The 72,089-nt window shown below is 44.4% G+C and overlaps 3 protein-coding genes and 2 pseudogenes across 3 annotated transcripts; 4 read left to right on the top strand and 1 right to left on the bottom strand.

The window, feature by feature from the left end:
• The first annotated feature begins 37,593 nt into the window (after positions 1-37,593).
• Positions 37,594-38,380, top strand: LOC136461843 (16.9 kDa class I heat shock protein 3). The gene has a single exon (XM_066461166.1). The coding sequence runs from the start codon at positions 37,693-37,695 to the stop codon at positions 38,146-38,148; it is 456 nt and encodes a 151-aa protein (XP_066317263.1). The 5' UTR covers positions 37,594-37,692; the 3' UTR covers positions 38,149-38,380.
• A 10,339-nt stretch (positions 38,381-48,719) lies between these two features.
• LOC136460334 (uncharacterized) lies at positions 48,720-51,871 on the top strand (annotated as a pseudogene).
• LOC136461834 (uncharacterized) lies at positions 48,938-50,114 on the top strand (annotated as a pseudogene).
• Positions 51,872-54,677: 2,806 nt separating the features above from the next.
• LOC136461842 (16.9 kDa class I heat shock protein 1-like) lies at positions 54,678-55,456 on the bottom strand. Its single transcript, XM_066461165.1, has one exon. The coding sequence runs from the start codon at positions 55,337-55,339 to the stop codon at positions 54,884-54,886; it is 456 nt and encodes a 151-aa protein (XP_066317262.1). The 5' UTR covers positions 55,340-55,456; the 3' UTR covers positions 54,678-54,883.
• Positions 55,457-69,032: 13,576 nt separating this feature from the next.
• On the top strand, positions 69,033-69,770 carry LOC136461840 (16.9 kDa class I heat shock protein 1-like). Its single transcript, XM_066461163.1, has one exon. The coding sequence runs from the start codon at positions 69,169-69,171 to the stop codon at positions 69,625-69,627; it is 459 nt and encodes a 152-aa protein (XP_066317260.1). The 5' UTR covers positions 69,033-69,168; the 3' UTR covers positions 69,628-69,770.
• The last annotated feature ends 2,319 nt before the right edge of the window (positions 69,771-72,089 follow it).

Genomic DNA, 72,089 nt, shown 5'->3' with positions numbered 1-72,089 from the left:
AGTCAAGCACATTGAGCTCATTCCTCAACCGACCTCAACCGATAAAATGTAGCCTCATCTAGCGGTTTAGTGAAGATATCCGCCAATTTATCCTTAGTCCTTACACTTTCTAGTGATATATAATTTTTAGCAACATGATCTCTAAGAAAATGATGGCGGATATCTATGTGCTTCATGCGAGAGTGTTGAACCGGGTTATTAGCAAGCTTTACTGCACTCTCATTATCACACAAGAGAGGTACCTTTTCTAGAACTACACCATGGTCTAGCAAAGTTTGCTTCATGTAATGAATTTGTGCACAACAAGCACCCGCGGCAATGTATTCCGCCTTAGCAGTGGACAATGCCACACTATTTTGCTTGTTGGAGGACTAAGACACTAGTGATCTACCAAGCAAATGGCACCCTCCGAATGTGCTTTTTCTATCAATTTTGCAACTGGCATAATTCGAATTAGAATAGCCAACTAGTTGGAATCTAGCTCCTTTGGGATACCAAAGACCAATGCTTGGTGTGTGCTTAAGGTACCTAAGGATTCTTTTAATGGCAACCAAATGAGCTTCCTTAGGATTAGCTTGAAGTCTAGCACGCATACACACACTAAACATGATGTCGGGCCTAGATGCGGTCAAATATAACAAGCTACCAATCATAGAGCGGTAGAGAGTTTGATCAACCGTTTTACCTCCCTCATCTAGGTTGAGATGTACATTTGATGGCATAGGTGTCTTGATTGGCTTACATTCATCCGTTTTGAACCTTTTGAGAAGGTCCTTGGTATACTTTTCTTGAGAGATGAAAATCCCTTCTCTCATTTGCTTGATTTGAAAACCAAGAAAGAATGTAAGCTCTCCAATCATCGACATCTCAAACTCCTTCGACATCAATTCACCAAACTCTTTGCAATAATCTTCATTTGATGAGCCAAATATGATATCATCAACATATACTTGACAAATGAAGATTTTTCCATCAAGCTTCTTGGTGAATAGTGTGGTGTCGACCTTCCCAATGGTGAAGCCCTTCTCAACGAGGAAATCCCGAAGGCGTTCATACCAAGCTCTTGGGGCTTACTTGAGCTCATATAGCGCCTTGGACAACCTATAAACAAGATTAGGATATCTAGGGTCTTTAAACCCGGGAGGTTATTCAACATAGACTAGTTCATTTATGAAGCCATTTAAAAATACACTTTTAACATCTATTTGATAAAATTTCATTTCATGATGCGATGCATATGCAAGGAGGATATGAATGGCTTTAAGTCTTGCAACCAGTGCAAAGGTCTCTCCAAAATCTAAGCTTTCAACTTGAGAGAACCCCTTTGCAACTAGTCTTGCCTTGTTTCTCACAACAATGCCTTGATCATCTTGCTTGTTGTGGAACACCCACTTTGTTGCAATGACTCCTGCATCTTGTGGTCGCTCTTCAAGTGTCCAAACTTCATTTCAGGTGAAGTTGTTCAACTCTTCAAGCATGACATTTATCTAATCCGGATCTTGAAGAGCTTCTTCTACACTTTTAGACTCAATGCAAGAAATAAATGAGTGATGTTCAATAAATGAAGTAAGTTTTTAAGAGTGAGTCATTACACCCTTTGAAGGACTCCCTATGATAAGATCTTGTGGATGTGCTTGTAGTAAGGGTGAATTTCTTCTATCAACCACTTGAGGGGGAGGTTGTGGAGCATCAACATCTTGAGCTTGTGCCACCATTTGATCATGGGAGACATGAGTATCTTCATTTTCTACTGTCCCATCTTTATCATCATCTTGTGGCATATTTGATGAAGAGGGTGGATCAATCACTTGTACATCATCTCCATCATCTTTGGGCTTGATGTCTCCAACTAGAATATTCTTCATGGCCCCCCTCAATGGTTCATCACCTACATCATCAAGATTCTCATGTGCTCCTTGGGAGCCGTTAGATTCATCAAATTCCACATCATATGTTTCTTCAATCAAGCCAATGACATGATTAAATACTCGATATGCTTTGGACTTCGATGAGTAACCAACAAGAAAACCAATATCACAATGTCTTTGGAACTTCCCTAGGTGTTGTCGCTTCTTGTAGATGTAACATTTGCAACCAAACACCTAGAAGAATGAGACGTTCGACTTCTTCCCATTGAGCAACTCATAAGGGGTCTTGCCAAAAAACTTTTGAAGAAATAGGCGGTTGGATGCATAACATGCAGTGTTGATAGCTTCCACCCATAGAGCTTTGGGTGTATTGTACTCATCAAGCATTGTTCTTGCAAGGGTGATAAGTGTCTGGTTCTTTCTCTCTACTACACCATTTTGTTGAGGAGTATATGTTGCAAAGACCTCATGCTTGATCCCTACTTCATCACAATATGCTTCAATGTTTGTGTTGTCAAATTCTTTTCCATTGTCACTTCTTATCTTCTTGAGCTTCACTTCAAATTCATTTTGTGCTCTCTTGGCAAACTTCTTAAAACATGCAGCCACTTCGGTCTTGTCATGAAGGAAGAACACCCAAGTATATCTAGAGTAGTCATCAATTATCACAAGACAATAGAGATTGCCTCCCAAACTCTTGTAAGTTGTAGGTCCAAATAGATCCATGTGGAGAAGCTCTAGTACTCTTGTTGTTGACATGTAAGCTTTGGTTGGATGAGTGTTTGCAACTTGCTTGCCGGCTTGACATGCACTACAAAGCTTGTCTTTCTCAAACTTCACATCCTTCAAACCTCTCACCAATTCATTCTTCATTAGCTTCTTGAGTGAGCTCATCCCAATATATGCAAGTCTTCTATGCCATAGCCACCCAAGTGATGTTTTGGTGAATAATCATGTCTTCAAGTTTGCATCTTCAGAGGTGAAATTGACTAGATATAGATTGTTGTATCTAAAACCCTTGAATATAACTTGATCATCATCTTTCTTTGATACAACCACTTCCTTCTTGGTAAACAAACATTGAAAGCCAAGATCATACAATTGACCAACGGATAGCAAGTTGAAACTCAATGAAGCAACATATAGCACATTTGAAACTTTACCCAATCCTTGAACTTTGCCCTTTGAATTATCACCAAATGTAATCCTTTCTTGACCATCTACTTCTTCATCTAGTGAGGTGAACAGAGGATCACCAGTCATATGTTGAGTGCAACCACTATCAATTACCTAATGACTTCCACCGGTCTTGGAGTTCACCTACACACAAGAGATCAAGCTTGATGGGGGCCCTTGACTTTCTCAACTAGTGACTTTGCAACCCAAATTTGCTTAGGCCTATTCTTGTTGGGTGGACCTGATGATGAGGACATGACACCCATGCATATGACCATGTTTGGCACATGGGATGGAGGGGAAGGAGGATAGCAAGGGTGTCCAAGTCAAGAAGGAGGCCCGAGGCTAATTCGGTTCGAGTCCCCGAGGTGGAGGCCCAAAGCAACTCAAGTTCGAGTCTGCCTCGGAATCCAGGACTAGTTTGCCTTAAATGGGTCACCCAGGACACATCCGGACTCCATTTTCGATGATCCACATATGGATGGAAAGATAATTTGATAAGGAAGCCAATCCAAGTGGTTTCACGTCAAAAGCTCTTCGGAATCAACAGGAATCGTCGAAACAAGTTAGCGTCCAGAATCTGCCACGGTGCTGCGACACCTTCTTTTGGTCCATTAGACCGTGTATCGTGTTTGGGCCCATTAGGGGGCGCGTCCAAGGTAGGCAACGGCCCTAAGACCTTTATAATCATACGCCACCGCCGTCATTAGGTTTTGGGTTTTGCTTAGGTTATTCTGTCAAGAACAGTTTCGCCGTTCATCGATTTGTGAGACCCCAACTTCGTGAGATAATCTTTCATCTACAATTTGGTTGTGTTCTTTCTTGTAGCTTGTGTTCTTCATTGTGCAGGCAAGGATTAGCCTTCTTGGTGAGGTCAACCTGGTCCGTGACTTGGTTGATAACCAGAGGAGCTATGGTGTTAAGATTGCAGGGTTCGATCTTTCGATCTGAAGCCGGATCGATGTGTCATTCTCCGCCACAACGATAATTACCATCACCTGACGGAAGATCAGGATCCCCGTCTCCATTAAGTGGTAATCAGAGCTAAGGTATACCATTAGGTTCACATTTATTCCTTAGTTTGAGTGTTTCGCATTCATCCCATAGTCCAGTGCCATACTCGTTTTTCCTGTCCTAGAACCTTCTGTAACACCCTAAATTTGCATTTTCTAGAAATAGCCAAATTGATTTATTTAAACAATTTTGGTGAGCACTGAAATATAGGAAACAAATAATTTTTATAAAACTAAAATCAAATATAAGATTAAGATTAGCTACAAGTGATGCATACATGCTGCTACATATTTATTTTTGTGATGAATGGTTTTGATTCAAATTCCAAATGAATTCAAAATCTAATTGAAAATGAAATTTGGAAAATTGTTGGAAAAAGGAAAAGAATTCTTTTTTCTTCTTCTCCCCCTCCTTCCTTGTTTTCGGCCCGCTGGCCCCTCTCCCTTTTCCTTGGTCGGCCCAGCAGCCACGCCAGCCCAGCAGCCGCGCCAGCCCAGCGTCACGCTAGGCAACCGCCCACGCCCCGCCCCCGTGCCCTGCCGCTAACGCCTGAGCCCCTCTTGTCGGTGCCGTCTTCATCCCCGCACGCCTCGGAACCGCCCACGTCCGGCCTGGACGCAACTGCCGCCCACGATCGACGTCGTGGGAGCGCCCCCCCTCGCGCCCTTGCCTCTACAAAAGGAAGCCGAGGCCATCCCCGCACCCGCTGCTGCTTTTTCCCCGCTCCCTCTCGTGTTGCCATGCCCAAGAGAACCGCCGCCCCGAGGTCTCCGAGCTCCACCGTTCGCCTTCGTGCGAACCACCATCACCGAGCCGCCTCCGCTCCGATTTTTCGCCGTGGTGAGCATCGCCGTACTCTCCCCTCTCCTCCCATGCTTTTCGTTTCTCGTTTCTTGGCTTCTCGAGCCCTGGCCGCGAGCTCCGCAAGCCGTGGTCGCCGGCCATGGCGGCCACCGCACTAGCCGCCATTCCCGGCCGCCGTAACGGCATGGCCGCGACCCCCTTCCTCCCCCGCGTCCCCCGGTGCACTCGGCTTTACGTTTGGTGAACCCTAGCCCCTAACCGCACGCGACCGAGTCCTTCACGCCGCCGGCAATGGCGCCTCATCGCCGGTGACACTGTTTCGGCCGGCCTTCCCTCCCCAGGTCGATCCTAGCCGTCCATCTCCTGATCGGCGGCCAGGATTAGAAGTTACCCCTTCGCGTGGCTGTTTTGCAAAAGAGTCCCTGGACTTTTCTAAGTCCTAACCCGCAGTCCAAAGCGTATTTCCCCGAATGCGCAATCTCGATTGGAAAGCGTAAACTCCACGGCTTAAGTCAAAAATATGTTTTCAGTATTTACAGAAATGCCATTTGAACTGTTTCGCTTATAAAATTGTCGTTTTAGCTCCGAATTGATCCATTCAAATCGCGTTAGCGTCATAATTTCATAAGCTACATGTTGGAGCTACTGTTAGTCAAGTTTGGAACTTTTTAATTTTATGATTAGATTTAATTAAATATATGGCTATAGGAAAACCCGTTTAAATCATAACTTTCGCATTTTAGCTCCGTTTTTCGTGAACTTCACGTTGACGTGATCGTAGCGAGACGTAGATTAGTTTTACAAACATTTTATCTTGATTTCAATACTGTTGGTGTACTATTCTAATGATAGGAATGTTTGCTTTGCATGAATGCTTTTGGAATGTTGTATGTTGCTGTGTTGGTCGCGTTCAGACGGTGAGGAAAACGTTGGAGACCAAGAACTCTTCGACGACCAGCAGGACCAGCACGAGTTTGTGAACCAAGGCAAGTATAGCATGGGCCTTCCTTGATGTCCTATTTCACTTTAATCAATTACTCATTTGCATGTGTCTAATTTTGATACCCGTAAGGACAACCTAGTGATTGTTTATCATGTTCCTTGTCTCCTATGGGTTAAATGCATATGGGTAGATTGCTAGTGCTCTAACTGAACTTGATATACATGTTGATGAATGATACTATGGAACAAAGTGAGTAACATGATTTATAACAACTGTTCCATAGGGCGAAAGTACAAATGACCTTTGTTCATGTTGCTCCTGGCCCTCTATAAGGACTTATCTGTTGGCAAAAGCTGGGACTGACAGTGCAACCGGGAGAGTCATATGGCTCTGACTTTAGCTCAGTAATAGGATCTTTCCTAGCTAGTTAGAGGTTACCTTTTTGGCACAAATGGGGCTTTCCACGTTGGGTATAGGGCTACCTCTGTTCCTATGAGTATAGCCGTGATGGATATGTGCCATAGGAAAGGGGGGTTCCTACATCTGCCTGCCAAGGAAACCTAGCGGCCCTAACTTGTTAGGGAAACCTATAAAATGGCTTCATAGTGTACCCTACTCGCTCACCTTGGTAGTGACATGGGAGTAATTAACCCAGGCATATGGGGATCACGACTCACGGTGAATGTGCACCACCTCTACAGAGGGTAACAAACTGTTATAACAGCCGTGCTCATGGTTATGAGCGGCCCAGAAAACTCATAGAATAATTGGGTACTTGTTGATGATCATTTATGATGGTATATGATGGATATATGATACACTTGACTCTGATAATTGTTCATATGGGATGAAATGAGAGCTTAAGCATAATTTGATATTACCTGAGAATAAAAGTTTGACTTACTAAAAATGCTAACTGCAGTAAACCAGTGTCAACCTTTTGAGCTTCATAACCCCATGTTAGCTTGTTAAGTATGGGATGTACTAACACTTGTTTATTTTCTTTATTTGGATAAAAATCCTGGATGGGTAACAGATGACAACGGGTATGAGGATTTCCCAGAGGATTTTTAGGCTTGTGGTCAACCAGTTGACCTTCCCTGTGATGACGCCCACGAGAGTTTTTTTATCTTTTTATTTTTCCACTGTGATGTATTAGACTAAGTTTTATTATAACTCTGATGTATGAGACACTGTGATGATACTTTATGTAATTTGTCAGCTTATGTGTGTGATTGATTCCTGGGCACACACGAGTTTTGTGCATTCAATTATTTCCTTAAAATTGGGTGTGACAAATTGGTATCAAAGCAGTGTTGACTGTAGGACACAAGCCTAGTAGAAACTAGTCGTTTTTAGGTTTAGATGTTGCTACAAAAACCCTTGCTCTATGAACCTTGATATTTTCTTCTATACTATATCTCTACCTTTGCTATTCATCTCTACCTTGGTGCTTATTTTAAAGTCTTTGTTCTCATCTTCACTCCTTGATCTGATATGCTTTTAGAACTTCTCCTTACCACCTTCTTGCGTAATCCTACGATGAGTCTTCAGATTGTTACCCCTAGCACAATAAAAACGATAGTATCGTAAGTTGAGTCAATGATTGAATTGTGCATCTTTATTGATTGTCGAATTATCATTATGCTTATAATTGTTTTGAACTTTTATAATGATTGCAATGATCTTGTTGGGTGTTCCCACAATTTCATTTAGTTTATAGGCCTAAGGTATAAGGATCAGTGCAATAAATAGTTGGGTTATGGTTTTCTTCTCCTCTCTTGATCTTGTCTTTTCAGAGCAATCTACACTCTTCGATTTATATCTCTATTCATGGACAACCAAAAATCATGAGCAAATTCTGGACACTAGAACACTTCAATATCTTTCTCTAAGCGCAAGAATCAGCTTGAAGGCTATGTTGGTTATGGAGATACGGAAATCGCAAGGCGATGCATCTGTGCTATTGGAATCTGGAGTAGTTTCTGTTGTGTACTGTTTTCAACCAAGTTAACGGCAGAATCTGGAAAAGTGTTCTATAAGGAAGTTGTGGAGAATTTTATAATCTTTCCAACGGTAGAAGCTACAAGTTCATTAGATTAACGGAATGGGAGTTACATCTGTTATACTGTATGGCTGTTTTCGTCTCGCGAGGAATTTTAGGTTTCTTGCCCATACACAAGAGTCTCATTGGGATGTCAGGACATCGTGATAGTAGTTAGATCATCTGGAAGAAGGTGCAAGTTACCCTTTTTGTATCCCCTAGTCTATCTTTTCTTAAGGGGGGTAGCCAAGTTGAAGAATCTGTAAGATGAAGTAGCGTACGTTCTAGTTTGCGCAGCGGAAGCATGGTGGTACCCAAAGAAGTGGCTTGTTCATTAAGTCAACTAAGGAAGCATGAGTTGAACTACCTAGCATGTTATCTGGAGTTATCCATTGTGAAGCATGGAAGTAATATCTTATTGGAAATAAAAGTGACATATAGGAGGATCATAAGAGTCTACAGGACATCTTCACTAAGGTGGTCTTGAGCTTATGAAATCCTTGTTGGAATGAAAATTGAATGTGACTTGGAAAAGTGCTATCGCCTGGAGAAGCAAAAGTCATTGTTGATGTCCTTAGCAAGAGAGAGTTATGCTAAGAAAATTCGAACAATACCAAGGACTAAGAATTGTATTCCAAGTTCGAGCAACTTAACCGGAATCATTCATGTTTTGAAGATTGGTGGAAGAAATTTCCTTCTGACCAAGAGATTCGTCAAGACTTTCGCCGGAAGGTGGATATTTTGAAGAGAATTGGTATTATAGGAAAGGTGGCTTAGTGATTGGAGTTACCTAAGGGTTGTTCAAGGTACCTATCAGAATCTTGAAATCAATTGGGCAAGTTACTTGGAGAAAGATCAACATGTATGCAAAGTAAAGTGGGATCCCTATTAAGACGATGGAACTACACGATGAAGTAAAGAAGAATCCAAATGCGGAGAATCTACATCTCTTTTGTCAACGTCTTCCGAATCTCGAGGACGAGATTCATCTTAAGGGGGGTAGAATTGTAACACCCTAAATTTGCATTTTCTAGAAATAGCCAAATTGATTTATTTAAACAATTTTGGTGAGCATTGAAATATAGGAAACAAATAATTTTTATAAAACTAAAATCAAATATAAGATTAAGATTAGCTACAAGTGATGCATACATGCTGCTACATATTTATTTTTGTGATGAATGGTTTTGATTCAAATTCCAAATGAATTCAAAATCTAATTGAAAATGAAATTTGGAAAATCGTTGGAAAAAGGAAAAGAATTCTTTTTTTTCTTCTCCCCCTCCTTCCTTGTTTTCGGCCCGTTGGCCCCTCTCCCTTTTCCCCGGTTGGCCCAGCAGCCGCGCCAGCCCAGCAGCCGCGCCAGTCCAGCGTCGCGCCAGGCAACCGCCCACGCCCTCCCGTGCCCTGCCGCTGACGCCCGGGCCCCGCTTGTCGGCGCCGTCTTCATCCCCGCGCGCCTCAGAACCGCCCGCGTCTGGCCTGGCCGCAACTGCCGCCCACGATCAGCGTCGTGGGAGCGCCCCCCCCCCCCTCGTGCCCTTGCCTCTAAAAAGGAAGCCGAGGCCGTCCCCACACATACTGCTGCTTTTTCCTCGCTCCCTCTCGCATTGCCGTGCCCGAGAGAACCGCCGCCCCGAGGTCTCTGAGCTCCGCCGTCCGCCTCCGCGCGAACCACCGTCACCGAGCCGCCTTCGCTCTGATTTTTCGCCGTGGTGAGCATCGCCGTACTCTCCCCTCTCCTCTCATGCTTTTTGTTTCTCGTTTCTTGGCTTCTCGAGCCCTGGCCGCGAGCTCCGCGAGCCGTGGTCGCCGGCCATGGTGGCCACCGCGCTAGCCGCCGTTCTCGGCCACCGTAACGGCATGGCCACGACCCCCTTCCTCCCCCGCGTCCCCCGGTGCACTCGGCTTTATGTTTGGCGAACCCTAGCCCCTAACCGTGCATGACCGAGTCCTTCACGCCGCCGGCAATGGCGCCTCATCGCCGGTGACACTGTTCCGGCCGGCCTTCCCTCCCCAGGCCGATCCTAGCCGTCCATCTCCTGATTGGCGGCCAGGATTAGAAGTTACCCCTTCGCGTGGCTGTTTTGCAAAAGAGTCCCTGGACTTTTCTAAGTCCTAACCCGTAGTCCAAAGCGTATTTCCCCGAATGCGCAATCTCGATTGGAAAGTGTAAACTCCACGGCTTAAGTCAAAAATACGTTTTCAGTATTTACAGAAATGCCATTTGAACTGTTTCGCTTATAAAATTGTCGTTTTAGCTCCGAATTGATCCATTCAAATTGCGTTAGCGTCGTAATTTCATAAGCTACATGTTGGAGCTACTGTTTGTCAAGTTTGGAACTTTTTAATTTCATGATTAGATTTAATTAAATATATGGCTATAGGAAAACCCGTTTAAATCATAACTTTCGCATTTTAGCTCTGTTTTTCGTGAACTTTGCGTTGACGTGATCGTAGCGAGACGTAGATTAGTTTTACAAACATTTTATCTTGATTTCAATACTGTTGGTGTACTATTCTAATGATAGGAATGTTTGCTTTGCATGAATGCTTTTGGAATGTTGTATGTTGCTGTGTTGGTCGCGTTCAGACGGTGAGGAAAACGTTGGAGACCAAGAACTCTTCGACGACCAGCAGGACCAGCACGAGTTTGTGAACCAAGGCAAGTATAGCATGGGCCTTCCTTGATGTCCTATTTCACTTTAATCAATTACTCATTTGCATGTGTCTAATTTTGATACCCGTAAGGACAACCTAGTGATTGTTTATCATGTTCCTTGTCTTCTATGGGTTAAATGCATATGGGTAGATTGCTAGTGCTCGAACTGAACTTGATATACATGTTGATGAATGATACTATGGAACAAAGTGAGTAACATGATTTATAACAACTGCTCCATAGGGCGAAAGTGCAAATGACCTTTGTTCATGTTGCTCCCGGCCCTCCATAAGGACTTATCTGTCGGCAAAAGCTGGGACTGACAGTGCAACCGGGAGAGTCATATGGCTCTGACTTTAGCTCAGTAATAGGATCTTTCCTAGCTAGTTAGAGGTTACCTTTTTGGCGCAAATGGGGCTTGCCACATTGGGTATAGGGCTGCCTCTGTTCCTATGAGTATAGCCGCGATGGATATATGCCATAGGAAAGGGGGGTTCCTACATCTGCCTACCAAGGAAACCTAGCGGCCCTAACTTGTTAGGGAAACCTATGAAATGGCTTCATAGTGTACCCTGCTCGCTCACCTTGGTAGTGACATGGGAGTAATTAACCCGGGCATATGGGGATCACGACTCGCGGTGAATGTGCACCACCTCTGCAGAGAGTAACAAACTGTTATAACAGCTATGCTCACGGTTACGAGCGACCCGGAAAACTCACAGAATAATTGGGTACTTGTTGATGATCATTTATGATGGTATATGATGGATATATGATACACTTGACTCTGATAATTGTTCATTTGGGATGAAATAGGAGCTTAAGCATAATTTGATATTACCTGAGAATAAAAGTTTGACTTACTAAAAATGCTAACTGCAGTAAACCAGTGTCAACCTTTTGAGCTTCAAAACCCCATGTTAGCTTGTTAAGTACGGGATGTACTTACACTTGTTTATTTTCTTTATTTGGATAAAAATCCTGAATGGGTAACAGATGACAACGGGTATGAGGATTTCTCGGAGGATTTTTAGGCTTGTGGTCAACCAGTTGACCTTCCCTGTGATGACGCCCACGAGAGTTTTTTTTTATCTTTTTATTTTTCCGCTGTGATGTATTAGACTAAGTTTTATTATAACTCTGATGTATGAGACACCTTGATGATACTTTATGTAATTTGTTAGCTTGTGTGTGTGATTGATTCCTAGGCACACACGAGTTTTGTGCATTCAATTTTATCCTTAAAATTGGGTGTGACACCTTCCGTGCCATAGCCTTTGCATATTTTAGTTTTAGAGTCTGTCGTGTTGAGTTTGTGTCCTGGTCGAGGTCTTGTTGCTAGTTAGGTCGTGTTAGAGTCCAATTTGTGTGTTTTCCCCCATCGTTTCCATCAAATGTTTGCTGTTGTGACCAGTTTTGCGCACATTGTTCCCGTTTTGTCCTCTAATTCAGAGCCAATTTTTAAAACTGGTCTAGTTTTCGCATACGAACTCCGATTTCGATGTTCCATATATCAAAATCGATCAGAAAATTTTTTGTATCCGTCCATCCCCGCCCTCTCGGGGTTCGAAAATTTTAAATTGGTCAAAAAGTGGTCACAAGATCCTCTTTTCGTGGTCACAAGGTTTGTGTCGATTTTGAGCAAGTTTTCTAAAATTTCCACAGACCACGTCTTTCACTTGTTTATGCTCATATTTTTTGTGGTTACTTCTTTTGTGCTCCTAAATAAAGGAAAAATATCAAAAAAATAAAATAAAAAAAATCAAAATTTTCCAAAAAAACAACGATAGCCCAAAAATAGAAAAAAGAGGGGTAAAAGAGAAACAATATCTAGAGGAGCACATAGAGAAGACCAAAGTGAGTTGTGTTTGCGTGTGCTCTGGTTCCTTATTTGTGTTGCTGTTTCCATCCACCAAACTTGTTTTTCATACACCTGTCATCTTGTTATCCACTATACTTTTGTCACACACCTGGTACTTGGAACAATTTTGACCAGCAACGAGAACAAGTACTTTGGACTATAATTCAGCATTACTTTGTGTGCTAGATATACATATTAATCTTTGTGTGCCTTCCAAGATCCACAAACTCTTTAGATCAGTACAGACAAAGGGCCTTACAATCTCGATACCACTACCTCACAGGTATCACGAACCAGCCGCCGGTTGTACCGCCACTGCTTGCGTTGGTAAGAACTTTGTAAGAGCTTGGTAAGATACTTCCACTTGCTATGAAAAGTGACACCACTGCAACCACATAGTCATTTGGTAGGGATAACTTTCACCATTTGTTTCTTGTTTTTGTGTTTACAATGACAGGTTGTTCGTATCCACCGACTTATGATGGTATAGGTGCTGATGAGTACATGGAGTGGGAAATTGCCATAGATAACATATTTGCTACTCGCTTTATGTGTCCAAGGAGGAAGGTAAAAAATGCAGCTAGTGTTTTGCGACATTCTGCTTTATCTTGGTGGGAGTCTTTAGATCCTTCTGATAAACCTCAAACTTGGAATGATATGAAACTTCTTATACGAGAAACCTTTGTTAATCCACCTCCTATTTTGACTTCATATGCTGAGGTGCACCATTTAGAGGAAGAGTCTGTTGTTATTCCTCTTGCTATGACTAACCTTCTGCAGGATAATATCCATAAGCGAGAGGATGACATGGAAGAAAATGAGAAGCTCACAACCTCATATGCAAATTCAGAACCATCACTTCACAATGCTCCTATTACTCCTACTGAGAACACAGGTAATGCCCATGGTGCTACACTCATGGAAGGTGAGAATTGTTTTAATGTACTAAATTTTTCCACAAACCATGCGATCATAGAGCAATTGTTAGTGGAACCCTCTCTTGATTTATCTCTGTCCCATGATAATTTGCTTGAAGTTCCTTGTGATAAAGATGAATTGGTTGATGATGCTTCAGTTTTATATGTTTTGGAACCAGTCACTTGTGCTGAAAATAAACATGTTATTTATATTGATACTAAAACTGATGAGTTCAAACTGTTGTCTTCTTTACATACTTTGGGTTACATTGAATTTGATATTTTGTGTAACCTAGATTGTTTGGAGGAGAGCCTTTTTAAATATGCTGATTTGCCTTGGTTTTCTAAACACACATATCATGTTATTAGCAAATGTAACAACAAGGGACAATATATGATACATCGAGTATACATTCATAATAATATGAATTTTCCTTTTGTTGTACAAGATTATGATTGTTTAGAGGGCAGCCATAATAATACAAACATTTTCTCATGTTCCCCAAAGAAACAAGTTCACTTTCAACAAGGGGAGCATTGTTGGTTGCTACCTATGTCTGCTTGACCATCTATTCTTGCATTGTCTTTGGTTAGTTCTAATCTTTTACAGGATAGTGTTGACATACATCGTGTGCATTCGGATCATGGAGTCTACATGCTTGCTAAAATCTTTATACGAGATGACATGCTAGAAACTTGGAAACATGGTGACATTCCTTCTCACAATTATTTCAGTTTTCTTTGTCCTCGCAACCCCGTTCTCCTTTATGTTGTGCAGGATCAGTTTCAATCACAATCGACGCCGAGGACGGCTTTTCATCAAGAAGGGGAGGATGATGAGGACATGACACCCATGCATATGACCATGTTTGGTGCATGGGATGGAGGGTAAGGAGGCCAGCAAGGGTGTCCAAGTCAAGAAGGAGGCCTGAGGCTAATTCGGTTCGAGTCCCCAAGGTGGAGGCCCAAAGCAACTCAAGTTCGAGTCTACCTCAGAATCTAGGACCAGTCTGCCTTAAACTGGTCACCCAGGACTCATCCGGACTCCGTTTTCGATAATCCATATATGGATGGAAAGATAATTTGATAAGGAAGCCAATCCAAGTGGTTTCACATCAAAATCTCTTCAGAATCAATAGGAATCGTCAAAACAAATTAGTGTCCAGAATCTGCCATGGTGCTGCGACACCTTCTTTTGGTCCATTGGACCGTGTATCATGTTTGGGCCCATTAGGGGGCGTGTCCAGGGTAGGTGACGACCCTAAGACCTTTATAATCATACGCCACTGCCGTCATTAGGTTTTGGGTTTTGCTTAGATTATTCTATCAAGAATAGTTTCGCCGTTCATCGGTTTGTGAGACCCCAACTTCGTGAGATAATCTTTCATCTGCAATTTAGTTGTGTTCTTTCTTGTTCTTGCTTATGTTCTTCATTGCACAGGCAAGGATTAGCCTTCTTGGCGAGGTCAACCTAGTCCATGACTTGGTTAATAACTAGAGGAGCTGTGGTGCTAAGATTACAGGGTTTGATCTTTCGATCTGAAGCCAGATCGGTGTGTCATTCTCCGCCACAACGGTAGTTACCATCACCTGACGGAAGATCGGGATCCCCATCTCCCTTACCTAAGAACATGACTTTCATCTTTCCACAAGAATCATTTCTAAGCATGTAGTGAGCATTGAAGGCAAAGGGTCTAGCATGCTTGGGCAAAGGTTGTGGTGGTGGAGTTTGACACTCATGAGCAAAATGACCTTCTTGTCCACACTCAAAGCATCTCTTTTGCTTTAGCTTTGACTTGTATTGTTGTTGATGTTGTGCTTGAGCTTTCTTCTCTTGATTTGCCAAGTACCCAATACCACTTCTATCCATCTTTATCATGGTGTTCATGAGTAGCTCACTTTGCACATATTGGCCTCTTGTGAACTTGCTCAAACCGGTCTTGAGATGTTCTTTCTCCAACTTGAGCTTCTTGTTTTCTTCTCTAAGTTCATCACGATTTTTCTCCATCGTGAGTCTCTTGTTCTTTTCTTTAAGCATCTCATTCTCAAGAGTTAAATCATAATCATTGTCAATATTCTCTATCATAATTGTGTTGGTAGATGATAGTTTTTCAAGATCTTTCTTGAGCTTTTCATTCTCATTCTTGAGCTTGACATACTCATCATAGTTGTCAAACTCAACCACTTTCTTGCCTTTGCTACTAGAACCTTGCTCAATGCTCTCAACAATCAAGTCATCACATGATGTAGCTATATCAATCTTAACAACATTATTAGTAGCATCATGTGGCTCATTGAATAATAACTCATGAGAAAGGGCAAGATTGTCATGATTAATCTTGAGATTGGTGTACTCTTCTTTTAGCAAATTATAACTAGTGATGAGCTCATTATGTATCCCCTCAAGTTTATCATGTTTTTCTCTAAGCTCCTTTTTAGAGGATTTGTGCTCCTTGAGTTTGGATGACATATTTTTATTTTCTTCTCTAAGCTCAACACTAGCTTTTTTGGCTATGTCATACTTTGCTAAGAGTGAGTCCTTCTCAAATTCTAGCTTTTCATTTTTAGCTCTTGTCTTTCTAATGATTTTAGTATATTGATTTAGTAACTTGATAAGATCATCATAAGAAGGTGATTCAAATTCTTCATCACTATCACTATCATCATTGCTTGCATTATCATCACCACTACTATCACCATCATTTTGTACCTTTCATTCACCCTTGGCCATAAGGCATAGGTGTGTAGAGGATGATGGCGGCAGTGTCGATGAAGATAGTGAAGAATCAATCACAATAGCGGCCACCTCCTTCTCATTTTCACTTTCATCATCGGATGAGCCACTTATGATTCAATGTCTATGAGCCAATCACCAACAATGTATGCCTTGCCATTCTTCTTCTTCTTGTGAAAATCCTTCTTCTTGCCATCCTTCTTTTTGTATGGCTTGTTTTTCTTCTTCTCATCATCATCTTCATCACTTGAGTCATCTTTCTTGCCCTTGTACTTCTTCTTGTACTTGTCTTTCTTGGGTTTGGGGCATTGATGAGCTAGATGATCAAGTTGTCCACAATTATAGCAATCCATTTCAGAGATGAGCTTCCTTCTATTGCTAGTGAAGAATTTCTTCTTCTTGCCATCAAACTTGACACCATTCTTGTTTAGCTTCTTGAGCATCTTGGTGGTTCTTCTCACCATGAGAGCAAGACTTGCATCATCAATCTTATCATCACTTGAGCTATTATGATCAACTCTTGTTTTGCCCCTCTTCTCTTGGCTAGCCTTGAATGCCAAATCTTTCTTCTTAGTGGAAGAAGCACCATCTTGTGGAGTGATGTGCATGTACATCTTATGTGCATTGATCTTCCCCAAAATTTGAGTTGGTATAGCGGTGGAAAGATCACCTTGATGAAGCACCATCACAATATGCCCATACTTGTCAATGGGGAGGACACTCAAGATCTTTCTTACAATATCTGATGGTTGTATTTGTGTGAGTCCAAGCCTATTGACTTCCTCTACAAGAACATTCAAGCATGAATACATTTCATTGGCACTTTCTCTAGGAAGCATCTCAAATGAATTAAACTTTTTCATCACAAGGTGGTAGCGTTCCTCACACTCACTATTGGTTCCCTTATGGAGCGCACAAATGTCCGACCATAGTGCATGGGTGTCTTTGTAGTTCCGTACATGGTTAAAAACATCCTTGCAAATGCCTCTAAAGAGGGTGTTTCTAGCCTTTGCATTCCACTTCTCGTAATTAACCTCATCGCCTTGAAGGTTGGCGGGATCCTTAGGTTTTGGGAAGCCTTGTGAGGTGGCTCTAAGAACTCCAACATCTAAAGCCTCTAGGTATGCTTCCATGCGAATTTTCCAATAAGGAAAATCATCTCCTTCAAAGATAGGAGGGGGTCCATCCCCATAAGACATCTTGCTCTTGGCGGTTAAGCCTAACTTAGGGAGCACGAGGCTCTGATACCAATTGAAAGGATCAAGATACCCAAGAGGGGGTGAATTGGGCTAATTCTAAATTTTTGTAATAATTAAGTCCTATACTTAGCCCACTTCACTCCTTATGCCTAAAATGTGTTTTTATTGTTCTCCCGTACAAAAGTTTTGCACCCTAGGTTCCAATCCTACTCTAGCATGGCAATTCTAGGAATGTAAAAACATAAAATGAATTGCTCAAATGTAAATGCTCAAAGTAAAGAGAGGGAAAGGAACACGACGATGTTTTCTTGAGGTATCGGAGAGTCGCCACTCCCCACTAGTCCTCATTGGAGCACCCGCGCAAGGGTGTAGCTCCCCATTGATCCACGCAAGGATCAAGTGCTCTCTACGAGCTGATTCTTTAACACTCCATCATAATGAATCACCCATAACCGCTCACAACATGACTTGGGTCATCCACAAGCTCTATCGGATGATCACCAAGCTCCCAATCGCCACCGAGAGGTCTAGGTGATGGCCATCACCAAGAGTAACAAGCACAAACTCTCACTTGACCAAGACAAGCCTAATGAGAAGAGTAGATGCACACTTGCTACTCCATATGCACTAATGAGGTCCTAATTCTAAATTTTGGCAATAATTAAGTCCTATACTTAGCCTACTTCACCCCTTATGCCTAAAATGTGTTTCTATTGTTCTCCTGCACAAAAGTTTTGCACCCTAGTGTCGGTGTTTCGGACCGGGGGGTCCTCAACCGACTAGTGAATTTGTTCTGTGTGCTCCCGATTCCAGATGGTGATGCAAAGAGACACAAGGTTTATACTGGTTCAGGCAATCGGTGCCCTACGTCTAGTCTGAGAGATCGAACTTGTATTCCTTGCACCAAAGTGCTCGTAGTAGGGGGTTACAAGCTAAGGGAGAGAGGGAACTAGTCCCAGGTCTCGGCAGGGTGTCATGTAGACCGTCTGAGACGTTGCTCTCAAGCAGCTAGAATGTGTGCGTGTGTGTTTTTTCGGTCCCCCCCTAAGTGGCCCTAGTCCTCTCCTTTTATAGTTGAAGGGAGGGCAGGGATAGTACATGTATAACTGTGCGGCATCGTGCCAACAGGGGCGGCATGTTCGAACCCTGTGGCCTGTTCCTGTGGCGGCGTGGCCATCGAAGTAGTCCGTCCTGGGAGTAAAGGGGTGGCGTGGTCGTCACATCAGGTCCTGTGCGTCATGGGAGCCTAGGGAGTGTCTTGGAGCAGACGTGGTGGCGAACGTGCAAGCCACGGTGGACAGATTGTGCGCGAGGCTGAGGCCTGGTCGGTGCCGAGGCTTGTACTGTGGTGGGGGGTCTCAGCAGGCACGAACCCCGAGACTGCCGAGGCCCTGGTGTACAGTGCCGAGGCCTCGAGCGGGCGGCGGGTCGTGGGCACAGCGGTAGGACACAGTGGCCAGTAACCCCTGTCATACCCTGTCCCAGGCGCTGATCGTGGGCATAGTGTTGGGAAACAGTGGCCGGTAATCCCCGCCGTGCCCTGTCCTGGTCGGTATGGCGCTGATGCGACTTCGGGTCGCGTCGGCCATTCTATGACATTGAACTATTGTCCGACTGAGATTGCGGGAGTGGTTGAAAGTATTAATGAGACGTGACACGCTGTCGGGAGGGTCGGCCGAGGCGGGGGGCGAGGGACCGTGGACGAGCCGGCCTCGAGCGATATGGAGAATGCTCCTTGCCGAGGCCTCACGCGAGAGGCCTCGCGCGATACGGAGAACGCGGCCTCGCGCGAGACGGAGATTAGGCTCCTTGCCGAGGCCTCGCGTGGAAGGCCTCGCGCGATACGGAGAACGCGCCTCCTGCCGAGGCCTTCTATGGAGAGCCTCGGGTGAGGTGGAGATGGCGTTCCCTGCCGAGGCCTTCCCTGGGGAGCCTTGCCAGGATGTCGAGACCTCCTTCTCGGGGCTCGAGGCGAGGAGGAGGAGGACCCAGTGGGCCTGATCGCGACGGGGAGGGGCCCACAACTTACCTTTTTGCTTTTATTATTTTTTAGATGGGACTTGGGCAACCCATTTGATATTTTGCTTGGGGTACCCCATTCTAAGGTACCTGACAGTAGCCCCCGAGCCTCGGGGGGAGCGCGTGCACTCCCCCTGAGGGTTTGCCGAGGCTGGGTCCATACCTGCTCCGTAGGAATTAGGGTCTGTTTTTTTTTTAGGTTCTGGTGGGTGCGCGCGAGCACACCTGCCGGGTGTAGCCCCTGAGCCCCTAGGGGAGTGGAGTTACTCCTCCAGGGGCTTTCTTCATTTCCGTGTCTGAACGAGTAGTTCTTATTGCATTTGCCAAGCCCCCAAGCGCAAGTTCGGGTTGCGGGGGTCTCGGCGAGGCTACAGGGAAAAAGGCCTCTAGCCTCTGCGCGGAGCGAGAGGTTCGTCAGGGGTCCCCTGACTTTGGGTATGATCCTCATGCTTCCTTTCGCTCAGAAGGAGGGGTGGAATGTGCTAGGCTACCCTCGATGGGCACGAGCGTGGACACTTCCGGTGAGCTGTTAGCGGGTAGTTCGAGTGGAGGCCTGAGCCCCGTTCGCTAGGGAATGGCTAGTGGTCCAGGGACGCACTCCAAGAGTACCGGGGGGTTTCTCTAGTGGGTGCTGAGGCCATTCGCGGGCCTTGGTGGCTCGGTGCCTCCCTACGGTGGGATCCCATTCGGATACTTCCCCACCGGTCTCGGACACGACTTAGGACGCCCCGAGCGACCGTTCGCTCGGGTCTGGGCCATTCGTAGGCTCACCCCAATGTCGTCCCTAACTCTGTTGCCCTAGGGCGGCTGTCGAAACCTTTTGGAGGCCTAGCCTTCGAACCCCTGGACCGTAACGGGCTCGGCGCCCTTTTATCGTGTTTGTAGTGAAACTTCTAGCGCGATTTTGGACTATTTGTCTTTGTCTTGGGTGTTCTGGCCCTTTCACCTGGTCTTCACGTGTCCTTTTCGTTTGGACGGAGGGTTAGTTTGCCGAGCCCATTCTGGTCTCAGCGAGGTTGCAGGAAGAGCCCCTAGCCTCTGTGTGAGAGGGCCATCGGGAGTTCTCCTGACTTTTTATACGCCCCTCGCGCATGAGGGTTTGTTTGCCGAGGCCTCTTTGGGCGCGAGGCCGGGTCGTGAGGTCTCGGCATATTTGTAGGAGGAGCCCCCTAGCCTCTGCATAGGGCGAGAAGGCCGTCGGGGGTTCCCCTGACTTTTTATGTGACCCTCGCGCTTCCTTTTCGCTCGGAAGGAGGGGTGGAATGTGCCTCGCTACCCTCGATGGGCACGAGCGATGGCACTTCCGGTGAGTTGTTATCGGGTAGTCCGAGTGGAGGTCTGAACCCCGTTCGTTAGGGGACGGCTAGCGGTCCAGAGACACACTCCAAGAGTACCAGCGGATTTCTCTAGTGGGTGCCGAGGCCGTTCGTTGGGCCTCGATGGCTCGGTGCCTCCCTACGGTGGGATCCCATTCGGATACTTTCCTGCCGGTCTCGGACACGACTTTGGGCGTCCCAAGCGTTTCGCTCATTTGGGTCTCGGCCTCGTACAGGCTCGCCCACAGTCGCCCCTGAGTCTGTTATCCTGGGGCAGCTGTCGAAACCCTTTGGGGTCCAGCCTTCGAACCCCTGGATCGTAATAGGCTCAGAGCCCGGTTCCTTCCTGTGAAAGGAACAGGCCGCGGGAAATATCTTCCCTATTGGCTTGGCCATGGGGGGGTGCGCCTTTTGAGGCGGTTTCGTGGGGAGGCAAAACGACGCCTGCTACCGTAGTGGCCGAGCGCGACATGATGGACGGGACGTAACTGTCCTCGCATTTAATGCGGGAGACGTGGGCGCATGGGCCGCCGAAATTGGCTCGTGGTTAACCGCGCCGGACAGGGAAAACATCCCCGATTTCATCGCCCGTTCATTTCACCTCCCCCTGCATAAATACCCGAAGAGTCTCGCCCCTCCCTGTCTTACCTTGCCTGCCACCTCCGTCGAGCCGTCGCCAGAGCCGCGGGTGCCGGGAAGAAGAGGAGAGAAGAGCGAGCCTAGGGGGAAAGTGAGAAAAAAGCGAGAGCATGGAGGGAGAGAGAAAAACTCACCGCCGCGCCTGATTCCTCCATCGCATCCATGGCCGACAACGTCGTTGTTGTCGAGGCGGATCCTTGGGATCCGTCGGATGTCACTGAGGAGATGCTCCAGTCGCTTGTCGACGGTGGACTCCTCCGCCCGGTGACAGACTCTAGTAGGCCGGAGTGGATTGCTCCGTATGGTGAGCTGGAGCCGAGGCCCCACGATGGCTACATCGTGAGCTTCGTCTCCTTCCACGAGCGCGGCCTCGGCGTTCTGGCGGGCCGGTTCATGCGGGCGCTCACGCATTACTACGGCGTGGAGCTCCACAATTTTAATCCTAACTCCATCGCTCAGGTGGCTATCTTTGTTGCTGTCTGCGAGGGGTATTTGGGGATCGCTCCCCATTGGGATTTGTGGCTCCACCTATTCCAGGCGGGGCATACTACCAAGCCGACGGGCACATCGGGCAAGAGGAAGGCATCGAGGGCACTGTTCTCATTCTCCTCTCGTCGTGGTGGTGGTGGTGGGTCTTTCTTTTTCTGTGTTTTTGGTGTTGTCACAAATGCCAGGAGTGCACACACTGTTGGGGCATAAGTGGATGAGCTAACATGTACTATAAACCAACACCGAGACTTATGTCATCTCATCGGCGTAAATGGAGGAGATGTGCTCTATTTTCATCAGTGTACACTTGGGAATGTCAATACTCCTGCACCTTCGGTCGAACATGCCTTCTGTGGTACGACTGGTTGAGGTTCCTGAGGGAGTGCGACAACACCCGAGGCGAAGCACACTGGTAGAAAAAATCTTTATCTTGCCTTGCCCTAGAGTCCCTATGATGGTCTGAGTATTGTAAATCTGACCAAGCTGAACACGCCTTCAGTCTGCCCCTCAACTGCAATGACTGCTTGGATTGGAATCAAATAAGTATAGAAAAGACCTACTCTCTAACCCGCTAGTTCCCCTTTCATGGTGGATCATTACCACTCTTCATGTTGTTTATCTTCATTCATGACCTGCTATTTATACCTGCTGTTATAACTCTACCTCATGGGTCTGTCGATGTGGAGTCCCTACTTTCGTGGTGGAGCAGACGAGGTTATACCTGCTATTTATCTTCATTCATGCCACCCTATTGCAATGATTGTTCTTCATTCACGGTCATGCTCAGAAAGTGACCCCATGAGGCATCCCCCGATGGAGGTAGCCACCTGCGATTCTGTGCCATGCTGTGCCGATTAGTTCATAAAAGTCATTTGCCTTCTCAATCAATTCGCTCTCCCCCTTATCCTATATGGGCTTGAAGTTGGCTTGCATTGTGCAGCGCTTCCTCCATGGTGGCACCATCCCAAGTCATGGGGCTTTCCTCCGGTGGTGTTGAAGAGCCATCCCGTCGCCGCTTGCCGCCGTTGAGTCCGTTTGTACCCGCACAACCCTCTGGTTTTGAAGTGGGCAAATTGTCAAAAGAGCGTGAATCCTTAGATGACATAGAGTACCATCAACTATTGAAGGATTACTGCAAGGTCCAAGAGGATTTGTCATCGACTAGGTTGAACGCCGAGACGCTGCGCGGTGAGCTAGACGCCGCGCGCGACGCACTTCAAGCTTCCAAGAATCTGGCCTCCCAGGCACGAGCTGACTTAGCGATCGCCCAGCAGTAGGCCCAACACATGATGAACCTTGTTGTGGTACTGAGCATGTGGGTCAACACCCTACAAAAGTTTGTGCTAGCCACCTATAACGCAGCCTTCCCTGTTGGAAGAGTGGATAATCTGTTGGCCGCAGAGGAGCACCTTTGAGCCTTGTTAGCCTGAATTCAAGCCATGGTGATTGAAGTCGTTCATTAGGGGACTGCCATGATGCTGGCTGCTGCCTAGCTTCAGATTGGCATAGTGGTGACGCTTGGAGTGACGGAGTAGGGTTTTCTGCTGTGTTTGATTAATGGTGACATCATCGATCTGATCGAGAGTTTTGAGCCAGCCGCCAACGCCGTCTTACCGAAGGTGGACATGGACGAGATCCTACATGCCAACCTTGACCCTTGATATGTGGGACATATTGGTAGTATTAGTAGTCATGAATAAGTTTGATCTGTGGGACGCCCTTACAAAATATGTGAACTCTTATTTGCATGTTGGTGTTAACTTTTGTTGAACTTTGTATCAGGCCTTGTTTGGATAGATGTGTATCCACATCAATACACATGTGTTGGAGCAGAATTAAATGGGATTTAGTTTAATTTCACTCCAATCCTCTTCAACACATGTGGATCGAGATGAATACATGCGCATCCAAACAAGTCCTTAGGTGGGTTAAACTCTATTGAGCGTGGTGTAGCTCAGGTCCTTTGGTCATTTTGTAGCTGGTTTACAGCCCCTATTGGTTGCTTTTTGCTGTAGATTTCTTTCTAGTTGTCTTTGATCTGATCTATAATATGCTAAACATTCATGAGTGCCTTTGATCTCTGTTGAAGCAAACTCGTGTCTTTGATAAAATTTATTGAACTTGAAAGAACCATGCAGCGAGGAGTTCATCTGAACAAGTCTAGAATATTGTTTTTGCTTTTGCTTTTCTATTATTTTGTTTCAATTTTATTTGTTTCCTTTAGGGATTCAAAGAAAGTACTCGTACGAAATAGGTTTCCATGTATAACATGAGATGTGTCCAGCCCGGTCAGATTTATGATGCTAGGACTTTCTTGTGTGCGCAGTAATTTGAATACCTATGTGGCTCCCTAAAGGAAACAAATCTAAAGAAGGTACATGTGATAACCATTACAATTTCAGCACTAGGAGCAAGTCTCGCACTTACAATCTATTGAGCACGGTGTAGCTCAGGTCGTTTGGTTTCTGTTTGTTTTTTGTTGCCTTGGTGTCTTTGTCAATCTTTGTTGAACTTGGAATAACCTTGCAGTGAGGAGCAAGTCTCACCTCAGTCTAATGCAGAGCAGAGGAGCCATTGGTGTTGAAATGTTATTGCACATGTAAGAAAGTCTAACCTCTGTATATTTGAACGTGTCTGACAATATTCTCCGTAGTTTTCCTCGTCTTCCTGTGATGCTTGTTACTATGTCATTTACGATTTTAAGTTTGGCTAACTTAATAGTAGCATAGCCTAGTAGTACAATTTGGTGGGTGCATTGTAGTGCTTTTGAAGTGTCATTTTTTTGTATTTTGGAGTGCCCTCATCAGCACACTTCATGTACCCATAACATTAGAAATCAATATAAGTATTATACTATAGCTGAATTAATGGATGAAACGGTGATGGGAGCTGTAACACCACCGTAACACATGTGCGCACCAAACAAATAATTCAATTTGCAAACAAAATAAAGATGGCACACAAGTTTAGCTAAAATAATGACACCATCCATCATTGAGGAAATTAACATGTCCATAAACAAGCAAACAACATTGGTCCATTTAAAATGCATGACAAAGAGATACATCAAATACAGCTTTATTTACTGCTATGCTTATGAATCCAAGAACAAGGGAACATAAGGAAGATAGTATGGTCTGCAGATGAACTCTTTTTAATGGTACGTCTATGATATCGAAAGACATGGGCAGGGATGTCATGAACTTTTTTGCGGTCCATGTTATATGCGATGATTGTTCCATCCTCCCTAGCAAAGAAAATTAAATTCCATTCTGGATGAACTGTGATCACTATGTCCTCATCATCAAAATCAGAGAAACCAAATCTAATATTAATCCTTTCAAACAGGATCCATGTGGTGATCGTATGCTTCAATGTCCAATTATTAGTACCATAGTCTTCATTGATCTAGATTGAAAGCTTGGAATCATTGGGACCATCAACAATACATAAACATAAGTGACCCTGAGCTTGATGCATGGAGTAGTGAAGACCATCTGGCCTATCAATTTTCCTCCATATGTTTCCCTCCATATCCATAGCAAATATCATAGAGTACCTCCCAGAGTGCCCCATAATGTGCAGACAACCGTTAAGAAACACATTTGGTTGTTTGTAGCATGTCACATGAATATGCTCGCCCCATTCAAATTCTTTATAGATCCATGCTACAGTTTGAGATGAGTAGATCTCCACACCTACACACACAGCATTGACATCCACATATTCAATCACATGGAAGTTTGAGGCTATCGGATCGAACACCAACCGAGACTCACCAACAGCATGGCCAACATCATGGGTGCTAGGCGGTAGAATTTTAAACTTTTGGGTCATTGGATTACCGACGACATAGCTATATCCATCAACCCCAAGGCACCAGCATAGGATGACGTCGTTGCAGCAATCTAAGAGAGCTACACTGTCAATGTTGAAGGGCAAGAATTCCAAGGAGTGGGGGCATACACCACAGACGATGCTGGTGAAGTTTTGATTGCCGTTCTCACTATCGTAGAAGATGCCGGCCATAGTCTGGGCAACTTCTTATGGTTGTTGGAGTCTTCAATGAGGTTTTTCCAGGAGTGTCAAACACATTTGTAGTAGAACAAGGAGCGGACGGGGAGGTGGCGGAGGATCTCAAAAATGACATCCTCCGTGAGACTGGCCAGTGCGTTCCTATTATTAGAGGACTCCTCCATTTTGTCAGTGTGCAGTACGATGAGAGCTTCCTGAGTAATGAGATCACTAAAGAGGAAAATAATCCAACAAAGATCCATCAGTGAAGTCCACAACTCATACCAAAGTGCAACTTGAACAACCATTAACAAGTTTCATGGTACGACCTTATGTAAATTTAGAGTAGCACCACATAGATATATATAACTCAAACTATAGTAGCAGTTAATGGAGCTGTGACCATTACAATTTTAGCAATTAATTAGCTTCCTCAGTTTTCACAAGTAGAATGTTAGTGAACAAGTGGTAGTGATCATCATTGGCATCAGTAGCAACATGTGTAGCTTAAACATTATTGGCCTCAGTGATGTGAATGATGGACACAAATCATTAATTTGCTTTCGATGCCTTCCTCTTGTTTGGAACCAAATGGATAACTTGGTTGTCAACAAGGAGAAGACATAGAAAGCAAACATATGAGCTACATCCTAATACATCCAACAACCATGTAGACATCATTGGCACAGAAATATGTCTTCGGATATGTTACAAGTTCAAAATACCATAAGGACTCACCGGTGGCTCTGGAGCATATGAAATAGAAATGTAGAATCAAGCAAGCACTGGATAGAAAAAATAGTTAGAAGCAAAGGGCCTGTATATTTGCCTAGACAGATAGGTATAATCAAGCAAGCACTTGACAATTAACAGGCCTAGTTGCACACAGGCATTTATAGTAAGAACACTGAACATATGCAGAAAACCAAGATACCAGTAGAAAACCAACCAGTGCCACCTCCTAGTTCTTTTCATCAGCATTGGCCTAACCAGATCTACAATGCTACAATGTTTCTTGTATACCTCATGTTCAAGCAAGGACCAAAATAGTGAAGGCAGGAAAAGGCAAAAAAGGAGACCTACGGATCAGATCTGTCGCCTCTGCCGTGGCACATGACAGACATGGACACCAATGCCGCCGCGCTCCACTGGGAAAACCCACCGCCTAGCCTCCAAAAGGACGCCTGAGCCACCACAGCACACTGATGATCCTCCATTGCCACCGCTGCCGCAAGTCCAATGGGCATAGATTTGTTTCCACTTGCAGGGGATACTTCTAATATATAAGTCAACCTATCCACACAGAGAACATATACTACTATTAGGACTCCAAAGACATATCAACACAACCAGGCGTTTAGCGCAATGGTGAATACGGTCTATTCCTTGATCTAGGTCTCGGGTTTGACTCCCAGGTCTCATGGTTTTTTTAGTTTTAATTTATTAAACCCTGGCGACAACAAGTGACATGCAAGCCATTGGGTCCCATAGGTCGGATGGAGATGGAGAAAGGTCCCACTGGCCGCCGGGTCCTAAAGGTACACGTGACACGCAAGCCATTGGGTCCCACAGGTCCATCGAGTCCCATAGGTCGGATGGAGGTGGAGAACGGTTCCACAGGTACACGTGACGCGTAAGTCGTTGAGTCCCATAGGTCGGATGTTGAAGGGTCCTGTAGGTACTCGTCGGATGGAGAAAGGACCAAGCGAAGACTTCTATGACGAATGGCAAGCGTCACGGATGAGTAACTGTAGGTCCCACAGGTACACGTTGGATGGAGAAGGGTCCCACAGGTACACGACGCATGGAGAAAGGATCGAGAACATACTTTTATGACGAATTGCAAGCGTCACAGATGAGTAACTATAGGTCCAACAGGTACACATTGGATGGAGAAAGTACAGTGTGGAGATCTATGACAAAGCCATTCGTTACAGATCAAATATTATCCATCACAGATGTGTAATTAGTTTAATGATGAAGCCCTGTTCGTCATAGGTTTAAACGAGATCGTCATAGATGAGTCACGTGAGTGATCTGTGATGAAACCCTACGCTCTTCTATGACGGTTTTGTGACGATGCCTGATTTCGTCATAGAAAGGGAGGGTTGTAGGATCGTCACCACTGATCTATGACGAAACGGAAATATTCGTCATAAAAACGATCTTCTATGACAATTTTGGATTCGTCATTAGCATTTTCGTCATAGAAGTGGATATTTCAAGTAGTGGCATGTGTTGTTTTGTTTTCGTTTGTTGCTACATTCCGTGCATTTGTTACTGACCATGAGTCTATTGTCAATGATGTCTTCACTTCACATTATTTGTTGGTTGTTCTATTATTGAGCATACTCCATTGCCAATGATGTATTTATTCCTATCCATCTCTCTCCACTTTCTTATAAATCCAGTTTGCTGGTAAGATACTTCCCCTTGGCTTTTTGGGGAGACCAAGTAAATGTTTGATCAGTTTGGTGATTTTTTTGGACATATTCTAGTTGCTTGCAGAGCTTCTCCACTCTCGCTAGAAAGCTCCTGCTATAAATATGGACCGTCCTCTTTCACTTGTAGCACACACAACTCACCCTAGGAAAGCTCCTGCTATAATTTTTGCTATGCATAAGAGGAGATATAAATTTTGTCAAACAAAAAAGGGTCTAATAAATCATGTTGCCAAATCTAAGGATCTAAAATGCTAAGTATTGTTGAAAGCACAGTATGCAAAGTACTAGTACGTGTGAAGCTAGAATGAGGGCAATGCTTTGGGACTGGAGTACACCTAGATCATAACCACTAAGTGATAGACTACTAAATTATATTGATATTACTACTACAATAACTCCTACGGGTAGACTATTTACGACTTGCTATTGCCGCCTCTTCAAATCAGGGTTGTAATTTCATATGGAAAATGTTTGAAGACCCCATACTGCAGTAAAACCAAAAAACAAATCTGTGAGAAACTTTTATGAGATTATGAGCAAAAATGATCTGAGATTAGGAGGAGGCATGCTCGAGAAGGGGATCTGTGGAGGACGAGAGAGGCTGCTATTTTTCACACCTGTTGTCTAACGACGGAGGGGTGCGGCGAGCCTTGTCCTCCTCCTTGGTGGTGTCATCCCTTTTCTTCTTAGTGGCCGCACACCATTGGCTGTGTGAGTTCATGGCGTCGAGTGAGTAGTCAGTGTTGGTGCTGCACACGCCGTAAACCACCTTGAACACGCACTTTTTCACGGCTTGGGCATGGTGGCGGTCGGCATGGCTTCTGCTGCACGAGAGATTTGAAGACAAGAAGAGATGAGAGAGACACATGGTCGATGATCCAGTGATCGGTGCACTGATGCGACGGGTGGATGGAGATGATCAATATAAAAGTGAGAGAAAATGCTGCATCAATATACTGCTAAAACAACATTGACACCTAGAAAAGTCATATCTATATTTCAACTACTAAGAGGCCACTTGAGGTGCATAGGATTTGATACAAACGATGTCTGCAATAAAAAGCGTAGTAAATTTGTTTAAAATAAGATGAAAAAGATTCCAAGTTTTTCTTACAACATAAAATCAGATCAAGATGAGATAGTGCGAAATGCCTTTTGGACAAATGTTATTAGAATATCTAATTACAAAGTTTAAGGAGACTATGTAACATTCAACATCACTTTTAGTACAGATGTGTATGATATGTTTTTGTACCTATTAATGACATAAATAACCACGACAAGATAATGCTATTTGGAAGTGGACTACTACAGGGCCAAAAAAACTGAGACATTAATTTGAATGGTTATCTAATACTTTCTTGATTACAAATGGAGAAAAAATGCCAACAACGATAATCATATACCAAAAATCAATTAATTGCAAATGCTATAAAAGCAACATTTTCAATATTAGTAAGAAAATTCTATTTTTTGCACATAGTTAAATAACTAGAGCGAATACAAATGGGACTATTTTCCTGCAAAAACCAATTTGTACAAGGAACTGAAATATTATGTAAAGATTTTATTCACAACATAAGAATTTGAACCGAGGCCAGTTTTGGGTACCGACATATTTCATGAGCTCATTTTATCCCTTTTAAGTACAACAGGAAGGAGTGAAAGCACAAATGCATTGTTTAAGGGATATGTGACACAAAAGGATACAATTGTGAATTTCTTCGACACATATGGGAACATATAAGAAAAAACTTGTTAACACTAGACCGTTGCAGATACAATTATGAAGTTAAGTGTCAAAACAAATGATCATATAATTTTTTGGAGCAACATGCATCGACAATCTATACAAGTTTAATATTTCAAAAGGTTCAAAACAAATTAAAAAATACAATAGCATATGGGGTGAAAGATATTATTCATGAAAGAATGTTTGAATTAAAATGGAAAATATAGTACAATGACTCTGAATTCGGAGAAGATTAATACAAATTTAAAGTAACAGATAATAAGTTGCACTTCAAATGTTCATGCAAGAAGTTAGAGCGTGACAGGATACACTACTGTCATGTGTTAAATATTGTAGAGAGATTATACTTGGTATTAATGTAACACCCTGGCTAGAAACACCACCGGAGGCTACAAGACAACACCTAAATTCTACTAAATTTTAGACATTATTAAAATTTTGGCAGAGTTTCCCTAGTAAACTAGAACTCTGAACAAGCAAAGCATACAACATAGATGATGTAACCTCATAAGTAAAGACGTAATCATCATAGCCAAACCCAAAACGGAATAAAAGGACTATCCCTAGCAAAGACCATCTCATCGAAAACAACCTTTAAGCGACCTCTTATTTTTTCTATATATTATAGTTCAAAACTTTGAATTAGATAATTAAGCATGTTTAACTAAGTGGTTGGCTCATGAATGTGCTACTACTGGTCCCATGCATGTCACGATCAATTGGTACCTAAAAACCAAATAAACACAAGAGTGAGTAAAAACACTAAGCAAGTACATTTAGAACAAGAAGAACTACAACATATGAATTCATGAACAAAGAACCAGAACATCCATGAAATAGTAGTTTCCGTCTGAAATGGATGAACTTGAATCCTTAGCATTTGCCAGTAAAGCCGAGCAAGTGGAGCCAGCACTTACTCACAGGAACATGAACATAAGAACCAAATTGCACATCCAGATTCACCGGAACAGGAATTGAATGTAAATGAAAACTTTGAAATTAGAATTTGAATTTGAAAACCACACTGCACATCCGGATTCCCCAGAACATGAATTGAATGTAAAGGAAGACATGGAACTCGAATCACATGAAGAGGAACATAGCACATGAAACAATCAAACCAATTGAGTACTCAATCCATAGGCGCAAAGACCAGACACAAGTTCATCATGCACTTGCTTTAACCTTGGCGAGAATTCAGCGTCCCACCCTCAGCATCAGCACTTCCCAAACCTTTTTATTTCACTTGCTTTTCCCTTTGTTTCCTTGTCTTTTCTTATTTCCCAAACCTTGAATTCCTCTCCGTGACCATCGATGATGAGATCGATGACCCGGAGTTGCTGTCCTCGTAGGGGGCTCCTAGAAGCACCCCTTCCCTTGTAGATAAAGGCCACAGATTGGCCATCTACCCATGAAATCAACGCCTACAACGGTGAACTCGTCGTGGCATTCACTGAAGTCATTGCAAGAAACACGACCCCGACTGAAAAGCATCTGATTTCGTTGGTACATGTATTTGGCTAAACCCTAAACAAACTAGATATAAAACTAAGGAAAAGAGAGATATGGGCCCACTCTCCTTACCTCCAGTAGATGCACCAGAGAGGAAGAAGAGCGGCGGTGTTTTGCTAACCCTAGGCAGCGGCTCGTGTCGTGGGTGCCGATGGATATTATTAAGAATCAACAACAATAAGCCTTTCAGACAAAGACAACTGATCGGGATATTTCATTGGAAGCATAGCAAGCTGTTTGGGTGATGGTTTTGTGGCTAATAAGCCGACTGATGTTATTTTGTTGTGAGAGAAAAACATTGTACCATGGTGATAAGCCGGCCTGATAAGTTCAAGTGAATAGGGTCAATCAAAGGTTCTAACACAACAAATGTTGTCCCGTATTGGATAATGATGGCAAAAAATTGTTCAGATTTATAGCTAGAGTGCTAACTATTTCAAGACAGAAGGGAGTAGTTTAGAAAAGCAGCACTCAACCTGTTTAGAAAAGCAACACTCACTACCGGAAACAGTATAATTGCCGAGTGCCTGAGGGTTTGCTGAGTGCATTCCATCGGGCACTCGGCAAATATCCTATTTACCGAGTGTTTTGAATTCAACACTTAGCAAATAGATAGCACTTGGCAAAACCCAACTTTGTCGAGTGCCTAAAAGAAAACACTCGGCAAACTACAACGAAACACTCGGCAAACACGGACACTCAGCAAAATATAGGCACATGCGTTGGGCTTGCGACGGCCATGTGACGGCCATTGGGTGCGCCGCCCTGCCGTTAAAACTTTGTCGAGTGTCCGTTAGAGACACTCGACAAAGACAAGGTGTGGGGGTACGGCCCCTGGTATCCATAAGACGAGACATGGGCCGCACCATCAGCGGTGGCCCAGCCCACAAGATCAAGGCGTGCATGGCGCTGCTCAACGTGCACCACAAGATATTGTATAGTACCAAATATGACACTTTCCTTGTAACCCTACCTTTCCAGAGTATATAAGGAGAGGCAGGGGTCCCCTAGAGGACAGATCGATACATCTCAATGCAATACATCAGAACACAGGATGTAGGTATTACGTCATACTGACAGCCGAACCTGTCTAAATCTTGTGTCTTGGTGTTTGTATTACCATCTCGCTCATGATCTCGCTCACCTTTATGACAAATCTACCATCGTGGGATACCCCTCGGTGGACTGCCAAGCATCTTCTATCGACAGTTGGCGCGCTAGGTAGGGGTGTGCGCTTGATCCCATGGCGAGCCAGATGGACCTCAAATCAACAGCGTGTTCTCGTCATCAATCTCATGGAGATCTATGCCGGTCCACAACAATGATTCATCGCTGGCTACACCAGCCCCACGACAGCAGATCCGATCTCAGAACCACCTCTGAGGTCACCTTCACCAACAACTCACCACCCGTTAGGTGCTCACCGTCAACGACGACCAGATAACGTCATACGTCGCCGACCAGACTTTCTGTCTAAAGCTAAGTCACACTTTAATATTCTTCTAAATATTCTTCAATCTCTGTATATCGCCATGATGTTTCTCTGAGCTGTTTTCTCCATGTTTGCTCTCCAAATGATTTTCCGAACCCCTGAACAGTCATGTTGATGCTCGGACGCCTCTAGAGATGGCCCTGTCTCCGACTCTCCCTACACGTGCACGAGCGTCTGCCCTCTACGTTATGGGTGGTCGGCAGTGGCTCCTTAGCGATGCCTATTCCTCCTACATGTGCACGGGCTCCGCGCTCGACGTTATAGACTATAGGCTAGCTAGGGATGGAGACTCAGCTACACACTAACTGGCCGAACGATTTATATTAGATATAAATACATCTTCGCTCCAACTGATCGCCGAGCTACATACGCTATTTTTTCTTCGGAGTTCATATATTTTTACATCATGTACTACCCGTTCTACATATTTGTATTGCAGGATCATCGTCTAGGTGATCGGATCACCTGGTGCTCGGACTTCTCCACCGATAAACTGGTCGGACCGCTTGGTTCATGGACTCCATCGCCGACCAGTTGATCGGACTATTCGCCGGTCGCTTCTACTCAATGCTCACTTCGCCGCCGACCAGTTGACCAGACTATTCATCGCTCATGCTTCATCGCCAGCTATGTCGGTTACTCCTCGGTGCTCGGATTCTTCGTGCTTGAGGACTAAGTGGGCACACTTCACCACACGGACGTCGCTAGCTACGCCGGTGCTCAGACCTCGCTAGCTACACCGGGGACTCCTCGGTGCTCGGACATCACCAACAACGTCGGGGACTCCTCAGTGCTCGAACATCGCCAGCGACGTCAGGGACTCCTCGCTCTTCGGTGCTCAGACATAGCCGCGACGCCGGGGACTCCTTGCTCCTTGGTAATCGGACATCGCCAACAACGGCAGGGACTCCTCGCTCCTCGGTGTCGGACGACGCCAGCGACGCCGGGGACTCCTCACTCTTTGGTGCTCGGACATCGCCAGCGATGCCCGAGACTCCTCGCCCCTCCATGCTCGGACATCGCCAGCGACACTAGGGACTCCTCGCTCCTCGGTGCTCGGACATCACCAGTGACGCCAGGGACTCCTCGATGCTGGACATCACCGGCGACACTGGAGACTCCTCGCTCTTCGATGCTCGGACATCGCCAGCGACGCCAGGGACTCCTTGTTCTTTGGTGCTCGGACATCGCCAGCGACGCCGGGGACTCCTCGCTATTTGGTGCTCGAACATCGCTGCCTACGCCGAGGACTCTTCTGTGCTGCCAGCTATGCCAGGAACTCCTCACTACTCGGACGTTGCCAGCTACGTCGGGAACTCCTTGGAGCTCAGACATCGCCGCCTACGCCGGGGACTCCTCGGTGCTCGGACATCGCCAGCTACGCCAGGGACTCCTCGGTGCTCGGACGTTGCCAGCTACACTGGGGACTCCTTGGCGCTCGGACATCGCCCTTGGTGGTCGGAACTTGCTACGTCTCATCGATGTGCTATCAAGCTGCTCCATGTTGTTTAGATAAGGGTGCTGATCTTGGGCAGCACGTCTGGGGTCTTGATATGCGCATGTCGGATGACGTCGGCAAAGCTTTCGGACTTCTTTTTCTTTGACCCTGCTATAAGATTCCTTCTTCATCTTCTAGCAGGCTCGGGGACTAAGTGGGCACACTTCACCTTGTGGTGAATGTGCGCTTTTCTCATCTTGAGTCTACGCCCGGGGACTAGCTGCCTGCTCAGCTGGTCTTTTACTTTCTAACCCTGGCACCACGTGACTACGTCACCTACTGTCAGGCTCGGGGACTAGCTGTGGGGGTACGGCCCCCGGTATCCACAAGACGAGACATGGGCCGCACCATTAGAGGTGGCCCAGCCCATAAGATCAAGGCGTGCATGGCGCTGCTCGGCGTGCACCGCAAGCTATTGTATAGTACCAAATATAATACTTTTCTTGTAACCCTACCCCTCTAGAGTATATAAGGAGAGGCAGGGATCCCCTAGTGGACAGATCGATACATCTCAATGCAATACATCAGAACACAGGATGTAGGTATTATGTCATACTGACGGTCGAACCTATCTAAATCTTGTGTCTTGGTGCTTGTATTACCATCTCGCTCCTCATCTCGCTCACCTCTATGACAAATCTACCATCGTAGGATACCCCTCGGTGGACTACCGAGCATCTTCTGTCGACACAAGGTTTGCCGAGTGTTTTTTATTGACACTCGGTAAAATAATTTTGTTGCCGAGTGTTTTTATTGGCACTCGGCAAAATAATAATTTTTTCCCTCTCCTGCCCTCCAAACTTTTTCTACTCTCCACATACAACATGTGGTACTACATGTTAAAATTTGGTATATTTCTCGATCTGTTTGCTATATTTAATTAATTTATTGCATTTAGAGGAATTTTTTGGTACTACATGTTTGCCAACCACTACACAGTTCCAGATGGAGGCTCTCCAGGTTATTTCTATTTTATTCATCGTTCGTTGATTGTTACGTACTTTAGCTTTGCATTGTAATATTGGGATGAAATATTATAGGCCTGGGTGGAAGCAGAAATGAAGCAATGGGAGGAGATGGATGCGAGGATGGAGGAGATGATTCAACAGAGGGTGGCGGCCGAGCGGCAGAACATGTAGGAAGAACAACGGCTAACGATGGAGCATATGATTCAGCAGAGGATAGAGGCCGAGCGGTAGAGGATAGAGAAAGAAAATCGGTTGAGGATGGACCAAATGTTCCAATACATGCAGAATTTTGCATCGAGTATGGGTCAAGCTTTGCCACCTCCACCAATGTTATTCCCTCCACCTCAGCCACCCACAACTACTCCTGTGAGTCACTTGACACCTTATACTGCAGATTGAATACTTTGACTTAGAGAACTTTAGATGTTAGCTCAAAATGACTTAGAGAACTTTAGATGTTAGCACAAAATGACTTAGAGAACTTTAGATTGAATACTTTGCATGTTTTTGTGACTAGGTAGATATGTAGAGTCGTGGGTTAGTCTTGATGCTTTGGTTTAGATAGGTTTTGGTCCACGAGTCGGCTGGATGATATTGGGCATGTGCATTTGCAATATTGCAACAAAACTCTTAAGATTAGCTTGGGCTCCATAGTTCTCTGTTTTGTGTAGAATTAAGTGCAATCTCCATGTGCCAAGGAACCTTAGATATTAAGTGCATCACATATAAATATCAATCTTGTCTCACACATGCAATATCTTCTCTTTTATGCAGAATCAATCGGCGGCATCAAATAATCAGCCTCAAGACCCGAATTTGTCGCAGTGGTTCCAAGTGCCTCTGCAGTGATTACATTTGCATTTATGGCTTATTGTGACTTAGTTGTGACTTGTGATGATGGTTTATTATGCCTGTGATGATGGTTTATTGTGAAGTGTGATGATGGTTTATTGTGAATTGTGATGATGGTTTATTGTGAATTGTGATGGTTTATTATGAATTGAGAGGGGTCCGTTATACATGACAGATTAGTAAAAAGGGGGGGGGGGGTTGGTCGCAAAGAGATGCGTTGCCGAGTGTCAAGCCAAAACACTCGGTGAAGAGGCCAATTTCTGTTATTCTGGGAACCTTATTTGCTGAGTGTTTTGGCTTTGTCGAGTGTATTCTACTGGACACTCGGCAAAGTGATCATAAAATCTGGCCGTTGCGCGCTTGTTTGCCGAGTGTTTTGGGCGTGACACTCGGCAAAATGTCTAAACGTTGCTGAGTGTTTTGGCGTTGACACTCGGTAAAGTTTAGAAACTTTGCCGAGTGTTTTGAGCTTGACACTCGGCAAAGTTTAGAAACTTTACCGAGTGTATTTCCATCGTGCACTCGACAAAAGCGTCGTTACTGTGCCATCCCGTTAACCTTTTTTTGCCGAGAGTTTATTTTTGCCGAGTGTTTATTGACACTCGGCAAAAGTCTTTGCCGAGTGCCCGATGATTGACACTCGGCAAAGAGCTCTTTGCTATTAAAATATACGCTGTGTGCTCTTTGCCGAGTGTTACACTCAACAAAGCCTTTACCGAGTGTTTTTTGGGCTTTATCGAGTGTCCCTAGCACTCGGCAAAATCTACTGTATCCCATAGTGACTCAACATGTCTATAATTCGGAAAGGATGAGAGAGCCATATATATCAAGAATAATTTGAAATGTCTTAGTACCTGCTTGCTGGGTCATGTAACAGAAGAAGATTCTGGATTGCTCTTGCTGACATGCTTTGTACCATCGTTGTAATATAATGCTAGCTTGTTATGGTAAATGGTGATTGACCTTGAGAACCCTCATCAGTATCCAATATTACCCAATGGATACTGGGAATTTGGTCATGAGCAATAATGGGGCCGAGAATTGAGCTGTACTAATAACTTCCGTATAGACGGTGAAACTGAAGACGTGCGCAGCTGAACAGGATAGGCACTGCCCATCTGCCAGCGGGCCATAGCAATCATCCCCGATCATCAGTTGGCGGGAGCTTCTTGCCAGCAAGATTGGATCAAAGCATCCATCCAGAAACCAGGAGGCTACACTAGAACAAATTAAAGACCATTTCTAGAAGAAAGAAAAAAAAGAGCCGTGACCATGGGCCGAGAGGTCTCCGGATGGTTCATGAGAAACGTCCCCATCCAGGCATCCACCTATAAATACCCTGCCTCGGCTGCAACCTCCGGCCATCGAGAAAAAAAGCACAAAGCGCAACGCATACAAAAGAGCCTCAAATCCACTCGCACTTCCAAAGTCTCAAGTGTCAAGGTCTCCGCGTTCACTAATCCAACCCACGACAATGTCGCTCGTGAGGCGCAGCAACGTCTTCGACCCCTTCGCCGACTTCTGGGACCCCTTCGACGGCGTCTTCCGCTCCCTCGTCCCGTCTGTCGCCTCGTCGGGCCGCGACACCGCCGCCTTCGCCAACGCGCGCATCGACTGGAAGGAGACGCCCCAGGCGCACGTGTTCAAGGCCGACCTCCCCGGCGTCAAGAAGGAGGAGGTCAAGGTGGAGGTGGAGGACGGCAACGTGCTCGTCATCAGCGGCGAGCGCAGCAAGGAGAAAGAGGACAAGAACGACAAGTGGCACCGCGTCGAGCGCAGCAGCGGCAAGTTCCTGCGCCGGTTCCGCCTGCCGGAGAACGCCAAGACGGACCAGGTGAACGCCGGCCTCGAAAACGGCGTGCTTACCGTCACCGTGCCCAAGGCCGAGGTCAAGAAACCTGAGGTGAAGACCATTGAGATTTCTGGTTAAGCGACCATGGGCGCTGGACGATGAAGATGTGTTTCCGGTCGTGATTGGTTGATGTGTGTCAGATGGTTTACTGCAAGTGAAATCTACTTCCTAGTACCACGCATTTCCCTTACCTTGGTTGAGTAATCTGTAATCAGGGTTCTGCATGTGTAATTGTCTTGAGACTATATAAAAGTAAATAAAGCGTCTTCTGTACCTTTCCAGAAAACAATGAGATCATCCTATTCCTATACTCTAGTTTTTTATACTATTCTCAATTTTTTTTTTTGTAAATCTCTCTTTTGAGAAGTCAATTAACTTTAATAATCATAACGACTTAGGAGTACTTCAATTTTGACCCTATCCCCCATTAGTATTCATATAGAGGTAGACCAGATCTTTCCTAAGATATAGCCCAGAATGATCGTGTTATTCTCTAGGCGAACGCGGAACATTATGTTGGATAGAGCTTACGTAACTAAACCTTCAAAAGTTATTTTTTTCTTCTCTCGGGTTTTTTTCTCTCCTATTTTTTTCTGTCATATATTCGAGATAGAATTTGGGTACTATAGGTGCGGCCACATAATAATAGTTATCATACGTAATAAGTATTATTAGTATTAATGATGAACTATATTTTTATAATTAACCTATTTAGAAATAAAATTTTGAAAAAAATTTATGCTCGAAGAGTGATATTCATATTCTTTTAAAACAGATGGAGTACATGTGTTTAACATTGCGCGAGTGAAAATTTCACTCATTCTTCTATTTTGGTGCAGGGCACAACGCAATACCTGTGCATGCCCCTGGTATGTTACTATTACTAATTTTAGTCTCTTAATAAACAAGCTTACATATTAATTCTCATGTGATGCAATGAAAATTCGGGTGTCAAACAAAAAACAAAATCCCCACGCCCTCGTGCTTATCCGTCCCCCCACTCCTTCGTGCAAGCAACGTGACTGCTTATTGTCCGCGCGCCTTCCCCCACTGTGCGCTTGTCGGCTGCCGCGTCGACCACCGCCCCGCACCTATCGCCGACCGCGCCGCGCGCTCGTTCGAGACACCTTCTCCGCTCGCTCCCTCGCCGTCCGTCCGTCTCCCATCCCCATCACGCATGCCGCTGACCTCGCCATGGCCACTGGGCGCATGTGGTGTGGCACCTCAGGTCTTCCCTGGCCGAGCTAAGGGCATCCACGAGCGCGGGAGGTGTTGGTGGTGCTCACGTGCCACGGCTCGCTGGCGGCTCCGACCCCGACAGCTGGAATCGATCGGCCCGGCTTTCCCCTCCCCCATGTTGCATATGTATGTTTTAAGTGTTTCATGCATTCCACATGATGTTGCAATTGTTTCATCTTGATGTTGCAGAAGTAGATCGAGGGATGTTGCATGTATTACATATGTTGCAAGTGTTTTAGAGGCATGTTGCAAGAGTTTGTTCAAAATATTTCATCTATTTTCAGACATATGTTGCAATCATTTTTTATCTAGATGTTGGATATGTATCAACAGTATGTTCCAAATGTTCAGTTGTTTCAGTATTATATTGCTACAAGTGGTTTCATGTTGCAAGTTGCAAGTGTTTTATTTTAGATATTTCATGTGTTTCACACACATATTGCAAGAGCATGTTTCCAAATGCTTCATCTGTTTTCAGTCTTATGTTGCATTCATGTTGCAAGTGTTTTAAGTTGTTCGACCGGGGGGCGAGCCGGGGGCCGGCGGATAGGGCACGCAGCGCGACGAGGGGGGGATGGGGGTGCTGGGGCCGGTGGATGAGGGTGATGCAGGTCGGGGCATGCTGGGGGCGTGCTCGTCCTCAACCGCTCATCCCGGCTCTTGGGTGTCGCCCGCACCAAGAGTCGGAGAGAGAGGAGGGGTTCAGGGGAAGGACCGACGGGTGCAGAGAAGGGGGCGGAGCGTACTCATGGGCGGAGCGAAGGCGGATGGGGATGGGGTGGGCTGCGCGTCCGTTCAGACGTCCGGGCGTTAGCCACACCCACGAAAAAAACCATAAAACATATAAATTCTCGCAAAAAGGCAAAACCATCTATCCACTACTATGGTAGACTTTAATAATCATTTCTATAGATTAACATGTGTTTAATCTATATATGTAGTCCTTTTGGAGGTAAAGAAAGAATACCCGTGGGAAAATAAAGGCCAAAGACCCTACAGATGATGCTCTAAGTGGGACAATGGTAAGTAATTCTCCACTTAAACACTTTTTCCCCAAGAACCCCCTTTTTTGTGTTGTGCCTTGTTGGAGATTAGCTGATAAAAGGAGAGAAATGTGAGATAAAGCAAGCTTTTGGGAAAAGTAGCTAAATAACACAAACTTTCACAAAGTCTTGGTGACAAAGGGAGAGCTTGGACAATTAGAGGACCTCCAAGTGTACACAAAACAGTCTCCCAATCCAGTAATTTTTGCAAGGTTGAAAAAACTCATCTCCAACTACTCCCAAACCCACCTCCCAATCTTTTGGCACTTAGAAAAAAACACCCCCACACGCGTAAAGTTATGTGTGCATATCGTCATGCCAATCTAGAGGTGGAAAGACGTGGGGAAGAAAAAAATAGGATAGGGTTCCCGATGCAAATGTACAAGAGAGAAATAAAGTATAAAAGTGGTTAGTGTGATTTAGAAATAGTTTAGGATTTCTAATGTAAAATCACCTTCTATCCAAGCAAGTTTGTGGTATGTTTGCATATGTACTTCGATTGTTTAGATTCTATACAAAGTTGTGTTGCTTTTGATCATTTTGTCACCACTCACCAAAAAGTAGTAGTAAAGAATATGGGACCTTGGCCATATCCTATAGTGACTTCGGTGACTGTTGATAACTCAAAAACAAGGACTAATATATGTTCCATGATGTGTTAGATATGTTATGTTCAGCTAGGTCCTAATGATGAAAAGAGATAGGTGGTGTGAAGTCTGGAGAAGAAACATAGTCCAATACCACGAATTACCACAAATTTGATCAAACAAGATATAACCTATATTCAACAAAAACATGGCCACATGCCTTTCTCGGCTATTGATATTCTCCTTTTTTTTCTTGCCTTGCTATTGTGGTATTGGAGGATTCTTGTATGATGTAGTACTTGCAACTTCAACATTCGTAGTTCCAATAAGCTCCTGATTAGTTTATCTCCTTCGTTAAGTTTGATTCTACAGTATCTTTTGTTTTTGGAATTTAGTGCGAAAAGGTCCACAACCCTTTTGTCCCCTAAAATGCTTGAACAGAACTTTATAGCATAGTATGTATAAAAGGAAAAGAACTAAAATGTTGTCCAGGAGACAAGAGGATGTTTGTGTAGACATGATAATCTTACTTGGTCCACGCATCAATCTTAGGTGTCCATTTTTTACTATCAAGGGTTAGATGCACCTGTCTTGACTAAAGCTCCCGGCCTCCCAGGGCAAAGCTCCAAACAAACAAATTTGTCGTTGCTCTACACGCAAAGCATCACGAAGCAAAGATCTTGTGCTTGCACATTCTACTACTGGCCTTTGCACCATCTGTTAACAAACATCACACAAAATTGAATGAGAAAGTCATTAAAATTGGCATGATCATCAACAATACTACGGACTTAGAAAAAAGAGAGAAGATGGATGCCATTAGTAATTTTTTTAAAGATAATCCCTTTTATTTACTGAGGAAGGCTAAAATATTCGGTCGTCCCATTTATGAAGACAACATTGTGTCTTTAAACTACTTAATTGTCTGCCCCTAAAAAGAAGATCATTTTTAGAGGCATCTCTCTGAGGAGGCCCATCTCCACCTCTTCCCTTCCTAACAACACCGTACCCTACTACATTCTCTCTCTCTCTCTCTCTCTCTCTCTCTCTCTCTCTCTCTCCGTATCGTCGAAAACCTCCCCTACCTCTCTCTCTCTCTCTCTCCACATCCCCTGCCTCCCTCTATATATGTCATACGCTCCCAGTCGCCCCCACCCACACCTTCCTTGAGCATCGTCACACCTCTTGTGTTAGTGGATCTCTCTCAATGCCATGCACCCTAAGGCCCCGTTTGTTTCTACCGGATTGGCCCGTTCCCGGGCCCGTTCCGGGTGGATTGCTGTGGCCCATTTCCAATCCGGATGGGAACTAGACTATGCGTTCGTTTCGGGCCGGCCTGGAACGAAAACTGGCCCAGAACCAAAACTGGCTTCTCTTTTCCCAGTCTCCATGGCCCGGAACGGAACCACACCTCCTACCATCCGGATCGGTGCCGGCTCCCTGTCTCCACTCTCCACGACGCGAGCACGCGACGACGCAGCAGAGGCGACAGCAGGGCGGCGCGAGGTGACCACGGGACGGCGCGGGGAGACCGCGGGGCAGCGTGAGGCGACAGTAACCCTACGTCCTCCCCCTTCCTCGTCCTTCTCGCCGGTGATTCCCTCGCTCTCCCCTTCGTCCTCGTCCTCTCTCCCTCCTCTAGGGTTCTCTAGGGTTCTCTAGGGTTCTTGGAAAAGGAAAAAAAATCTCCTGCCGGCCGGTGAGGATGCTTGGAGGTGGGGCTTTAATTTGTGTGGGGAGCGGAGCGGCTGGGGGAGGGATGGAATCATGGGTCGGTCGACCTGATCTGAGCTCGTAGTGCTGTAGCTGCTAGCTTCTGGACCGCTGTAGCTTGTATGCCTCATCTGATTTTGGGGAAAATAGAGAGCAGAGGGAGAAGTGTGAGCTGCTACTTCTGGCCTAATGTTGATTTGCTTGTGATGAATAAGTAGCACAGAGAAAGAGAGAAATTTGCCCAGGTGCAGAGGGGTGTAGGGAGGTGCTAGCTTGCTGTGCTCACGTAGAAGTGAGTGGAGAAGGAATAATTGATAGAGGTATATGCTTGCTGCTTGCTTGTTTAGTGCTTAGTTGGGAGCATTTTGGTCAGTTGCTTCCATCGTTTAGATGTTAAGAGAATGGAAAATTGATTTTGGCTAGATGGCTAAAAAATGAAAAAAAAATCATGGTTGTTTGATTTCTCGTAGTCAAAGGTAGCAATGTGTATGGTGCTAACCGTGCTATGCAAGTCCAGTCTGTATTATTAAAAATCAGTACTGCCATGTGCTAATTTTCATTATATTGAAATATTCACATTTACTTATTGTGGGGCCTTTCAGTTCTGCTAGTGGAAGCAAAAATATTTCTGTCGAAGGACACATTGAAGGACACCCCATGTGATCTTGCATTCTTTAATATTTAAATCAGCTCCATACTAAAAATTTTATATTATTAGATGTAAATCTCTAGCTTGATTGGCATTTGAAGGACACATTGAAGGGTCTAAATTTGATTTCTTGAGTTATGGGGGTGGATTGATTGTGCACTACTCGTACTGGAGTGATCCATCTAGCTAGCTTTACCGGTTGACAGCCATGTTCTAAGGTGGTTTTGCTGGTGCAATGCATCAACAGGATTATATTCAGGCATAAACACATGCAGTAGTGTCTTCTGGAAACACTTTGCATCATCTCTTGGTTTGACCATCTGCTTGCCTAGACAGTGTCTCCCTGTCGAAACGAAATACTAATGCATTATCTTCTTTTTTAGTATTAAAAATGCAACTACTTCGGTTGTCCTTCTCTTACTACTGGTAATGTTCCATACTCTAGTTCCTGGTACCTCAAATATGAAACAATGGAATGTTCCTTGCCCTTCTGTTGAATGTTTTTATGTTCAATGAATTTGGTCACAACTCACAATGACTAGGAATTCTCCACTTGCTGAGGATTACCTCTACTTGCACTTACTATTTGTGTCTCAGTATTAAGTAAACACTAGCTGAGGGAAAGCTTATATTTTTAGTCTGCAAATTTGGACTGACATTATATCACCTTCTCAGGAACTGAGTGACCCTTCTATTCTAAAAAAAGATTCTGATTTCAGGGAATAAACTCTCATCCATCATTTAATGCATGGCCCAACCAGATGATTCTTTATTTGAGCTTTTTTATTCGGCTTTTTGTTTGGTGAGTAAGAATCAGGTTCAGGTCTACAGGTTGTGTTCTGTGTCTTGCAGACTAAATTTCTAGTTTATGTGTTGGCTGCTTCCTTAGTTTCTTGCAGATTAAATTTGTAACACCCTAAAATTTGCCTCTTTTGGAAATAGAGCTAAAATGATTAAATTTGGAATTTTGTGTTCATTAAAACATAGGAAATAAAAATTTTCATGAAATTAAAATTTAATATAAGGTTTAGAAACGTGGATGTGCATACATGCCGGTGCATTTGATTTAATTGATTGAGTGGTTTTGGTTAAAATTCAAATTGGTTTAAATTACTTTAGAAAATGAATTTAAAAATGGCTTTGAAATAAAAGAAAATTTGAAGATTGAGAATCCTTTTTGGCCCGAGCAGCCGCGCAGCCCGGCTCCCACTCCCGCCGGCCCAGCGAGCCAGGCCACTGCCAGTGCGCCACCGTAGGCCAGCCCGCACCCGCATTTCTCCGCGGACCACTTCCTCTTGGGCCACTCCGTTTTCACCGCACCACCGCGTCACCAGGCCGTGGCCCAGTCAAGAGCCCCGCGCGCTCAGCCCGTTCAGCAGCCAGTCGCGCCACACGTCCCCTCCCTCCTCTCTCTCGCCTGACGCTGACACCCCAGGCCCCCATGTCAGTCGATTTCTTTCTTCTTCCTCGTGTCGTCGCTGAACCGGTCTCCTCAGCCGCCGCCATCGCCTGAGAGTCCGTGTCCGCCCCGTCCCGCCTGGTGGCGTGAGCCCCAAGCCGCTCCGCCCCATATAAACCGGATGCCGTGCCCGTGTTCCCCAATCCAAGCACCAGGGTCGCATCTGATCTCGCCGAGATGCCGAACAGCCCCGAGCTAGCTAGCGCCACCGCACGGATCCCACCACGTGGAGCTTGACGCCGCCGAATCGCCTCCGCTTGCTCCGCGCCGCCTCCTATCCCAAGCTTCGGAGCACTGCCCTCGTCTTAAGCCTTACCGAGCTCGCCTCGTTGCTTTGCCGTTCTGTCGTCGCTTGGAGCACCCTACCGAGCTTCTCTGAGAGGTAACGATGCCGTGAGTACCCCTTACCACCCCTGCTCTCTTCTTCTCTCTACAACCGGCGCAAGTTCACCAGAGTATCACCATGCATCCCGACCTGCTCAACTGAGCTCTACGCCATCGCTGCTCGCCCGCTGCCGCACCCAAACCGTAAATTGAATCCACCAATGCTCCGAGCTGCTCTCCGGACTTCCCACAGTGGTAAGAATGCCGCAGGTACCAGTACTTCCCGCCTTCTCATCTCCTGTCCCGCTGTTCACGCTCGACGGAGCTTCGTCGGACACTCGAGCCGCAAGATCATGCACGCCGCCATCTCCGTCGCGTCCCAACCTCAACCAATGCCCTCATCAAGTTCACCGTTTTCCCCAGTGTCTTACTGTACCATTCGTTGAATTAATTGAGTCAGGAAATCACCGTCTTGGTTGACGCCGGCGACCTCCTCTGTCTTCTAGTCCTGGCACCACCGCCGTGAGCCATGCGATGCGTTTTGCCTTATTCAATCTGCTATTTAGCTTGATGACATCATCTTCCACGTCATGCTTTATTGTGGCTATTTTCCTTTACAAAAATAAATCCAGAAATACAATAGAAATACGCATCATCCTAAGCCGTCCGTTTTTAGATCGATGGCCTAGATTAAAACATACCCCTTCGCTGTTCTTTTTGCTAAAGAGACCCTGTATTTTTAGAAAATAAACCCACAGTCGAAAACATGTTTACAGATTTTGTTTTCATCATGTGAAAAGCGCATTTTGTTTCGGTTAAGTCTAAAATACGTTTTCAACTATTTACAGATTTGCCACTGATTTTGTTTTAGCCATAACTTTTCCGTTTTAACTCCGATTTGATCCGTTCAAATTGCGTTAGGTTCATAATTTCATAATCTACGTGTTCATACTACTGTTCAGTATGTTTTTAACTTTTAAAATTCGTGATTAGATTTAATCTATTATTCGATTAAAAGAAATCTTGTTTAAATCATATCTTCTGCGTCATAGATCCATTTTAGTCCATTCAAGTTGTGTTAGATTCATAGAGTCAAGATCTACGCGTTAGTAACAGTGTTTATCATGTCACTAATACTGGAATTTCATGGTTTGAATCATATCTTAAATAACAATTATGCAACTGGATTATATAAATAGAGTATGATTTGTTTCACTTTAGTTTTATAAATCAAATCCAAATTTGACTTAAATTATAATCTCTATGAAATATCTTATATATATGTTTTTATATATTTAAAACACATGAAGCTAATAGTTTTATATTTTCTCCTATGAGCAAATCTTTCGGTAGACGTATCTTTTTCACCGCAGCTTCGATTAGCGTGCTTTTTGCGTCTGTGTGTTCGTAGCGAGACGTAGATTCATTTTACAAACTTTTCATCTTGATTTTATGATTGGTGTACTGTTCTAATTTAGATCTATTGTTTGCTTCGTGTATGATTGTATGGATGCTTGTGTGGTGCTTTATGAATACGTCTAGTCGGTGAGATATACGTGGTGATCAAGAAGAAGAAGAAGAAGAGCGTTGAAGATTAAAGCTTACTGAAGGATCGGTGTTTACAGCAAGTATAGTATGGGATCTTCCTTGTTACCCTATATAACTTTAATTACTTAATTCATATTGCATGTGTCTACCTTGACTACCACTAAGGATTTCCTAGTACTTTGTACCTTGTGCCTTGTTATCTTTGGGGTATTGCATTGGGTAGTATGATGCTAGTGTTCAATTAAAGACCATGATCTTGTAACTTGACTAATGGTATATGCAATAAATATTAAAAGATGCTTTTTAGCAATATGGAATAAGGGGGCTAGAGCATTGGGCTATTTTATGATGCTCTAGATTCCTCTCCCTAAGGACTTATCTGTAAGTGATCATCCGAGACTTATAGTACAACTGTGAGGGCTATATGGCTCTGGCTTTAGCTCAGTATAAGGACCTTTTCTAGCTTGTTAGTGGTTACCATTATTGGCGTAAGAATGACTTGCCGAATCGGGTATAGGACAGCCTCTACTCTTATGTGTATAGCCGTGATGGAATTGTGCCATTCGATAGGGGGTTCCTATATCTATTTGCCGAGTGAATCTAATGGCCCTAACTTATTAGACAAACCTTTGAAATGCTTCATAGTGAATCCTGCCGACCTTCCTGGGTAGTGGGTCAAGAGGTTGGCCGCCTCGGGCAAAAGGGTAAATCATGACTCATAGTGAAAGTGTACAACCTCTGCAGAGTGTAAAACTGGTATATCAGTCGTGCTCACGGTCACGAGCGGCCTTGGAACCCTTACGGAATAGATGATGAACACTGATGATACTGATGATAAAGATGCTCACTAATGTTTACCGTTTATGCTATTCATTATTCATGTTTATCTGATCATGTGTTTATATGGGCTTGTGATAAACTTGTTGCTACTCAATTGCTAAAATCATGACTCATTAAAAGCTAATCGCAGTGAACCAGTGTCAGCCTTTTGAGCCTCATGAACCCCATGTTATATTTGTTGAGTACGACATGTACTTACGCTTGCTTTATTTTTCAATTATTTGGATAAAAATCCCGGATGGGTATCAGATTGCTAGAGTTTGGAGGAATTAGGCTTGTGATCAACCAGTCAGTTGTCCCTGTGTATTTGGAGTCTTCACCTGAAGATCGGAGTCATCTTTCCGCCGTCTATACTCTGAGGTTAAAATCTTTATACTAATACGCTATGTATTTAAGCATTGTCTTTTGATATTACCTTTATTTGTAGCTATATGTGAGATTTGACTTCCTAGGCTCACATATGGTGCGTATCTAGTTTTGTTCTTAAAACTGGGTGCTACAAAATTGAGCTTCTTCTTTGTTTTAAAGGCTTGTGAGTTGTTATTATCCTTTGTTTTTAAGAAGAAAGGTAGGACCTCTTTAGCCTTGCAGTTCATTCGTTGGGTTCAGTAGGGTCCGCAGCTTGTCATTGTTTCTGTACCTTTTGTTTTCTGAAGCTCTACATTAGTGCTGCTCCTCTGGTTCAAAACATGCTGCATTAGACATGTGGTAATTGTGTTGGCATTTTTCTACGAACCATATATATAAACTTAGGCCAAGTTGACACAAGCCGAGCAAGAGATCTGTATATTCAGTGTCCATGGGAAGCAATAATAGGAGATCTATATGTAAACGTAGGTCATCAGTGTCCATGGCAAGCAAGAGATGTCCTGTTGTATATTTAGAATAGAGTAATTTTAGATTGCAATAAGCAAGTTGACACAAGCCGAGCAAGTGTAGTTCTTTTGTTGCGCCATATACTTTTCTCGTTTGGGCGTTCAGTCCATCGTTAAGTCTACTTCCAATAGCGAGGCAGCGAGAGACCACCAAGCTTAGCCTAGTTCGTTTGTACTATAGAAAGAGGATTTCTGCTAATATCGTCCTCCAGAATTAAGGAATGTCCCTTTGTTTTAGTTTGTAGTGAAGACTGAAGTTGACATACCTAGCCTATTAGTTCATTTTGTTACTTGTATTATTATCTAGATGATGTCTTGATTTGCCAAATAGTTTCTTGTTACTTGTAGATCTCTCCAGCACCATTTAGAGTTGGGGAAGGTGAACCTCCGCCTTCTTGGGATCCGGTGCCAACTCCAAAAGGTACTCCAAAAGCTTCTATATGACTATAAGTTTATATATGCTTCTATAAGATGACTATAATCTTTATTACAACTTCTATATGACATGGTCAATAATATAACTTCTATATGACATGGTTAATAATATTTAGCTTCTATATGACTATAAAATTGTATGCTTCAATCCTGCAATGCATCTCTCACTACGAGATCATATTAGAAAGAGGAGGGAGGAAGAAGACAATGACATGATGCTATTTATTTTCCCCGCCTTATATCTTATGAGTTCTTCTAGAGGAGGGGAAAAGAAGAAATGTCATACTTTGGAAGAAACAGGCAAGGTTAAAGTTCGAAGACTCCTCAAGGGACATGTCAAGAACTGTCAAGTTGCATTTAGGATGGAACCACACATCTTTAGAGAATTGGCAAATTATCTTAGAAGCAAAAGGCTTGTTGATGATACTAGGATAACTGTGGAGGAGAAGTTGGGTTTCTTCCTATACATGTTAAGTCACAACGCCTCGTATGAGGATCTCCAAGTGTTCTTTGGGCACAGCAATGACACCTTCCATCATCACATCAACCACTTCTTCAAGGTGGTCATTCCCGCACTCTCTCACCGTTACCTTCAAGCTCCTGATCCTAATCAAGTGCATAAAAAATCCAAGACAATCCTAGATTCTATCCATTTTTCAAGAATTGTCTAGGTGCCATTGATGGAACTCATATTCCTATTTCCATAGCCTCTGAGAAAGCTTCTCCTTTTAGAAATAGGAAGGGCACACTAAGCATCAATGTGATGGTGGCATGTGAACTTTCGTTTCTAGTGGATGGGAGGGATCGGCTACAGATTCCAGAGTGCTATGATCAGCTATGAGCAAGGGCTTCCAAGTACCTCCAGGCAAATTCTATCTAGTTGATGGAGGGTATGCAAATACTCCATATTTTCTTGCTCCATATGGGGGAGTTCGATACCATTTGAAAGAATTTGGGGCTGGACATCGAAGGTCGCAGAACCCAAAGGAGCTCTTTAACCACCGCCACGCACTACTGAGGAACCATGTGGAAAGGGCTTTGGGGGTGCTTAAGAAGCGCTTCCCCATTCTGAAAGTTGCCACATTCCACATGTTGGAAAATCAAGTAAAGATACCTATAGCTGCTTCCATCTTCCATAATCTGATCCGATTACTTCATGGAGATGAGGAATGGTTAGATCATCAGCCGGATAATATCCCTCCAAGAAACTTTGTTGCTGTACCAAGTGGTGATCAAATGAATGACCTAAATGTGGGTTCAGTACAAGGCAACGCTTTAAGAGACACCATCGCCCAAGAAATGTGGGTTCAGTACCAGCAACATTTAAATTAATCTTTGAATAGGCTGTAATAAGTTAATAAGCTTGTAATAAGCATGGATTGTAATTAAGCAGAGACTTCTTTTTAGTCTTTAAATTAGTCTTTGAATAGGTTGTAATAAGCTTTTGTCATGAATAAGCTTGTAATAAACTTGGCTTGTAATAATTGAATAAGCTTGTAATAAGTGAATAGGCTTGTGTCATATTTGACAGCGATGGTTGGAAAAGGCTCCCCGAAGCTCAATATGATTGCAAGGGCGTCACCAAAGTTGCACCAGTTCTTGGGTACAACAAGTGGTATTAAAAAGAAGGCTTCTCCTAAATGCAGTAAGGCAAAGAAGACTGGAGGTTCTCCGAGAGATATGGTGTTTAATTCTCTACTATTATTGTTGTTATTTCTCTGCTATTGTTGCTGTTATTTCTTTGCAGTTGTTTGCTACTAAAAAGAACTTTCTTGAAGTAATTCTCTTCTATAGAGTTTATTGCACCATGTGCTATTATAGTAGTTTTAGTAAACCTGTAACATGTAAACTAGTATTTCTTTACTGTTATTTATATTTGCTGATTTTTGGTAACCTGATGTCTGACCATGGTTTATGTAGTAGTAAAGCAAAGAGCGGACTGGAATCTGGCCCTTGAGAAGTCCCTAGTAGACATTCTCCATGAGTATAAAGATAGTGGCTACAGAGGTGACAACGGATGGACCCCTAAAGGGTGGAATAAAATGGTGAAGGAGTTCCATCTGAGGAACAAATATGTCAACTACATAAAGAGTCAGATTCAAGACAAAGAAGGACAGCTAAAGAAAGACTATAGGATGCTCAAAGAGGCAAGGAGGCAAAGTGGGGCCACCTAGAGTGAAGATAGGCATATGGTTGAAGGATCACCATCTATGTGGGATAACCTTGAAATTGTAAGTTGATTTCTTGAAGTAATTCTATGGATATCCTCATAGTGATAACCTCATATTTGATCAATGGTTCTCTTTGAATGTGTAGACATTCCCTAAAATTAGGAAGTTCCGCAACAGTAAGGCAAGATTTCCACTATTTGATGCTTTGGGAGAGCTTTATGATGGTAGGTTCACTTTCTATAGTTGCAAACAGTGCCAATCAATATATTCTTTTAGCTTCTCACTTTAGTATTTGTTTGTTTCTATCTTGCTAATCTATATTATCCTATGATTCACTTGACTTGTCTAGTAGTCTTTGATCAAGTATTTTTTTATAGTGCTGATGACTAAGCAACAATATGCTAGTTACAGTAATGCTTTTCTACTAGTGCTGATGACTAAGCAACAATATGCTAGTTTTATAGAGTTAGGTTATATGCTTCTACTTGTCACAATTTATAGATGTCAGAACAACAACTCTACATCCATGTTCTTCTCATCTATATTGTGATGAGTTTTCTTTAGTTATGCACTACTAGTTGCTCTGCACGATATTCCCCCCCCCCCCCAATTAACTCCTTCTAGTTGTCATAACTATATTGGTTCTCTTTATACTTGAATTTCATGAGGAAAGACCACTTTCTATAGCTATTTCCTTGTTATCGTGTAGGTCATTTGGCTGAAGGTACTTACAATCTAACTTCTCTTGAGCCACCACAAGAGGAAGCACCACTTCGACAAATTCATGATGTAGATGACTTGGACAACATTGAGGTTCATGAAGTACTAGATGAAGATGATTCAATCACTGAGATACAAGAGGAAGCAAGTGAGGTTGTAGCTGTTGAAAGAAATGAACAACGAGGTTCTCTGTCATGAGATGAAGAAAATGAGGTCATAGCTATTGAAAGAAGCAGGCAGCGAAAAACTACTACTACTACTACATCAAGCAAAAAACATGAAAAGGAAGAAAAGAGACCTAAGAAGGGTGAAAGGATTGAAGAAATGATGGGGAGATACCTAGACATGAGGACTAAGCAAGTACAAGATGAGTCTGCAGATCTAGCCAAAGAAAAGGAGGTTGCTCAAGGTAATGACTTCTCTATCAAAAGGTGTATATCCGTTTTGAGCACAATGGAAGTGACAAAGGAAGAAAAGGCAAAGGCATTTGCAGTGTTCATCAAGAGCAAAGAAAATAGAGAGGCCTTCCTAAGTGGTTGTGAACTAGATCGAGAAGCAACTTTGGTTTGGCTCAAAAATGCGATGGTCTAACAGGTCAGTCTACTTAATTGCTAAAAACTTGATTTTTTTCCTTCTATTAGTTTAGGGGCTCAACTTTTTATTGTGTTACTGAACCGCACACTCCATGACAGTCAAGTAGGGGCTCAATTTTCACTGCACTATTTGTTTAGGAGCTGCTTGCTTACTTATCAATCTTGCTATCTACTTTGTTGCTTGATTTATGGCTATCATGGTTCCTGTCTTACTTTCCTGAAATGAATCTGTTTCAGTCTTGTAACTGGAGCTGTACATTTTCCTTTTGAAGATAGTGAGTTAGTGACTATGCAGACCATTCAGTAGATTGATAATAGTGCTTGCACAATTTTCTTTTTCTCTTTTTTTTTTGCCAAAGGATTTTTTATAAGTTGCCGAAGGATACCTGCAAGTTTAAAAGGATGTCAAACTTTTAATAGCATCTAGTTCTTGTATTTGGTGAAATCCTTCTCTTGGCATCTAGCTGTAGTCTTTCTAGTAGGCAGAAATACCAGAACAACATATACCATCAAAGTGAAGGACGTACTGTACCTTCAAAGCATGTTTCATTAATTGCTTATGTTAATGTTTCTGTAATGGCAGCAGCACTGACAGAGGCCCACTCAACATGTTTTTTTTTGCAAGAGATAGGATAGAGCCTGTGAAGGCACTGACTAGTTTCATAACTAATCAAAGCTTTTAAACTAACATATTGATTCAATTATGCTTTGATTGACTACATCGTGAGTCGTTTTCGTTCAATTATTTGTAAAAGAAAGCTTGCTGTCATTTTTAGGGAGGAGACAATGATCAAGAAACATTGGATTGGACAAAGTGCCTGAACACTTGAGTAGGCTTAGATGAGTTATCTACTGGTTTAAATTATGAAGATTGTAATTCCATGAGTGGATCATGGTAGCCTTTTGGTGCACCTTTTTGTCACTTTTGGCGGTAGCTAGCATGTCCTTTATATATGGCTGCACATTATCTATGGTACTCTGCTATTGTTGCTGCCCATTGTCTCTATATGTATGAGAGCATGATGATAGACTTGCAGATAAAAGAACTCCAAAACATGGGAGATTTTATCTATTTTATTTTGCTGCAATGTATGAGAGCCTGTTTTTGCTGCAATGTATTTCATGAGATGTATTTGTAGTACTCCAACACTTGTTTTTGTAGTACTCCAACACTTGTTCAGTACCATAAGCAAACGAACGTGGCCTAGAGAGATCAGTCATGTTCCTGTTCCTGGACTGTTAGCAACGGCACAGTCTAACCGAACAGCAGGCAGGGAACGGCTACAGGTAGGAATGGTTACAGTCAGGGAAGGAGTGATAGGCAGGAATCCACTCATTCCTGGGGTGGAACAAATTAGCTCCAGGATTGGATCCTGAGCAAACGAACGAGGCCTAATGGATATCTGTTTCCGATGAAGACAATCATAACATTCTTGACATGCAAGGAGGGCACCTGACGGTGGGGGTGGGGGTGCATTTGGGGCGGTGACGGCCCGATCCGCAATCCTATGCCCTGAATCGTCAGTTCTTCAATAACTTCCAAGTTAAGGAGTGTACAAGCGCACCATCAAGAGGACATGGCAAGACATCGGACGCTTCTTCTTCTGTATCGGTAAGCCTCTGTTGTGAAGTCAAGGTGGTGCTCATCGGATCCGGTGAGGACACGGCAAGAGGACATGGCAAGACATCGGACGCTTCTTCTTCTGTATCGGTAAGCCTCTGTTGTGAAGTCAAGGTGGTGCTCATCGGATCCGGTGAGGACACGGCAAGAGGACATGGCAAGACATCGGACGCTTCTTCTTCTGTATCGGTAAGCCTCTGTTGTGAAGTCAAGGTGGTGCTCATCGGATCCGGTGAGGACACGGCATATCCCCCCCCCCCCCCCCCTCCCTCTGTTTCTTTTTTCTAGCCCTCGCTCTCTCACAATTGTAGACAACGTGAAAACATTGCAGATTCTTTTTTCTAGCCCTCACTCTCTCACAATTAGTAAGGACTAGATTGTGAAGCCACCGGAGCTGACATGGACGGGGCCAACACCGAGCTCCGAAACGATGATGGGCTCGGCGATGGGCTTAAGAAGGAGCACCCAATTTTTTGTTTTTTCTCATTTATATATGCTCTCCCTGATTAACAGAAGCGCTTGTCTAGAGATGGACATTGCTGCCACCATTTTTGCCCACCTCTAAAGATTGTAAATATAGTAGTGTAAAACTTCTACAAATGAAGATCTTATAACCCCTGTTTTGAATGATTATCAAATATCAATCTACTTATTATGCGTTCGTCCTCTCCTCATGGAGATGAGTTAGGTTAATGACATTGATATATCTTGAATTCTTGATGTAAACAACATGAGATGAAACAATACACCACACTCTCCATACACACAAATACAAGCAACCGATCCGATATGGAAAACCCGATTTTATTTATTATTATTCAAAGGGAAAATACATGAACCACACGAGGAAGATGTACATATACGGAACAAAGGGAAGTACATATCGTATAGGACACAGCAAACATCCTCAGCCACAGTGCAAACAAACCATGCAGATGCAGGACAGCCACGGACCAGCACAGCAGTAGTACACCTTCAATCCACGTCCATGGATGTTTAACCAGAGATCTCGATAGCCTTCACCTCAGGCTTCTTGTCCTCCGCCTTGGGGACAGTGACCGTGAGCACGCCGTGCTCCAGGCCAGCCTTGACCTGATCCACCTTGGCGTTCTCCGGCAGGCGGAAGCGCCTGAGGAACTGGCCGCTGCTGCGCTCCACGCGGTGCCACTTGTCGTTCTTGTCCTCCTTCTCCTTGCTGCGCTGGCCGCTGATGACCAGCACGTTGCCGTCCTCCACCTCGACCTTGACCTCCTCCTTCTTGACGCCGGGGAGGTCGGCCTTGAACACGTGCGCCTCGGGCGTCTCCTTCCAGTCGATGCGGGCGTTGGCGAACGCGGCGGTCTCGGAGTCGGTGGAGGCCGACGGCACGATGGAGCGGAACATGTTGTCGAAGGGATCCCAGAGGTCGAGGGAGAAGGGGTCGAACACGTTGCTGCGCCTCACCAGAGACATTGTCGATGCTCTATGCGTCGAAATCAGTGGATTGCAAGAGTGCTTTAGGAAGTGTGCTTAATTTGCTATTGCTATGGAGTATCGCTCTGTGATTTCCTGGGTGGGTTGCAGCTCTGTGCGTGGCGGGGTATTTATAGGATCAGATCATCCATGAGTTAGTACAACCCATTCCTGAGACATCTAGAGCTATCTCCACTGCTGTCCACAATTATTGCTTCTAGAACTAGAAATGGCCCGCTTCCATTCGAGAGAAATCTCCCTGCACTGGACGATTCACACGATTGAAGCCACTTGTACTGTAAACTCGTTAACGCTCTTGCATATTTGAGAAAAAAAATGATTCACACGATTGCTTTTCTTTTACTTTGATTAATTTTGATTTATCTAACGTTTTTTTGGAAGCTTTCTAGTAATATACATATTTTGTGAGTGCGATAGTAAGAGGTCATTATTTAGGTACCTGATTAGTTTACGACTAAAATTTGTCATACCAAAGATTTGTCAAGCCAAAATTAGATAAAAAAATTGTCGTAGATTTGGCAAGCCAAATTTGAGAAGTTGACAAGTTTTGATTGCAAACAAAATAATAGCTAAAATCATGGTTTGCCAAATCTTTGTCAGGACATTGAGCCAGATTGGTTGGCTTCCAAAATTTGCCAAACCAAAGATTTGGTAAGTCATGATTTTGGCTAATATTTGGTTGGCTACCAAAACTTGCCAACCTCTCACATTTGGCTTGCCAAATCTATGGTAACTTTTTTACCTAACTTTGGCTTGCCAAATCTTTAGCATGAGAAATTTTGATCGCAAACGACCCATATTTTGGAAGCCATCTAATCAAGCCCTTCTACTGTGCAATAAAAAGAGCATTTGTAGTGACGGACTTGCTAGCGCCTGGATTTTGTAGTAACGGCGCTGCGGCGTAGGAGAAGGACCCCACACCATCTGTTTTTTGCGTGCCCCAACGCATGGCCCCCACGCTTGTGCTTGGTTTCTCACGAGCCCATTTGTGCCCGCTTGGTAGCGTCCCAGCAGCGGGCCCGTACTGCCCAGACGTCACCCAGCGGCTGCAGCAGGTGGCTGCGACAGTGGGTCCCATTGCAACATGCGCAACACCAAATCTACTTTTGCAACACCCGGATAAAACACTTGCAACATACATTCGAAAAAAGCTGAAATACTTGCAACATATGTCTCAAACACTTGCAAAACACTTGTAAGCCATTGCAATGCAACATCTAGATGAAATACTTGCAATAGACACCGTCTGTCTTGCCCTAAAGGCGACTCTTGCTGAAGAATGTGAGAAGTCATGTGAAGCGCTTCCCAAAAACTTTATCCATCCTCTCTCGGTGCAGGATTACAAGAGCGAGAGGTGTTGAAAACTTGCTCTCTCAATTATTGGTGCCACCAGTGATCAGAAGGGCACTCATATCGTAGTTCTGGTGTGTGTACCGGTGATTGGGATGGGATAGACTACGATAACATCGCAATAGAGAAGCGGGGAAATCTAATTAACTATCTTAGATATTTCCAACACTAGAGGCCCCCCAATAGCAGTTCTGATGCGCCCTTCCTAGGAGAGGTTGATACATATGAGGGAGGCCCCCTACATCCAAATCAATTAGCAATACAGTACTAATTAATGGCACACCTTCCACTTCTACTTGTGAGTTTAAACATTAAAGGTCATCAGGGAACACATGCAATAGGCATTCAAAATTTATTAGAATTTCTACATATGGGCTTCTGGTAACCAATCTATATAAATTCTAAAAATCCTCCACCAGATCTCAAATGCCCAATATAGAAAATGTTCCTTCTCCCACTACTATTTATATACCAGTGTTTCAGCAGAGTTTATTAAGTTGAACATCAGCAAAGAGCTTCTTAGGCTACACCCATCCACAACTTGACTAATGGACTATGCCTTCGATTACAAGTTTTGTGCAAACATGTTTCACCCAAAGTCATAACCAATACCTGGATGCCAATAGCTTACTCCATGAGTGGAGTATATACATCATACTCCCTGGTTTCTTCGTCACGAGATTACTAGAGATCACCAGTCTTATAGATTGCAGTGCCTAACAATCTAGTATACCTCTTATAGGTGTAGTTCTTTAAAAATGCTTTCTAGGACAACATATTTGCTTACTAAGGACATGACCTAATCCGCCTTACAGCTTTGAGAGTATTGCATCTTCACTTAGAGAGGGTTATAAATTACTCTCCTCTGTTAACCAATATCTTGTTTTTCCTAGGTCCTGAGTCACAGGATCTCTGATAAAAAATGGGTTAGGTTACCAATATGGTAAAACTCACTTGGGTATCATACCCACCTCCCTCGATGAATTTTCTATCACATTCCGAGATAGCCTTTTTGTAATGGGATCTGCCAGGTTTTTGTCTATTTGAATATAAAGCAATAGCTATCACTCCAAAGTTTTAAAATTTCCTGACAAACTTCAAGTGTATTTTGTGTGTCTTGATGGCTTAACATTATCCTTAGCATTGTTCACCTTTAAAATAAGAATTTGTTTGCCACAGTTTATAAGCATAGTCGGTATTAATTTTTCAACGACATGCAAGTCCTTCAAGAGTTCATGTAGCCATTATGTCTCTGCAATAGCTGCATCCAAAGCAATAAGTTCTTCCATGGTTGAGCTCATCAAAATGGACTATTTGCATGACCTCCAAGATGTTGCACCACCACCAAGAGTAAACACATACCGACTTCTGACGTAAAGCTCATCAACATTAGATATCTAGATTGAACTATTAATTATATTCTTCAAGCATAGCTGGGTCCCCCTAAATAGTGAATCACATAACTAATGGTACCCTTAAGATAGCACAAGACCCTCTCAAATGCATCCCAATGATCATCATAAATCTACTTAATTTGCTCACAATAAAAGGATGTCTACTCCTGGTGTGCTAGCTAAGTACATGAGGGAACCGATAATCTAAGAGTCCCACAATTGGTCTCTTACTATTCTTTTGTTCTTTTGAAGTGTCTTACTAGGACCGTAAGGTGCTAGAGAAGCCTTGATATCCATAAAGCCAAATGAGTTCAAGACATTTTCAACATTGTGAGATTGCAATGGTTCAACTTCTGAAAAGTACTTATGCTGTCAAAAAGCACAACACCAACCAAACGAGTGTAACACCCAAAATTTGCCTCTTTTGGAAAATAGGTTTAAAATGATTTAAATCTGTATTTTGTGCTCATGAAATGTAGAAATAAATAAATTTCTCATGAATTTAAAATTTATCATAAAATAGTAACATGTATGTGCATTCATGTCACTGCATATTATTTTGTGAATGTTTGGTATTGATCAAAAATTTCAAAGAGAATTGAAATTTGAATTGAAAATGCTTTTGGAAATTTAATTTGGAAAAAGAAAAAAAAGAAATTACTTTTCTCTTCCCCCTCCTCTGTTTTCGGCCCGAGCAGCCGCGCAGCCTAGCTCCCACTCCCGCCGGCCCGCTGGCCCAGCTCGGTTTTCCCCTTGTGCTCCGCAACGGCCTACGCGGCCCAGCACCGCAGCAACCGCCGCACCCTTCCCCGCGCTCAGTCGCTGACTGCCTGGCCCCGCCCGTCAGCGCGTTCCCCTTCCTCCCACAACCGCCGCGCTCGGTCAAGCACAACTGCCGCCGAGACGTCCTTGTGTCGTGGGAGCGTCTCCCCGTGCCTCGACCTCTACAAAAAGGAGGCCCTGACCCATTGCCGTCCTCTCTGCTGCTTCCCCCATTTTCCCTCGCTCACTCGTCGAGCGAAGCCGAAGCCGCAACCGCCGAAGAACGCCGGGATCCGCCATGCGCGAGCCACCGACCCCGAGCCATCTCCGACCTTGTTTTCCCCATGGTAAGAATCTCCTTACTCCCCTCTCTCTCCTCGACCTTTTCCCTTGGCATTTGGTGGCTTGTATGGCTGTTTCGCGTGTGCCCGGGAAGCTCTTGCTCACCGGCCATGGCGACCGCCGCCTCGGCCGCGTTCTCCGGCCACCGCTTAGGCCTGGCCAAGATTCCCTGCTCCCCCACTAACCCCGGTGCCCTCGGTTCTTCGAACCGTGGCCCCTAGCCCCCGTACCGTGCTCGCCGAAGTGCTCCACGCCACCAGCCATGGAGAGCCTCCGCGGCTGCACTGTTCCCCGCCGGTGTCTCCTTCTCTCCCCCTCCCCCCACATCTAATCTGAGCCCTCCATCGTCTGATCAACTGCTCTCTATGGCCGATACCCCTTCGCGGGTAGAATTTCTAAAGAGCCCCTCTGTTTTCATGTAATAGAACCCGCCGTCCTTAGCGTATTTCCCCGTGTATGCTTTCTCGTTTTGAAAGCGTAAAGTTAACTGTTTTAGTTCAAAGTACGTTTTCAGTATTTACAGAAATGCCATTTGTACTGTTTTGCTTATAAAATCGTCGTTTTAGCTCCGAAATGGTCCGTTCAAATTGCGTTAGCTTCGTAATTTCATAATCTACGTGTTAGTACCATTGTTAATCAAGTTTGTAACTTTTAAATTTCATGATTAGTTTTAATTACATATATTGCTATAGGAAATCCCGTTTAAATCATAACTTTCGCATTTTAGCTCTATTTTTCGTGAACTTCGCGTTGACATGATCGTAGCGAGACGTAGATTATTTTCACAAACATTTTATCTTGTTTTCTATACTGTTGGTATACTGTTCTAATTATAGGAATGTTTGCTTTGCATGAATGCCTTTGGAATGTTGTATGTTGCCGTGTAGGTCGCGTTCAGACGGTGAGGAGAACGTTGGAGACCAAGAATTCTTCGACGACCAGTAGGACCAGCAAGAGTTTGTGAACCGAGGCAAGTATAGCATGGGCTTACCTTGATGTCCTATTCACTTTAATCATTTACTCATGTGCATGTGTCTAATTTTGGTAACCATAAGAACATTCTAGTCATTGATGACTTATTCCCTTGACTCCTATGGGTTAATTGCATATGGGTAGATTGCTAGTGCTCTAACTGAACATGATCTATACGATGATGAATGGTTCTATGGAACTAAAAGTATAACATGATTTATAACAACTGTTCCATAGGGCGAAGGTGCAAATGACTTTTGATCATGTTGCTCCCGGTCCTCCATAAGGACTTATCTGTCGGCAAAAGCTGGGACTGACTTTGCAACCGGGAGAGTCATATGGCTCTGACTTTAGCTCAGTAATAGGACCTTTTCTAGCTAGTTAGAGGTTACCTTTATGGCGTAAAAGGGGCTTGCCACATTGGGTATAGGGCTGCCTCTGTTCCTATGTGTATAGCCGCGATGGATATGTGCCATAGAAAAGGGGGGTTCCTACATCTGCCTATCGAGGAAACCTAGCGGCCCTAACTTGTTAGAGAAACCTATGAAATGGCTTTATAGTGTACCCTGCCCGCTCACCTTGGCAGTGACATGGGAGTAATTAACCCGGGCATATGGGAATCACGACTCGTGGTGAATGTGCACCACCTCTACAAAGGGTAACAAACTGTTATAACAGCCGTGCTCACGGTCACGAGCGGCCCGGAAAACTCACAGAATAACTGGTTACTTGTTGATGATCATTTAAGATGTTCTATGATGATATATGATACACTTGACCCTGATATATGTTCTTATGGGATGAAATGGGAGCTTAAGCATAATTTGATAATACCTGATAATAAAAGCTTGTCTTATTAAAAATGCTAACTACAGTAAACCAGTGTCAACCTTTTTGAGCTTCATAACCCCATGTTAACTTGTTAAGTACAGGAAGTACTTACGCTTGTTTATTTTCTTTATTTTGATAAAAATCTCGGATGGGTAACAGATGACAACGGGTATGAGGAATTCCCTAAGGATTTTTAGGCTTATGGTCAACCAGTTGACCTTTCCTGTGATGAAGCCCCATGAGAGAGTTATCTTTTTATTTTCCGTTGTGTGATGTAAGATTAAGTTATATTATGGATCTGATGTAAGGACACCGTGATAATACTTTATGTAATTTATCAACTTGTGTGTGTGATTGATCTCTGGGCACACACGAGTTTTGTGTATTCAATTTTATCCTTAAAATTGGGTGTGACAACGAGTAGAACTAGAAGTTGCTACTTTCACATAGTACAATTTTTGCACCACCTTGTACCTTTTTTTGGATTTCTGCTTTTTCAAATGGGAAGAAATAGAGAGATGTTTCATAATTGTTTCAAGGGAGAGAGGGAGTGTGTGTATGTAGGTTTCATTGTTGTTTCAACCAAACAACTTATAGCTTTTCCACAACACATAGCTCACAACAACTTTTGTTGTAGCTCATAAGAACTTTTCCACAGCTCACAACTAAACCAAACAGACCCTTAATTAGGTTGATGTTTAGATTTGCATCAGCCCATCTCATTTCTTTCATATAAAAAAAATCTTTGAAAAATGACTTGACCTCATTGATATTAATGTTTGTACCAAATATTATAATGTTGTCCGCATACAAACATAGTATAACTCCTTCCCTCCACCACGACGATAGTACACACATCTACCAACCCCATCAATGGCAAAGCTCGCCGAAGTTAGAGTTTTGTCAAACTTCTCATGCCATTGCTTAGGTTATTATTTCAGGTCATACAAAGATTTTAGTAACTTAGATACCTTGCTCTCTTCATCTTTTGCTACCAACCTATCGGGCAGAGCCATGGGTTTCATCATCCAACTCTCCATTAAGGAAAGTTCTCTTAACACCCATTTGATGAACAGGAAGACCGTAAGAGGCAGCAAAGGAAAACAAGTAGTTCTCGAATGGTGGTCAATCTAGTGACAGATGAATAGGTATCAAAGAAATCTTTGCCTTCATTTTAGGTATAACCCATGTAGATGGTTCCTTCTCCCTTGCCTCCTCTTCTTGCCCGTTGTTCCCCCACAAGCTAGAGGGTGAGAGCACTTCTTGGGGATGCTTGGGGATATTGTTGTAGCACTTTCAAGCTCCTCCTTCTCTTCCCTTTTCTTCTTCTTCTTTGGGTTTTCCTCACTTTTCTTGGTTCATGCTAGAGAGAGGAGGATTTGTGTGTGGAGAAAGAGTGAGAGTTATTATAGTGCTATTGTTGTGAGTTGGTGCCACTTGTGCTAAGAGATGGGACTACAAAGTGAGGGAAATAGACACCTCACAAATTGTGTTGTTGTCGAATTGTTCTGGCGGGCCATCTAGTGTCCCTTCCAGACCGTCCCACAAAACACAACTCTGATAAATTGTCAAAGCAGCCGCCGAACCGTTTGATGGATCAGCCAGACCATCTGTCAGGTACGAAATTGTTGGCTTCAGGACTACCTAACACATATGTTTTGTTAATATGCATTTTGTGCAATGCTACTGATGACCATGTTATTTATGGTCAAATGCACACTGAGTCGTTACAATGGGTGGAGCTTTATTATTAATAGAATTCGACAATTTTGATGCCATTTCCATTTATGCTTGTTTGTAATTTTAGATTTGTGGTATTGCTACATTACATAAGAAATTGGATTGTTGCCTCTTGTAAGACATATGTGTTGTTTTAATTTTTTTTTGCATAATATCACCAGATTTTAAAACTTTTTTATTGATACTTAAAGTTCAATGTTATAGCCTCCAATGATTAACCGTTCAAACCCACATGTCGTCATGCATGTACACATTCTGATGATCTGATCCATAAAAATAAAAATCTCATTCACGAGGAGTATAACAATCTTAAACATAAAAATACTAATATTTATATGCATAATAAGTATCACCATGTTAATCATAAAATATATTTTTATATAAAAATATACTTAAGATATAGATGTTAATAGTATTTTTTTCTATAAACTTAGTTAAATTACTTTTTGGAAAACTAGCGGCCTGTTTGGCAGGCCTGAACTGGCTGGCTGGGTTGGATGTGCTTGGGCTTATCATCCCAGCCGTTCGGTAGCCCAGCCCCAGCCGAACGGCTGGCTGATAAGCCACGCCCAGGCGCGCGCGTGCCCCTTTCTCCCTCCTCTTTTCCCCTTCACGCGGCTAGGGTTCCTCCGCAGTCTCACCGCTCGTCCCCGTCTCTGCGCGCGAGTCTCGGCGGTCGTGACCACCTCTGTACGCCATGTCGCCGAGTCTCACCATCGACAGCCTCGGAGACCATGAGCTGCGCCTCCCTCCTCAAACCCACCTCCATCGACGCCGACTGCCTCCAACAAGGTACCCCCCAGATCCCACACCGCCGCAGTCTCACCCTACCGGATCTGAGCCCCACGACCTTGTCTTGTAGGTTTCCCCGCGCCCCACCCCCCATCCCCGCCACGACCCAGTCGCCGGCAGCTCCTTCCAGGTGTTTCCGATCCGCCCACTGAGAAGGTTCGTATTTCAGATCTATGTTCAAGATAACTTTGTTGATCATACATAACATATTGTTGACGTGTTCCGTCCTGTGTTTCCTTTGATTTGAGCTTTCTTTGAAATATGCTACCATTAGTGGTGGGTTTCTCTTACTCTCTTCTGTAATTGTTATATTTGTTTAAACTTAGCTGTCGTAATTGCTTTCTTGAGTATGTACCCCATTTGTATTTTGATAACGACCTATTTCATATGTCCTTGTTGCCTTGTTTACAAATAATAATCTTGTATGATTTATAATGTTCATATGCACAACTTGGTACACGGTTTTAAGAGTACTATCGCCTGCTGTTCATGCATCATGTTTTGTTGAACCTAAACATTATGCTCTATTCTTACGCTACAGAAAATTCAGGAACATTTCATCCGCTGGTGCTAAACGCTGCTCACACTGGCAGCGTCATCGACTTCATCGTGCTCTCCACCTGCAGCCAGGCAGTACAACCTCCATTCAAAATGCCGCAAGTATTTTGGAAAGGCAAGTTCCCTTTTCCTTCCCCCAAACCCTACTGCTAGGAACATCTTTTTTCCTTTTCCATAGCATCCTTGACAATAATACATCAGAATGTCGCACATTACATGAGATGAACCGTGACCATGCTAGTTGGGATGAAAGAACCTACTCATTGTTTCTTGAGCTAATCACTCAGCAGAAAAACCTATGTCACTGGGGCAACAATACCCCAACCCCTCTTGGGTGGACAAATGTCTATCATGCCTTTTACTAGGCCACAAGGCTCGGGTACAACAAGAAACAGCTCCAGAACAAGTACAACGAGCTGAAAAGGGCATATTTCAATTGGCGCGATGGACAGATCCATACTAGGCTTGGCCATGACCCACGGACTGGAGAGGTGACAGCTGATCTCGGTTGGTACGCCATAGGCAAAGGGGTACTAACTACACCCTTTTCATTGACTCTTTTTTAGCATTTAGGATCGCACTAACTGACTACTAACATGGTCATCCCTGGATCACGTGCAGGAAAGTAGCCAAACCGCTCGTGAGAGGTTCAGACGTCCACCATGCTCTGAGCAACTGCCCTTGATTTTGGGACACACCCCACGTGATAGGGGCGAGTTGGTATCTACAGGGGGACATCAACCTGACCGTACACCCAGTAGTGCCAGCCCTCAAACTCCTCAAGCCTTGTTCGATGAGCTTGTACAACCATGTAGTGTTGGTCAGCCCTCTAAGAGAGTCACTAGGGACCATTCCGTTAACAGTCCTCATAGTAAGAAGAGTAGCAGGACTCCAACCCTTGATGACTGCCTTGATGACCTGAGCGACATTATTAGGGATGCTAGGGGGAATAAGGCTTGTCAAGCCACTGATGCCGAGGAGATTGCCCAAGTCAATCAGATTCTGAAGCAAGATGGTTACAGTGAGAGTGATGTAGTCTTTGCCCAAGCCCTTAATCTTTGCAGCAACAGGATCCGTCGTCGGGCTTTTCTTGATTTGGAACCAAAAGAGGGCCGGCTGAACTGGGTGAATGTCTCGTGGGACTTCATTTTCTCCAAGTCAAAGTGATCATCACCATACTTCCTCCTGTGGCTTCTTTAGTTGGTTTAGTTTTCCAGCGTGAGCATGTTGAGTTGTTTATGTACCTTGTCAACATTATGTTGTTTGCCTTCGTTGTAATAAAGACCGTTGTCGAGAACTATGTTCGCTTAAATGTGTGGTGTACTGTGAGCATTCTAGTTGAAGCGCCATCTGCATTCTATTTGATGTCAATTTTTTATTTGAGCATGTATAGTAAACTTTGGCAGCAGGAGATGGTGGGTCCCAGATATTTCGTTAATTGACTGCAGAAATTTTGTTAATTGACTGGTTGTGCCTCCACGTGTATTGAGGTAATTGAAAGTGATTCTTTTTTGTTATTTCTGGTACAATACCATGCCAATATATGATGTCACATCTTATTGGTTTGTGCCCTTTTCAATATTGCAGCATGAGCAGCAATGAGGAGCCATCCAACAGCGACACTTCCAGTGAAGGACCAGGCATGGTGAACTTGGAGAAGGCAGTTGTGGTGCTAAGAAGGTTGAAAGGCATGCTGGCGTAGCAACGTCCTACGGTAAATCCTCCTTGTCCCATACCCAAGCTCACCGGCGCGCAATGGATGAAACTTACTCTTGACGACCCCACAAAATGCATAGACAATTTGTGTATGTCCCGTGATGCCTTCATGCATTTGCATAACATGTTGCTTCCATTTAGGCTGCCATCTACAGACAAGTGTAGTTCCATTGAAGCTTTAGGAATGTATGTCTAGACTTGTGCACACCAGCCTGCTAGTAGAGAATGCAAAGATAGATTTGAAAGGTCGTTAGATACGGTTAGTAGGAAGGTAACTGCACTAGCAGAGGTTATGTATAGATGGACACAGACTATACTAGTTCCAGCAGATAGGAACTACCCAAGAGTCAGCCAGAAACTTGCTGAATATGCACCATGGTTTGATGGGTGCATAGGTGCTATAGATGGTACCCACATAAAGGTAGAAGTTAATCAGGAAGCCAAAGCTGACTTCTTCAATAGGAAAGGAGAAACTTCAATTAATGTTTGCGCCATTATGGATATGGATGGCCACTTCACCTATGTGGGTGTCGGGAAGGCGGGAGCATGTCATGACATGGCGGTCCTAAAAGACTGTCAGGCCGATGAATGGTTCCCCCATCCACCCACAGGTTCGTGATGACTTGCAAATATCTTTGATGCAGTATGTGTGTAGATAGTTGGCAGGACATTGTTGGCACTAATTGTGGAATTATTTCAATTATTGTAGGACGCTACTACCTGGCAGACGCGGGATACATGGAGACTCAAGGGTACATGACTCCTTTCCGGAATACAAGGTACCATATAAATGACTTTAGGGGCGTAGAGTTGGAGACGTTAGAACGCGGGGAGAAATTTAACTACATTCACGCGAGGCTGCGCAATGTAATTGAAAGAAGATTAGGGGGCTCAAAGAACAGTGGCATATTATTGAACGGGTTCCTTACTTTGCGAGGAAAAAGCAGGCTATGATTATCATATCATGTTTTGCAATGGATAATTATTTGTGGCAGCGTAAGTATGGACATAATGCACCGTCGTATGAGCTGCCGGAGTGGGTGGTTCTAAATAGTGGAACCCAAACAACTGCAGTAAGGGAGTTGATATCAGCTGTAGTGTGGAGTGGAATATGATTGAGGGAAGGTGATATAATGAACCTACTTTAGTACTTGAATTTAAGTTAGGTATTTAATGAATGCATTATGTGTGGGCCAAGATTTGTTAACCCTAGTGGTGTTGTAATCTTTTGTTGTATGGATTGAACAAATGGAGTGTCATTTGTTGAGTATTTGTAATGGACTGACATTTGGTAGCTACGAACTAGAAGCAGATCCTGTTGAGTAAATGCATGTATTATCTGTACAAGGTAAGTAACTGAATGGACCAAGATTGTTTCATCCTTTTTCTAGTTCCTTAATTTAATCTTGTGTTATTTTATTAAGTTTATACTGCAATCAATTATCCAATACATTTTAGATTAGTAATTTACATTGTAAGTGATAATAGAAGACATTATTATTTGCTCATATGTGGTGTTCTTGATTTTTGCAGCCACGAACTGTAGTCACTAGTGAAGGACATTGCTGTTGAATATGTCACTGACCTGGTAAGTTTATTTTGTGAAGTTATGTGTGAGGGTGGGATGAAAATGACCCAACACCCAGATCATTCATTCATGTAGCCTGTAGCTGTACATACATGTTTGCAATTTCTATGCGAGATAAAAGTGAGTTGTCAGCGTTCAGTGACCTGGAGCTGAGAGTGATCAATGGAATTCAGAACAGCGAGTACAGGAACCTGTACAACCATTTGAACATATTTGTTGCTGAGCACGGTGGTGGTGCCGGGAACAACTGGGCCAATGGACTTGATTGTTTTGTCACTAGGTTAATTGTTCCTTTTCTCGTTTTAGAAATAAATGGTCAAATGCATTTTCATATTCTCATAGGATGAACAAGTTGTTGATGATATCATGGACATGGTTGACAGAGAAGCAGATGGAAGTGATAGCCTTGAGGGTTTTGTCCTTTGCCACTCTATTGCTGGTGGAACTGGTTAAGGTTGGTTATCTGGCTCTCATATTTTGATTTCCTTTCTTTTCATTTTTTCTATTCTACTCTCACTTCTTTGTTGATGACTTTATATTGTACTTGAAAGATTTGAGCTGTGAAATTCTATTTCTGGTGGCGGCAGTCCATTATTCTTGTTTGAGGCATGCACATTATACTTTTACTTATTTGTTATATTTGAGCTGTGAAGAACACTTAGACAAACATAATTATTGGCCTACTGTTACTTCCTTTGTACAGGTTGTTGATATGCCTGCTTAGAAGATGTATAGTAGGGGTCGAGAACTGGATGACACAACTTGGATGCCTTCTTTTGATTTTTGATTGTTTTTGTATGTAGCTGTTGCTCTGAATCGAAGAAAATTATTCGATCCCTGTTCATCGTAGTGTTATTGACTTTTGTCTTTGATTGGACCATTGTTGATGATTCTTTGTTCATTTGTTAGGAGTTCTTAGAAGGCAGGAAGATGTTCTCGGTTGAGGCTAAAGAACAAGCTGGTTTTCAAAGCAAGGAGGACTGAAATACCATGAGAAATGATTAATACAAGTGTAGTTCATCAGTTGATTCGATCGTCTTTATAAGGATCTTACTAGTGTCAGTGCACGTTGGAACCTAAGTTATAGTTTAAAATTCATGGCCATGGCTACATATTTTTTTTTTGTTAGTGTTTGGTAGTTTTGTTGGACTTAGAGAACTGAAATTGGTTGAGGAGAAAAGTTTAAATTTTAAATGGCTATTCAGCCAATTTAAATTGGTTGGGGGCTAGCTGGCTGCTGAAAGCAGCTGCTTGGCTGGCTGGAGCCAGCCAATTCAAGACTGCCGAACAGACGGTAGGTTTTCCAAATTTTTTACGGGGCAGTACATGTGGCACACTGGTAACGTGTTACCTGTCCCTGGAAGCAAAATTATTCAGGGAAAATAAATTCTGCAAGCACAATGAAGAGAGGGCCCTAGTCCAGTTGTCGTTACTGTATACTCCTTACCCCAGCGAGCACCACGTAGTCTGGTCTGGAACCATGTGGGGCCTTCTCGACAGAGATGGAGACAACGGGAAGAAAGCTCTCGACCTCTCGTCTGGAAAGCAAAAGAAGAAGGGGGAGAGCACAGAGAACTCCAGACGATTCAGCGACCGCTCTTGACGATGCTATAAATACGTCACCGCAGTAGGCCACAACTCATCCCAATCCAGAGCAAAGATCGCAATCAGACCAAGCAGCGCACAGCGGAATCCTCCAATCCACAGACTCACTTCCCAGTTCGCACTCGCACGCCCCGAGCAGCTAGCAATCAAAACCAGCAATGTCGCTCGTGAGGCGCAGCAACGTGTTCGACCCCTTCTCCATGGACCTCTGGGACCCCTTTGACAACATGTTCCGCTCCATCGTCCCGTCTGCCTCCTCCTCCGACTCCGGGACCGACGCCTTCGCCAACGCCCGCATCGACTGGAAGGAGACGCCCGAGGCGCACGTGTTCAAGGCCGACCTCCCCGGCGTGAAGAAGGAGGAGGTCAAGGTGGAGGTGGAGGACGGCAACGTGCTGGTCATCAGCGGCCAGCGCAGCAGGGAGGAGGAGGACAAGAACGACAAGTGGCACCGCGTGGAGCGCAGCAGCGGCCAGTTCACGAGGCGCTTCCGCCTGCCGGAGGACGCCAAGACGGAGGAGGTGAAGGCCGCGCTGGAGAATGGCGTGCTCACGGTTACCGTGCCCAAGGCCGAGGTCAAGAAGCCCGAGGTGAAGAGCATCCAGGTCTCCGGTTGAAGAGCCATGGGCGCGGGGTGAAAGCTCGCGGCGTCGGACGACCTCCGGTTTCAGTTTTCAGCTACGCGACTCGTGCGTGTGTGGTTACTGTTAGACTAAGAATAGTATCACATCATGAATAGTATCACATTGTCTAACCACGTGAGGGTTAGTCCTATTTACTCTGTATAATCAGTTCATGAGGCCTAATGTAATATAACACAATCTCCATCAATTATATTTTTTTTCATGGTATCATTCGTCTAGGTTTAGATCCTAACCCTAGCCGCCGGCGCTTTCGCACCACGCGTCCCTGGGGAGAAATCGATCTCCGCCGGGGGCAGCGCCATCTCTTTAGGCGCCGGATCCTATTGATCCCGCGCCCTCTTCGTCGTCGTCAAGCGGTAGATCGGGTCTTCTCGCGGCGCCGCGCTACCTCGCCGCCCTCTCCGCGCTCGCCATGGAGGATGTTGGGTGCCGCCCCATGCCGCGCCACCGTGGTGGTGGCTCGGGCAGATCGACCCCAACACCGCGCCGCCATGGTGGCAGCCGGCCAATCTGCGTCATCCTCGTGCGACCTCGCGTGACCGCGACCCTCCGTGCGCCCCGCCCCGTCCGACTCCGGCAGCTCGTGCCGCGAGCCGGGACGAGCCGCGCTGAGGTGCACTGTTGCCGGGGATACACCTGATCCGTTGCTGCTGTATCTTTTTGGTTTGCTCGATCACTGATCGGGATTGAGTCGCCCATCGTCAGTCGACCTCGCGCATACCTACTCCAGCATCGGCATCGACTACAATGACATCTACATCTTCGACTGTGCGGCCTGGCCGGGGCAGGCGATGCCGAGGGGACACCTTCCCGCGTCGCTTCTCGGTCATTCAGTCCGCATGTCTACATCGTCGGTTCATCATCACCACCACAGATCGGGACACCTCCGCCGGCTTCTTCCATCGTCGTTCCACCTCGCGCGTACTCGGTCCGTACAACCGATTATGTGCGATCCACCTGGCTCGCGTGACGTCCATCATCGAGTACTATGCGCATCTTCTCCGAGCAACAGGGCTGCTGGCTTGCTACCGTGTCGCCCGTGTGTCTGCTTCGCCGTTGCATCTACATCACCGTCCCCTGTGCATCAACGACTGTACTGCGCACTCTTTGCTGCGCCATCCGTCTGCACAAGGTCTTCGTCCTGCTGATTGGGTCTTCGTCATCGAGCTGCCGCTACCCGTGCCGTCGCTGAGCCATGCTCGCCGGTCGCACCCCTCGCATCGTCGCTAAGCCCTGCTCACAGATGCGTCTGCTCTCGTACTCTCGCACTGCTTCTTCTTCGTCTAGCACAACCACGTCGACAGCATCACCGTGGTTGGGGCCCTCTACCTTGTACGTCCGGTATTGGCAACATCGACGCGTGCTTTCGTCCCCGATGCGTTGCTAGGGCTGGCAAACCCAGCCCACGCCTCGGCGCACAGGTGGCTTGACTGCATCGACTTCGGCATCGACCCTCCCGTTCCTACCCCGTCTGCCTCGACTGCGTCGTCGCCTTTCTTCTACGTCTACGACGGCCTTGACTGCGTTGACTTCGGCATCGCCCCCTTCCACGACGACTGCCTCGACGCGTCTCCGTTATCATCATGGCGCCCCTCGCGCGCCTGCAGCTCCATCGACATGGCAATCCGACCACAACTACGTCGACCTCGGCCATCTTCAACACGGCTTCTTCGACCACGGCTATTGCGCCCTCACGCTCGGCTACCTCGACATCGGCACAAAGGGCTACCGCCTTGCATGAGGACTCATCAGCTTCTTCTTCAGCCATCATATGCGCCGCATCGACTGTTATGCCTGCAGGGGATGTTAGCTTTAGCTTCTTCTCCAGTCTCACCGTCTGCAGCGCTCCCGCTGTGACTGCGGGGGATGTTAGAGTAACTAGGAATAGTACCACATTGTCTAACCACGTGAGATGTTAGTCCTATGTACTCTATATAATCAGCCCATGAGGCCCAATACAATATAACACAATCTTTACCAATTATATTCTCCTTCAGTTACTCTGCTTTGGTATGGTTGGTGTGTACTGTCAGGTGTGTTTCATGGTGGTGGTACTGCTTCCTAGCAGTGTCATGTACTGTACTTGTTTGTACTTTACCTGTATGTTGAGCTCGGCTCAGTATGTTCTCGGAGTGAATAAATAAAAAAAATTAACCAGATATTGTCGCGTGCACTAGTATACTAATCGCCTGCTCTTGCTCTGTTTCATCACCTTTGAGGCTTTGACTGATCTTTGTCGAGACGTCTCTCGAACTGATCCGGAATGATCTGTTTCATTCTCCCTTTGGATAAGGGGACACAGGGGATGGGATAGCAATAGGAAAATGGATGAACGGATTAAATGAAACGTAAAGAATGGATAGATAAGATATAGGCCACGTTCGGTTGGCAATGGATAGATAAGATATAGGCCACGTTCGGTTGGCTGGCCAGCT

This window comes from Miscanthus floridulus, chromosome 6 (assembly GCF_019320115.1).
Source record: "Miscanthus floridulus cultivar M001 chromosome 6, ASM1932011v1, whole genome shotgun sequence".
Lineage (NCBI taxonomy): Eukaryota > Viridiplantae > Streptophyta > Magnoliopsida > Poales > Poaceae > Miscanthus > Miscanthus floridulus.
Note: the sequence above shows the minus strand (reverse complement) of the source record. Positions and strands in the feature narration are given on the sequence as shown.

What these genes read in the sequence shown, in the direction of transcription:
- LOC136461840 (XM_066461163.1), top strand. Translation starts at nt 69,169, where the DNA reads ATGTCGCTCGTGAGGCGCAGCAACGTGTTCGACCCCTTCTCCATGGAC.
- LOC136461843 (XM_066461166.1), top strand. Translation starts at nt 37,693, where the DNA reads ATGTCGCTCGTGAGGCGCAGCAACGTCTTCGACCCCTTCGCCGACTTC.
- LOC136461842 (XM_066461165.1), bottom strand. Translation starts at nt 55,339, where the DNA reads ATGTCTCTGGTGAGGCGCAGCAACGTGTTCGACCCCTTCTCCCTCGAC.